Below are 71,072 nucleotides of genomic sequence, written 5' to 3'. Positions count from 1 at the left end.
ACCATCTTAGCTCCTCGGGTCTCAGTCCCAGAGACGGCGACTCCAGATTCTCCACTGCTTTGTGGATCCAACACTGAATACCTAATTTTATTGCCTTGTTGTACTGATTTGGACTAAAATACATACTCAGCGGTTGCATTGGCGGCTGGTTTTCCTCATCATTACGCGTTTGCTCATTACGCGTTTGCTCCTCAACTTCACTACGAAAGTATAATGGCTCCCACAACGTTAATTGAAGCAACTCACTATTTCCTCTGAATGATGTCATTACAGTATTTCTACCAAGTTAAGACACATATAATTATCACCCCACACATCAATCAAAGTGAACTGAACTCAAATTTCGCAGGTAAAACTAGAAAAACTAATTTCACTTCCTCGTTCCTAAACCCAGATATCAGACACTGCAGATTCATTTGTAAGCCTTCTGCCTAAGATAAGCAATAGTGAAGGGGCAAAAACGAAGAAGACCGAAGAATGAACCTGATGCGAATTTGAAGATTGTGACCAGTTGAAAATTGAAGACTCCTTGTTCGTAGTACCCTCGTAGTTGTACCTAATGGAACAAAATTCCCAGAAATGATAGAGATTCGAATTTAGGGTTATTCAAATTTAGACCCGAAATCGGATCCGGTATAGATAATTGGGTGTGGATATTTGACCCATTACTGGTTGGGTCTGTAAATATTATGATGTTCTAAGGGTGACTGAGTATTTTCTCGCTTTTCTGATTTAAAAATAATTTAAAATTAAATTAATTTTTATAACGCTGATATATGAGAATAAATTGCTTAGTCAACTGGCATATGAAAGTTTGATTCATTACAACCTGAATGAACAGTTACGAACAAAATTTTAAAATAAAAAACATTGAAGGGGTAGTAGATTGATAATTGAGTGAATTACAGAAAAAGACACTTTCATGACTTATTCTAACCAAATAAGACATTTTCAACTCTTTGGACACTTTTTCGAGTGAATTACAGAAAAAAACACTTTCATGACTTATTCTAACCAAATAAGACACTTTCAACTCTTTGGACACTTTTTCTACTGTTACAAATATGATAATCCCAAACTACCCTTTTGTTCTGATGGAAGAAGAAATTCTCGTCTACCAGTGATGATTTATTCTACCATGCCCAAGTTATTCTCTCATACCAGCGGTGATCCCCCCTTCATTTTAATGAAATATGTTATCCCCATATTACCCTTAACTTTGAATTAGAAAATGAATAATCGACCAATGAGAATTAAGAATGTTCAGCCAATCATAAGTCTTGGTGGGAATTGTCAACTAAAAGAAAGAAGGGGATTTCAGCCAATAAAAACATTTCAATGAAACTTGTTATCCCCATATTGCCCTTTTTCTCGATAATTCCATTAATGGAAAAGCCCAACAAGAAGCCCAGTCCCCATATTGGTCGGACAATAACTAAAATGAATAACACTACAAAAAAAACATCATTTTACAATGGCCAAAATTGTCGTTATTTCGTCGTAATAGGGCTATTACGACGAACTACCGACGATTTCGAAATCGTCGTAATGTCATCGTCGTAATAGACAAATCGTCATAAAATCGTCGTATAATATACGACGGTTTCGTTTCGTCGTAACATCGAGGGAAACAAAATCGTCGTAAATGCGTCGTACAGTTTACAACGATTTTACATCGAATTGCGTCGATTTGGTCTTCGCCTGGACCGTCGTTAAGTGGTCGTTAATGGTCGACGTAAGATCGTCATAAAATGTACGACGCATAAATCGTCGTAAATCAATCGTAAATTATTTAATCATTGCGCCGTAAAAACGTCATAAAGCACGGACGTATAATCGTTGTATTTGTCGTCGTACATTTTGGTCGTAAATTCGTCGTAATATATACGACAAATGTACGACGGTTTTAAATAAAGATATTACGACGATTATACGACATTTAATATAATTGAAAATTAAAAAAAAAATAATTCGAATTAAAATTTAAATTAAAAAAATAATTTACAAGTTAAATTTATTAAAATTTGAAATTAAAATTTGATTTTAAAATTTCAAATTAAAATTTGAAATTAAAATTTCAAATTAAAATTAATTGTAATTTACATGAAAACCCTACAGCTCTAAATCTAATTCTAAATCTATATCGTTGATCCCGTCACCGGCCTCCTCCCTATCGTCATGGACGTGTTCCTTGCCGGGTCTTCGGTTTGATGCTTCTGCCGGCGCCTGATCTCCGGCTCTAGGAGGCTCAACCCCGAGAGATCGGAACATCTCCTCGTCCGTCTGCACAAGTGGATGACCCGGCGGCAGACGATCTGACAACCCCATCAGCCCGCAGCTTGTCCAACTGCGCCATGAGCAACGGTTTGTCGGCTCCCATGATCTCGAAGAGACCGTAGAGCTGGTCGATCCTCGTCTCGTAACGGGTCCGCATCTGATCGATCTCCTGGCGGATAACCGGATCCGGGACCCGGACGTGACCAGTTGCCGTAGCACTCGGGGTATCACGGATGGACCCCATCCCTAATACCCGCCCCTTTTTCTTTGGGGCAACCTACAAATATTTAAAAACATTATTGTTAGAAATTCAATTTAAAACTAAAGTTACATTAATTAAATATAGTAATTAAATTTACCTCTTCGAAGATCTGGTCCATCTCCGTCACCGCCAGCGCCGGGGTCGATTGGACCGAGCTACCTCCGGGAGACGTTTGACGCGCCTGCTGAGTCAGCTGCGTCTGTCGCTCCTCGATCGCCGCACAAGCGGCGTTGTAGATCTCCTCCGCCCAAGGATCCGTGAATTCGCCGTTACGCTTCTTATGCGTCTCGGCGAAAACCTTTGTCATCGGAGGAAGTTCTCCTCCGTTATCTTCGACCTACAAAATCAAAATGAAACAATTAGTATCGACGAATAAGGGTTAATTATTTGAAAACAAAAAAATTAGTAATTTTAATTTACTTACCATCATAAGCCGTCTTTCGGCAAAAGGAATCTAGCCGGAAGTGTGTGGAACGTTTTTCCGATTTCCCGCATCGTCAGTAGCGTTCCTGAAAAATATTTTCATTAGAATCTATTATAAGAAAACAAATAATGTAAATATTATTGGAATTAACTACTTACCTAGATCCGGAACACTTGGCGGTCGTAGTCTGGTTGTGCGGATCCAACCAGTACTGGACAAGGCCCCGCCAGACGGTATTGGCCATAGGCTCCGGCTTGGCCTTGTCGCCGTCAACCTCCCACTTCCGTTTCCAGTCAGAAACGGTGTTGTTGAGGCGGAATTTGACCTTCTCCTTGAAGGCCGTCTCCACACGTCCGTGTGCGGATGTTTCCCAATGCCAGTTTTGCTAGGAAAAAAAAAGAAGTAGTAATTATTGTAAAAAGTTAAAAATTAAAGTTAAAATTAAACGAAATTGTAAATTACTTACCGCAAAACACTTGAACCAAGTGTCAAGTGTGGCCTGATCCAGCTTCTTCCAGCTGGTATGGAGTTGTACGAAAAACCCCTTGATGATATCCGCAATGTTACGACCGACTGCATTGTCGGTCGTAAACCTAGTCAAATAGAAAGAGAAAAGTAAATTAATATCAAATATATAAGAATAAATATTAATTAATTTAAAAATATTGTAGGAAAAAAATTACGTACCAAAATGTGCCCGAGGCTCGATCCGGGTCGAGTTTGTTCATGGTCTCACGACCCAGCTGTGCCAGAAGATCCTGTACCGTAAACTGGGCATACGGTACAGGCGGAATCGGATCAGCTTCAGGATCGGCCGGTGCGGGAGCCGCTGGTTTGGCTGGTGGTGGTGGAGGTTGTGCCGGCTGCGGTACAACGACCGGTTGGGAAACCGTCCATTGTGTTGCCGAGGACTCCGGGATGGCTGATCCGGTCGCCGAGGTAGACGGGGCCGTACCGTCAGAATGGACCAGCTGTCGGTAGTGAAATCTCTTAGCCCGAGGAGCCATATCGACAGAATCTACAAAATTTAAAAATATTTGTTACTAATTTTTCAAATATTTATTTAAATTTACAAAATCCGGGCCTATCTAAATTCCGAAACCTAAATCTAAATTTCGAACCTAAATCTAAATTCCGAACCTAAATCTAAAAGAATATGTAATGAAATTAATTTAAAAAAAAAAACTTACAAGTATTGGCTGGGAGAGTAGGGAGAGAGGGAGTGGTTTAGGGTTTAGAGAGAGAAAGTATTGTAGAGAGAGAGGAGAGACGAGAGGAATGAGCGATGAAAGGGGGAAAACTTGCGTCCCTTATATAGATTTTGTGATCGTCGTAAAATCGTCGTAACTTTGCGACGATTTTACCACGATTCGGTTGTATAACAGTCGGTCCACTGCATGACATGACACGTATCCTGATGGGAGCATTTGACCGTTACGACGGTTTTACGATGATTAAACCCAAAACCGTCGTAAAATCGTCGTAACATATAAACATTTATAACCTCGTACCTCGGATCAGGAGCCTATCCGGTGCAAACGTTACGACGGTTTTACGACGGTTTTGGGTTTAGTCGTCGTACAACCGTCGTAAATTTACGATTATATTACGACGGTTTTACGATGTTTTTTAAAAAAGTGAGTAAACCCTAAATCTTATAAATGAGATATTGCATAAAGAACAATGCAAAGGTCATTGTATGATGGATTTATGACATGAGATAGTAAAAATTGAAATTCCGTAATCTAATATATAACCTTTCACTTAACATTTACGAAAACATGCACGAACTTGTAAATATGTATGTTTTTTTTCAAATTTTTTATTTTGATCAGATTGATAGCATTTCATATAAAATAAGATAACCAATCAAAAACATTTGTGAAATACCTTACAACCAATAAGATATAAAAGATTCAAATTCTTGGATTTCAACATTACGACGATTTTACGACGAAATAGTGTACTCGTCGTAATGTTGAAACCCTATTCATTCAGGGCTTAAAACCTAGACTTAGGGTTTAGGGTTTAGAAAAACCGTCGTAAAACCGCTTAAAACCTAGACTTAGGGTTTAGGGTTTAGAAAAACCGTCGTAAAACCGTCGTAAAATCGAATTTTAGGGTTTTTAAAAAATTCACACAAACAAAGTAACAAATTACATAATAACAAACATTCACTAAATACAATGCATGAAACTCAATCAGATTCATCTTCCTCTATTACTTCATCACCATCACCGTCTTCTTCCGCCAAATCGTCATCATCGGTTTCAGCAAACTCATCATCACCTTCTTCTTCTGTATCATCGGGAAGATCTTCAACTTGCCTGTTCCGAGGGTCTATTAAGAAAATCTCCTCATCAACATCTGGTTCAGACAGATCTAAGCAAGTGTCCTGTTGAAGTGGAACATCCTCAACCCCTACAATCTTGCCCCTCGGAGCCACTTTAACTACAGCTAACCATGAAATTTCTGTTGATCGAACTCGAGGGTATGACAGAAACGTTACCTGTTCTGCTTGAAAAGCTAATATAAATGGCTCAAACCTGTTGTACCGTCGTGATTTGTTCACGTCAACAACTCCAAACTGTTTTAGACGTACCCCTCGTCCAACAGTTGGATCAAACCAATCACATTTGAAGAGAACAGTTTTCAGCCTTAACAATCCAGGATACTCTACTTCAATTATTTCTTGCACAACTCCATAAAAATCGATTTCACCCCTCACACAAACTCCATAGTTAGTTGTCGCCCGCTTTGCACCGTGACGGTATGTGTGAAAAACATAGCCCCGAGTGAAATACATTGAGGCTGTAGTTATTTTTGCCATCGGACCTAGTAGTAACTCATGAAACCATGTTGGAAATTCATCCGGATCATTCGGGTCCACCTAATAAGAAAAAAATTCCGCTTTAATTTCTTGATTTGGTTATATAGCAAATTAAAGTAGTCTTTTAATTAAAATTTTATACGTACTTGTCCTTTTAACCACTGGGCATAGTGTTGATCTTTACGATCATTGATTTCAGTTTCAGAAACCCCAGATATGCATTCTTTAACCTCATCAACAAATGTGCTGAGAAAAACAACAAATAGTTATTAATACTGACAACTCATATAAAGATATTATTAATTAAAAAGTATCTTTCATACGATGACAACTCTTCACAATTTAACAGGATATACGTATGTGCACTGTGATAATTTTTTTAGTTTTCCACTAAGACGTCCGATCGGCGAGAATATGTCAGGTACACCTTCAACTGCATATGTATGGCCAACTCCTCCATCATCATATCGACGAGTAGCTCTTTTGCGTGTTCGTACTTTCGGTGCGAAATAGGATGAAGTGAAGTGTGAAGTCTCTTGCGTCAAGCTTCCCGCCACAATTGAGCCTTCCATTTTAGCTAGGTTTTTGGATTTACCTTTAAGATGCTTCATGAAAAGCTCGAACGGATACATCCACCTGTATTGAACGGGTCCACCGAGCTCTGCTTCGTGTGGGAGATGAATAGGAAGATGTTCCATAACAAAAAATGATGGTGGGAAGATCTTTTCCAAATTGCACAACAAGATTGGAATATTCAATGCCAGTTGTGATATTACATCAACTGATAATGTTCGTGTACTAAGATCCCGAAAAAAAGCACCAATGCCTCTAATAGCTTCATGGACGTTTTTGGGCAAGAGTTCAGCAAATGCAAATGGAAATAATCGTTGCATAAACACATGACAGTCATGGCTTTTCATCCCAGCAAACTTTACCCCCTTCTCAACAGATTTGGAAAGATTAGAGACATACCCATCAGGAAATTTAACGTCAGAAGAAACCCATCTGAACAATGCTGACTTTTGATCTGCACTCAACCGAAATACAGGAACTGGTGGTTTCCCGTTTCTCAGTAGATACAACTCACTTCTGTTGCATAAATCAGGCAAGTCCAATCTTGACTTACCATTGTCTTTTGTTCTTCCCGCTACGTTCATAACTGTATGCATGATGTTATCAAAAAAAAAATTTTCAATGTGCATGACATCAAGATTGTGTCTGAGCAGATGATCTTTCCAATAAGGTAGTTGCCAAAAGATACTTTTCTTGTGCCAATTATGATGAACTCCATATCCTTCAGGCATATTTGCAGGAGTGTGCCAGTTTCCCCCACGCGTTACTGTTTCCTCTGCCCTCCAATGATCGATTTGCGCCTGTATATCAGCTCCTGTTAAATTAACGGGTGGAGGGACATGTACACTTTTGTTCTTCATAAATAACCTCTTGTTCCTCCGATATGGATGGTTATCCGGTAAAAACCTCCGGTGACAATCAAACCAACAAGTTTTTCTACCATGTTTTAGCTGAAACGCATTAGTTCGATGAAGACAATAAGGACAAGATAGCCTCCCATGTGTAGTCCATCCTGATAGCATACCATAAGCGGGGAAATCGCTTATTGTCCACATAAGCACAGCCCGCATAGTAAAATTTTTCCTCGTAGAACAGTCATATGTACGAACGCCAGTATACCATAACTGATTCAACTCATGTATGAGTGGCTGCAGAAATACATCGAGAGCTCGCTTCGGATGATTTGGACCTGGAACCAAAATACTTAGGAAAAGAAATTCCCTTTGCATGCACAAATCTGGAGGAAGGTTATAAGGAGTTAGGATTACTGGCCTATTGTCTACCAGACATATCAAATGGACTAAAACCATCAGTGCACAGACCAAGATAGACATTCCGTTTGAACTTAGCAAAATCTGGGTATACCATATTGAAGTGTTTCCATGCCTTTGAATCTGATGGATGAACAACTTCTCCATCTACTTGTGTATGTTCTGCATGCCATCTCATTGATGCAGCTGTCCTTTCAGATTGATAAAGCCGTTTTAACCTATCAGTTATAGGGAGATACCACATACGTTGGTACGGTATCCTTTTACGCCCACCAGTTTGCGGCCTGTATCTTGGTTTTGGAAAAATCGACATTCCTCCAGCTGATTATCATCTTTCCAAAAAATCATACAGTTGTCAACACATACATCTATCATCTCAGAAGGTAGATCAAGACTAAAAATCAACTTCTGAATTTCATAGTATGTTCCCGCTGCCAAGTTATCCTCCGGTAGATACTCCTTCAGATGATCAGACCAATCATCCATGCAAACCTCAGCCAGGTTATGATCTGTTTTAATTGACATCATCCTAGCTGCCAACGATAATTTAGACAAGCCTTCTCTACATTATTCTTAGATTGGCTGATTAGCATTGTCTAACAAATCATAAAATTGTTTGGCATCTACATTAGGTTCCTCAACAGCATTACCAGTATGCGTTTCATGAAATGCATCAGTCACCATTTCGTGCATCCTATCATGATCTACACTTTGATCATATTGATACTGATTAGGCTGATGACCATAATTCGATTCATCAATATCAACATGACTTTGATAATTACTACTACTACCAGCATTCCCATGAGTATTACTGCCATATCCTTCTCCATGTAGATACCAAACAAAATATTGCGGCATAAACCCTTCATTTAATAAATGCGTCCACACGGTTTTGGTTAGTGTATACCTCGTATTCTTGCATTTCAAACAAGGACAAAACATCTTCCCACTATCTTTCGTTCTCTCCATATTTGTAGCCTGAAACATAAATATATCTAACCCGTTCTTGAACTCTTCTGTCAACGCCCCATCTGAATCTTTACGCATATACATCCAACTTCTTAGCTCGTATATAGACATCTTGAAAATAAACTCAAAATACTATCTCTTTTTATTGATTAGACAATTGTGTCACGATCTAGCCACGTGAATGGAGTAAATTAACCTTATAATATTATTACTTCTTTTTTTCAAAGTAATATAAGTCTTAATTCGGGCTTCCAGCAATGGACAACCCAATATATAAGGATTTACAACACTATACTAAAATTTAAGAGACCTACAATGGGTCTCAAAGATGAAGATGCTCTTATGTTTGAATGATGATGTGTTGTGATTGAAAGAATGAATGAAGATCTATTTATAGGAAAATTTCGGGCTTTACAACGCTTTTACGACGAAATTTTACGACGAATTTACATTCAAAAATAATATTACGATGAGTTTACGACGATTATGCGATAAAATCTATCCTGCAATTGTTAGGTAAACATGTTTTAAATGTTTTCCACCTAACTTCTTTCCGACGTAAAATCGTCGTAATATGTACATCGAAATGCAGTCGTCGTATATTCGTCGTAATGTTACATCGAATTTACGACGATTTTACATTTACTAGCAAATCTCTCGTTATCGATGTATAATCTTCGTAATTCGTCATAAATTGTACGTCGAGTTTACGACGATTTTTTTATACGACGGTGTTACGACGGTTTTAAAATTAGACGTAAGATCGTCGTAAAATCGTTGTAAACTTGCAACGATTTGAAAACCGTCGGAATGGACCGTTGGAAAACGATTGTTTTCTTGTAGTGTAATTGGGATTCATAATAATTTCAACCAATCAAAAGTGTTAGTTTCAACCAATCAAAAGTGTTGGAAGGAAATGTCGACCAATAGGAAATAGGGAAGTTTCAGCCAATTAAAATATTTCGGACCAAATTTTAAGCCAATCAGAAATCAGGTCGATCTTGGTCTTATTCTACTTTCCTGAGTTTGCTGAAATCAGAAAACTGGGTTTGCATGCAACATCTCCTCTCTTCGGGAAATTCGACAGGGCTTCTACTCTTCCATTCCAACGCCGAAGAACGAGGTAAGTTTTTCTTCATCCTCGGCGTCTGTATTTTCTTGTGAAGTCGCCAAATGATTATTTTTCCCTGGAACAATTGGGTTTTGGATATAATTTCGATTTACAAAATAGGGCAATTCAGAATGGGGAGAGTTAATTTTTTTATTCACATTGGTCGCATATGCTCTTTTAATTGACTGGTGAGGTTTAATCGTAATGAGATTTAGTTTGTACACCAAATTCGCCGATTTAGGATAACTAGGGGACAATTTGGTTATAGTAGGAGTTTTCGTATAACTCGGAACAATTGGTATTAATGAGTTAAGTATATATATATTTTTTTCAGAACACAATGATAACAAACATATTGTTTGATTATGGAGGACATTATTCATGTACCGATGATAAATGGATTTCAAGAGAAGGCTCCATGTACGATATAATGTTTAAGACATCAGGCTTAGAGGAAATAAGCTATTCCGATTTAGTGGGTAGGATATGCAAGAAGGTTGGGATAGGAGAATCATCCACAAAGTTGAAACTGAGTTATATCCCGGTAGTAGTGCAAACAAAGAAACAGTGGTATATTTTGGATGACGATGATCTCGGTATCTATTTGACATTGTTTGATAATGAGGGACGCAGAAGTGTCTTGTATGTAGAGGTCATCAATGTAGATGGAGTGTCTGAGGTGGCCGAGCAAGTTTCACATGTAGAGAGGGTAAGTCATGTTGTTGTGAATGTCAAGGAGGTGAACGCAGCTAATGATATAGCGACTGATGGCGGTTTTGTCGGCAATGCTGAGTTTAATGATGGTGCTATTTTTATTTACACAGGAAACAGTTCAACAGAACAATAAATGTGCCAGTAATGGGGAATGACGAAGGTGTTAATCTATCTCGTGAGAATGAGGAAAACGGTGGAGATCAAGATGACATAAGTCAAACATATCGAATGCTTGATATTGTTGATCCTCCAGACTGTGTAGAAGAACAACGTATTCAATGTGAATGGGTAGACAGTTTGAAACTGAGAGTTGGTGCAGAGTTTAGCTGTAAGCAGGATCTAATAGATTTAGTTTACAGAGGTTCTCATAAACATTTTTTTGGCATCACTGTTACAAGTCTTATAAGAAACGATACTATGTGAAATGCGGTCAAGCTGAAACTGGATGTAACTGGTATATAAATGCCGCTAAGACAGCTCAGTCACATATTTTCACGGTTAGAGTATATAGGAAAATGCATTCTTGCTCTCGGGCTTCTGCGTGTACTAGCAGCAAACGAAGGAAAGGCACACCTGGGTTAGTTGCAGGCGTTGTTAGTAAAACTTACCCAGGTCGATTAAAACCACCACCTCCTAGAGATATCATGGCTTTGGTTCAAACTAGAGGTCGTGTGGAGCTATCATACTCTATGGCATAGAGAGGCAGACCGAAAGCTATAAGTTTTGTTCGTGGTACTCCACAAGAGAGTTTCGAGCATCTGCATTCGTATTTGTACATGATAGAACAGTTTAATCATGGAACGACATCAAGTGTTGAACTGGATGAGTTAGGAAGATTCAAGTACCTATTCGTCGCTCTGGGTCCTACCATTGAAGGGTTTGCGGCAATGAGGAAAGTGATAATTGTTGATGCAACTTTTTTGAAGAATGGATTTGGTGGATGCCTTGTATTTGCAACAGCTCAGGATCCGAATCACCACCATTAACCCCTTTCTTTTGGGGTAATTGATGGGGAAAATAATGATAGTTGGAACTGGTTCTTCACTAAACTTAAAACCCGTATACCTGACAGTTCTGAATTGGTGTTTGTTTCTGACAGGAATGTAAGCCTGATCAATGCAATAAGGGATGTGTACCCGCAAGCTAAGCATGGTTATTGCATTTATCATTTGGCCCAGAATGTGAAAAAGAACGTTCGGAGAGAGAAAGAGTTAGTTGTAGGCAAGTTCATGGAAGTTGCGAGAAAGTATACAGAGGCTGAGTTTCTTGTGGCTTATGGTCAACTGGGAGAAAGGTAACTGGATGCAATTATGTATTTATGTAATAGTTTGCTTGAGGAAAAATGGGCAAGGTGCTATTTTCCGGGAGAAAGGTACAACATCGACACTAGTAACAGTGTAGAGTCTATGAACAGCGTGTTTGATGATGCGAGGAAGTATGCTTTATTACCTATGATGGATGCCATCTTGTCAAAGGTAACTGAGCTGAACTCGTTTCTGCTTGAATACGCTGTGGTCAGTGGAGATGGGAAGACTTATCTGGTGAACTTGAAAACCAAATCTTGTTCATGCAGATGTTTTGATATAGACAAATATCCTTGCGTCCATGCACTTGCTGTAGTGAGAATTTTTATGGACAGGGAAGATAGAAGTGAAGACATCTACTCGTATGATTTGTGCTTGAAGTATTATACTACTAAATTGTGGGCACTTGCATATGCCAGGACGGTATACCCTGTTACTCATCGTTCACAATGGGTAATTCCAGATGATATCAAAAAGAAGACTGCCCCAAAACCACCTGAGGTCCCGAAAAAAGCTGGAAGAAGACAATAGAGAACATTTGCATCGGTTGTAGAGCGTGGGCCAAGGCCAGTTAATAAGCGTAAGAAAAGGCAGGGTAATACTGAGGATGGAGTCGGGAATGCGCATGGTAATACTCAGAGGAATGAAGGCAGGGATCCAAATTTCAATGCCAGTAACCTGAGGGGAATACGCATGGTAATACTCAGGGGAATGAAGGCATGGATCCAAATTTCAATGCCAGTAATCCTGAAGAGAATGCGCAGGGTTATACTCATGGTGGAGGCTGGTGGCCTTATTTTAATTGCAGTAATCCTGAGGGTAATACTCAGGGTGGATCTAGTACTCAGGACATATGACAATTTTAATTTGTATCTTATTAATAAACTGGTACAACTATGTGAGAATAAATTGGTACAACTATGTGAGAATGCTCTGTTTCATTTCATACGAAATAGTTCATAGTAATACGGAGTTGACTAAACAGTTCATACTAAACAACAATAGAAAATTAGTTCATAGTAAAAAGAAGTTGACTACAAGCAGAATACGGAGTTTTTAACTAATCAATAACACAAACATAACTAGTTCCAACGGATATGTAGCCATCCCTAGCTAGTAGTCAGTTACATAAGTAGTAAACTCTTCGCACATTGGTAATGCATGTAGAGGAAGCAGAGCTCACAGCACTTGTTGTAGTGCTGGAATCAACATGCAGGAAAATCGGTCAAGACTGCTGGCAGATATTGGAAACCATCATTCACCATTATCAACATAGTGTTCATTACTTGATCCCCCAGTTTTCCATGTACATCATCCGTGATTTCCATCGTTTGATACGGTCTAGGATCTCCAGGCCCCTTGGATAGAAACCATATGCGGTGGCGCAGATTGCCATCATGACTGTCGCCACATCAATTCCCGCCTTAAAGACCCTGTTAAAAAAAGGCACCGAATTGTCAATCTCAACATTGAGAATCATCCTGCTCATGCCACGAAGGTACATGCGTATGGATTACCATGACTGACCGCCGACTCAAAGAAATCCGGGGAGCGAGCAATTAAACGGGTGCTTAACGAATTCAGACAGGTTCAACACCTTGATGACTTCTAGATCTTTCAACATCTGGCTTAGAACCTTCGACGTACAACCAAATGAAACAGCATCAGCAGCAGACTCCCTCCCTACCCTTTGATAACTAAGAGTTTTTGAGGCTCTTTGTAGAGGTTATCAATCCCCTGTCTTGTAGTACAAGGGGTTATCAATCCAAACTTGTGTGCGAGACACTAATCTATGTTACTTGTGATCTTAAGTCAAGATGAACAGGTAAAGGTTTTAGCTAAACTATGTAACAAGCAAATGAACATGAAAATGAAATAAAAGATGAGATCTAAACTAGATAAAGATGCAACTGATTAACAGTAAATGAGCAAATGATTCGGATGATGAATGTATATGATAAAGGCAGAAGCTTTAGACAGGATATATGACTCGGGTGCTTCCAAGCTAGACTAGTGAGTTAATGAATCAGATTTATCAAGCGGTTTCATTTAACATGAACTCAAAGTATGTTAATCTTCTCATGAAAGTATTAAACATCTAAACTGATCCTTTTTCATACCAAAATCCCTTTTGAGAAGCATAAATCAGTCAGCTTTAAGATTCAATTCAATAAGTCATTTAAGAGAACAAACTATCACTCTCGCGATGAAAGACTCTTAAACCTTTAACCGAGTGATTCAGACATTTCTACAAACACTTTTGATGCGAGATATGTCTCAGATCTGAACCTCAAGTGATGTGCTTGGATCCAGCTTAGAGATTTTGTCGGTTAAAGAATGAAACATGCAAGACTAGACCCCTAAACTCACTAATCTATCATGAAAGCACCCAATCTACCTATCTAAAGCCGCTTAAACGACTACTCACTGATCATTATGAGCTCACCAAGTCCTTTGCAAGACGTGTAGCTAGTCATGATAAGGAGTTTAATGCTGGAGAATAAAAGAAATAAAACAAGAACAAGATTCTGATGCAAAAACGAGATATCGGATTAGATTAATCAAGTTTCACAAAAGAGGCAAGTTCTTAAAGCTAAAAGAGGATAAAAGATAAGATCCTTAGGTTTTTGGTCCTAAAATCTATTTATAGCGAAGGGAAAGTGTTGCGGGTCAGCCCGGAACAAACCGGGTACTGAGCCGCCTTCTCGGGTCATTGGGTGAGCACCACGGTGTGTCGGAGTGTGAAGCCGAGGTCTTAATGTCGAGAGGTGCACGTGAACAAAGATCAAGATGGAGATCTCGTGAAGAACACGTCAAGAACATGCATGAACCCTAATCTTCGATCCGTCTTCACGAGTGTTATCTTAAATTACCTTGTTCTTGATTCCGGAGTTATGACAAGGGAGCTCGCCATGTAATGCCGCGGAGCTTGGTAGTCGAGGGGTTTAGGAAGACGGAGTCCGGCATGCAATGCCGAGGTCTTTGTACAGAGGTGCATGTTCAACACTTAGTCGTTTTTCGCTTCACTTCCCTTGCATGCATGCCTTGATCTCAACATACCGAGGGTTCAGTACGAGGTCTAGCCCAAAATGCTCTCAAGAGATGAACCTTGGCCTGAGCAGTGTCGAGGTAGCGATTCCGAGGTCTGTAGAAACACTTAGCGCGTATCGCAACTCATTAGGGCTCATATCGACCAACTTGTCTTCCGGAAGCAATAACTTTCAGCACACGACTCCAAATGCTTTGAGACCCGTTCCATAGTCAAGATGACTCATTCAGCTCAACCTTTGGTGAAGAAACCATCGGAGTTTGGGAGGTGAAAGGCTTCCTGGATTGCTCATCTTTGTACCGCATCGGAATGACCAGAAAGTACAGCTTTTGGACCGATGAGTACTCTGAAGACAGTATCTTCCAAACCGCCGCTCCGAATTGAGTGCCCCAAGTGTTCCGGAAAGGTCTTTCATAGATCTCATACTTTGATGAAGACTCGGTAGACTGGTTCGTAACGGAAGGGCTCCGTCCTACGTAATTTTTGAAGCTCAGCTGATCGGCGTTTGGGTACATGCGAGACAGGCATGCCTTCCAGAGGCGATATCTCTCTTCTCACTGGTCCGAATTGAAGATTCCAACTGTTCTGGGTTCTTGGCTTGATTATCTCCAACTTCGATGAAGACCCCGTCAACTGATTCGGACTGGAAGGTTCCCCGGATTGGTGATCTTTGAAGTGCGCGGGTGAAAATAGATTTTGGCCGAGAAATGCTTCCCGCGGTAAGGAAAATGTCCGAGAATCATGTACCGCGGTAAGCTTTTTAGCCGATAAATCTTCTCGCCTCGGCGTAAAACTTCACCCGAGGGGATTTTCACCCGATACTCATTTTTAGCCGATAACGACCGTTCGGTAAGGATTTTGGCCGAGGTTTTCGTCCAGCCGGTACGAGTTTTGGCCGAGAAATTCCTCCAAGCGGTTTTCACCAGTTTTGACCCTTTTCTTCACCGTTTTCATTCCTGATCCTCCCCTTGAGCTCCAGATAGCTTCCAAAGCACCTGATAAAGACTTCAAAACATGCAAAACTCTTTGGGACCTAATGCAAGTCCTAAAACCTATTTTGATGCCTAAAGACTCAATATACATGAGAGAATACATGATATGAACTCTAAAATGCAGCCTAAATGATGCAAAATATAGACATATCACCCTTAAGAATATATCAATCAACACATCTCGTAGCTGGAAAAGCACGTTGTTTGTCATTCTGACGAAATCTTAAAAGAGAGGGTTTTGAAATTTGAATAGATAGAGGAGAGAAATATCTTCAATATGGATTTGAATATGGATTTGAAATTTGAAATGTGTTGAAATAACGGAACCTATTACAAATATGTAATGGATAAAAAAATAAAAATATAAAAAATCAGAAGCATTGTCAGAAGGGAAAAAAACGTTACAACTATGTTCTCACAATAGTTAACAATTTTAATTTGTAATAGTATGAATAACTTGGTACAACTATGTTCAACTATTTTCAGCACTTGGTTTTGGGTTTGCTTGTTCTCTCGTGCTAAAAATAAAGAAAACTCTATGTGTCAAATGATTTTCTAACAATTATGGAAAACGAGTGAGAATGTTCTGTTTCATTTCATCGGAAAATGAGCTTCCGTAAGAAATAGACACATATCAGTTACAATCAGTTACTTTTTACTTTATCACATAAAGGGTTGTGGGCCAGACAGAGTAAGTGGAGTAGATGACTATACCTTTATCAGACATGACATTTTTCAGACATGACATTTTTCAGACATTCTCAGTTAATATATTATTAAAATATATGAATACATTCTGTTTTGGTTCTAGGTTTCGGTATTTATCGGTTCGGTAAACCAATTTCAAATTACAATAACCATGAAATCGATTTCATATACACCAAATTATATGAAATCGATTACATTCTCGTAGATTGTATGCATAGTTATGTTATGGTTAACATTTAAACTAGCCAAAATATGCAATATATAAATCTTTGAACTTTGAAACAAGTTCTCATAATACACATCATAGTTTTATGAAGAGTTCACGATGAGTAACCACATAAGGCATCGAATATAACGTAAAAAAGCGAAAACGAAATCTGATTACATGAACATGATGGGGCAACAAATTAAGTAGTACTTGTGAAAAGTTCAACTACATAGTTACATATTTAATATAAGTATAACTAGTTTTTTTGGTTAAAATCGGAAATGTACAACTACTTGAGAGTGTGTATAACTGTCATATTACATACAAAAACGTATCAAACCTCATATGAAGAAGTGACATGTGTCCACGCGTTATTGGATATTAGCTATTGGCGGCGGCACGTGAGCGAATTCTCCACGTGAGGGATGGCCCCATTTTCTGCGTGTAATACTTAAATAATATTATATTTGTTAGTTGTAATATAATTCAAATTTGAATTTCCCCCCAATACCCAAATTCATCAAAATTCGAACTTCCCCCCATTTTGAATTTCATTTTACATATTTCTATTCTGTCTCTCTCTCTCTTGGGATTTCCTCTCTCTTGGGACATTCCTCTCTCTCTCTATCTCTCTTCAAATTTGTGAAATTCCTTTGCTACAGCGACTATGGACCCGACCTACAACGATGAGAAGAGAAACAAGAAGCTTATCGACCGCCTTTACCACGTAGCCGATGCAAAATTTGGGATTCCAACAGTTTGTCCATGTGGTGGAAGAATCATCCAGGAGATTTCTGAAGATCCATGAAAGAGATACTACACCTGAAAAATGTATAAGGTTTGACTTACTTTGATTTTCTGGATTTAGATTAATTTAAAATTCATGGGTTGAGTGTATAAGGTTTAAGTTTATGAATTGTTGTGTAGAACGACGGCTACCACTTTAGGGTAAAATGGGATCACGCTGTCGATGATGAGATTTCTAGGCTAAAAGGTGAGATTAAGGACCTGCGCTCGAGGATTGCGAAAATGTCAAACCATGAATTTCAAATCAAGCAAATGCGCATGGAGCTGAACAACAATGCTGAAGAGATTGCAAAGCTGAAAGGTGTATTGGCCGGTTTAGGGTTTAATGTGTAGAACTGATACAGTTCTTTAAGAATCCCATTGTTTAATGTATCCTTGTTTAATTCCCAGATTGTTTCATTCCCAGATTGTTTCATTCGCAGACTAAGTACTTATCTTATCCTTAATTTCTGATAATTTAATTTTACTGAGTTATGGTTTGACAAGTGTTCTTAGTTGGGCTATATTATACCAATTTGTACTAGTTATTATAATTTCAAGAATTTGCACGTAGTTGGGCCGAATTATACCAATTAGTACCAGATTTTAGGGGTTCCCAAAGTTACACGTAGTTGGGCTGAATTATATCAATTAGTACTAGATTTTAGGGGTTCCCAAAGTTACACGTAGTTGGGCCGAATTATACCAATTAGTACCAGATTTTAGGGGTTCCCAAAGTTACACGTAGTTGGGCCGAATTATACCAAATAGTACCAGATTTTAGGGGTTTCCAAAGTTACACGTAGTTGGGCCGAATTATACCAATTTCCACCAGAGATTTAAATTTCCCTAAATTGAACGTAGTTGGGCCTAATTATACCAATTTGTACCAGAACTTATAATTTCTTAAATTTGCCCTGGACGAATTAACCCCATGTAAACAATTATACGACATTCTATTATTTAGGGTTTCTTTATATTGTACGATTATTTCACATATTAAAGAATTAGATTCGTAATACTTACCTGAATCACAAAGCGATTTGAGTAGATCCTTACTAAGATGGTGCAGGAAGTGGTGGATGAAAAATATGAACAACTTAGGAGGCTGGTATTTGGATGTTTCCTCCAAACTCTTCGCTCAGGCTCCTAAGTTGCTCATCTTCTCATCAACCACTTTCTGTACGATCTTAGGGTTTCATATCGAGAAGGATAAGTAAGTGTTTCTTTCTAAAAGGAAATGAAAGGTTGGGGTGATGAAATGAGATGGAGACTAGGGTATTTAAGGATAAGTGGGCGGTGATGCATGTACGCGTTACAATTATAATCTAAGACTGGTACAACTACCAAGCCTGGTAAACGATATCATTTGTTATCATTAATATATTGAAAATAAATTAAAAATTTTATTCCAAATAATAATCAATGTTGGAAACGAGAATAACAGAGATATCATTGCAATTACAAATTAAGTGAAAATATCAAAATTAAAAAAAAAAACAAAAATATAAAATAAGAAAACAAAAACATATCTTAAGAAAATGCGGCCATGCCATTTTGAGAGAGTTCACTTGATGAACAAACAGTTATTGAAAATTAGGGTTTCCGACAAGTCGAGAATAAATAGATGTTACAATGAATTAAATGAAATGAAAGAAATGAAATTAGTAGTGGGGTATTTAAGGAAAATTGAGGCGTTGGTTATTATCATTAATCTATTGAAAATGGGATTAATAAAATTCATTGAAACACGACTCTTCGAAAAAAAATTTATTCATTGAATATAACTGCTTCCTTTACTCATCCTCTCCTTGACTATATATATATATTCCTGATCTTACCCTGGAGAAACGTTGTCCTTCAAAAACACATAAACCCTAAAATAATCATCAATATCTGACACGCTGATCTCAGACTCTTCATCAAGATGAAATACCCATCATACACCTTAAAAGCAAGAAGGATGGGTATTTCACTTGATGAAGAGTCAGATCAGCGAGTCAGATCTTACCGTGGAGAAATGTCGTCCTTCAAAAACACATAAACCCGAAAATAATCATCAATCTCTTACTCGCTTATCTCAGACTCTTCATCAGATGAAATACCCATCGTACTTACACCATAAAAGCAAGAAGGATGGGTATTTCACTTGATAAAGAGTCAGATCAGCGAGTCAGAGTTTGGTCAGCGAGTTTGATCACCTGATGTTGCAGACTGGGAAATACAAGGTTTAATGTTTGTTCAGGCAAGAAAAACATGATTACAAGTAGAAGGCGTTGATTGGCGTTGATTGCTCATGCTTATACTTGAAATCTTGTTTTTTTTTTCCTGAACAAAATTAGGCTTTGTAAGATGCAAAGACGATGTTGGTTTTTGTATTCTGTTTTTCACTTTTGGTTTTTGGTTTCAGTTTTTGATTTTAGAATTTTGGATATCTTCGTTTGTAATTTTTGGTTTAACCTCTGTAAATTTAAAAAGATATTTTTAAAGAATAATTACTTTAAATAAGATAATAAATTCCCGTGATTTACGCTTACCCATTATGAATGAAAAACGAGGCGTCTGCTTGATGACATCTTCATGCGTAACCAGTATAAATGGGGCTATAAATGAGTGTGGATATAGGGTAAATTAAGAATAAATTTGTCGATTCTCGATGTAAAACTGGTCCAACTACCAAGTCTTATCAGATGTTAGGATTGCATGTAGGTTATTAAAACGTCAACGTTACGAGACCCAAAAGTTTGTGAAATATTTCCATTAATCACAAAAAACATAATAATAACCAAATCAAAACAAAATATAAACATACAGAAAACATAATAATAAGTTCAACGAAAACTAAAAAAAACATAAAAAAACACAATTATTTAGAGTCTTTTCCGCCATGGATGTTATGTTAACCATCCATGGTGTGGATCTTGGTGAAGCTACGTGCGAGTTCCTCGTAGCTTGTCATGTCTTCCCGGTACATCACCGCCACCTCCTCCCTCACGACGTCGCCTTCCGCCACCAGCGGATGCAATAGCATCTGAGCCAGACTCATCAGCATCTGGGCCACAGATCTCGCGATGTACCACGTATCAGGCATGAGCATCGGATGGAAGATGTTGCTACGGTGGCTCACATTGGGGTGGAAGATGGGGGGGGTCCGGAAGTGCATCTTCGGTGGCTTCCAGGGGAATTGCGGCGGGAAGATGATGCGGAGGTTGAAGACACCCCCTTCGTAGGGAGTTTCCGGCAGACCGGTGATGGTCACCGCCCACACATACACGCCCTCCGCCTCCACCCCGGCGGAGTATATCGGCGACGGGTTTTGCTGGAGGTCAAGCAGGTATCGGCGCATCCAGTACTCGGGACATGTTGATAACGCTGGACGAATTTTGTGAGGAAAGTGGGCAATTTGGGAAATTTAGGGTTTTGAGTTAGCAAAGGGAAAGATAAGATTTTTTTTTGAAGTTTAGGGAATGTTTCTTTCTCTGCGATGGTGTTATGAGAAGGCGAGGGTGTGGTATTTATAGAAGAATAAGTTAAGCGGTGGCATGCATTAATGGCGTCGTCTCACTATGGGATTTCTCTCACGATACAAATGCTGCCTTTCTCTATTTCTACACGCGTTGTTTTAGATAACATAATTTAATAACGACAAGACAGTTACCCGACAACCAAAGAACAACAATATTTTAAACCGACTAATACTCATCAGCAGATGGTTCCAAGATACTCTGGATATCTTTGGTATTACCGAGTGTTTCGTTGAGGTCCGACAGAGAAAATCCTTTGAGAGGGAATGGTCTGAACTTTGTCTTACAAATCCGAGGACACCCTATGTCTGCTCCTTTAGCTTATTCTCTGTATGTGTCCTTCAGACAAGGTATTGCTTCAAAAAGTAACAACTTCAAGGGAGTAACAAAGCCAGGAAATATCCAAGAATCCGTTTCGACGACCCCATTGAAGTGCCTCAATGTATGTTCAATTTCCTTTAGATTCGCATCAAATGAATTCCTCCCCCAAGGAAATGTTCAACACCCATCTAGATCTTCTACCATCCTCTAGAATAAAGGGTCTACCGAGGGAGGTCCCTTCCCAGTCTTAGCCTTACCACCTAACAAGCTTGCTAGAAAGTACAAAACACACATTCTTAAGCGATCAGGACCACCACACATCTTTTCAAGCTTCTCTTTAACAACAGCAAGTGCAGAGACAGTTCTTTTTTTTAAATACTTCTCCTTAAAATCACTACTGCCCATCTTCTCATAATTCTTTGGATAATCATGGCAGTCTAATCCAGATATGAGTGCATGTTCCTTAAGCGAATACCAAATTGGAACTTCATTAACAACAAACCAACACTCTCTCCTCTTGTTTGTCTTTGCTGTGCGTAGAAGGAGCATCCACAACCCCTGAGTCTTATGGGTTATATCCAAATACATGGCCTTGTGCATATGCCAGAAGTGCTTGAATTGAAGATGCTCGCTAAACCATCTTAGCTCCTCGGGTCTCAGTCCCAGAGACGGCGACTCCAGATTCTCCACTGCTTTGTGGATCCATCACTGAATACCTAATTTTATTGCCTTGTTGTACTGATTTGGACTAAAATACATACTCAGTGGTTGCATTGGCGGCTGGTTTTCCTCATCATTACGCGTTTGCTCATTACGTGTTTGCTCCTCAACTTCACTACGAAAGTATAATGGCTCCCACAGCGTTAATTGAAGCAACTCACTATTTCCTCTGAATGATGTCATTACAGTATTTCTAACAAGTTAAGACACATATAATTATCAACGGGATCCAGACATCAATCAAAGTGAACTGAACTCAAATTTTGCAGGTAATACTAATTTCAGTTCCTTGTTCCTAAACCCAGGTATCAGACACTACAGATTCATTTGTAAGCCTTCTGCCTAAGATAAGCTACAGTAAAACGGTAAAAACGAAGAAGAACAAAGAACGAACCTGATGCGAATTTGAAGATTGTGACCAGTTTAGAAAATCGAAGACTCTTCATAGTATCCTCGTTGTACCTAATGGAACGAATTTCTCAGAAATGATTTATATTCGAATTTAGGTTTATTCAAATTTAGACTCGAAATCGGATCTGGTATAGTTAGTTGGGTGTGGATATTTGACCCATAACTGGTTGGGTCAGTAAATGTTATGATGTTTTAAGGGTGAGTAAATATTTTCTCGCTTTTTCAATTTAAAAATAATTTTTTTAAAAAATTAATTTTTATAATGCTGGTATATGAGAATAAATTGCTTAATCGGGTATATGAGAATTTGATTCTCCGATGGAGTTGGAGAGACTAGAGAGAGTAAGTAAAAGTAACTAACTACAACCACCTAATCGGAAAAGAGAGAATTATGCAAGGACTTTAACCTCAAATACTCTTAATGAGTTTAAAAAATTCTATATACTCCCCTTTTATTCTACATACTCCTCTCTATTTTTCACTATTTTTACTTTACCCTTTATTTAAAAATGGACCCCACTCTCCATTTAAACTAAACCAATATCCAATTAATTTTGGTATTACTCAACCCAATCACCCAACCACCCAACCAACCAACCCTAATGGGACCCATTATTCTTCTTCTTTCTCTTTCCATCGATGTATTAAAAATCAAACCCAGAAATCTCCAACTCTAGTGGAGACGACCATCGACCATAACAGAACCAAACACATATCCGGCGGCGTTCTGGAGCTGCTCTCAACGACCCTCAACTCAATATTCAAGGTGATTTCTTCCCCTTTACAACAAAAATAACAAGTTTTTATGTGTTTAGGATTTAAAAATTATGTTTGTGAATTTTTTCAGTTACTGAACTTTATGTATACGTATATTCAGGCTTTACATTGGTTATTTAAGTATATTATAGTACTAAAATACGTATGAATCTGGTTGAATCATCGATCTGAATCAATCAATTCTATAAATAACCTCAAGCTTTTTAGTACAACTGGTATTACTGTGACAACTGGTACATATGGTACTATTGATGGATAACTATAAATATATTCTGTTATGTTTGGGAGTTTTTTTACTGAACTTTATGTATACGTCTATTAAGGCTTTACATTGGTTATTTAAGTATATTATAGTACTGAAATACGTATGAATCGTACTGAATCATCGATCTGAATCGGTTTATTCTATAAGTAACCTGATTTTTTTTTAGTACAACGTGTATTACTGAAACAATTGGTACAAATGGTACTAGTGATAGACAACTGTAAATAAATTCTAATGAAGAGGACGATCTATCCAGTCCCCTATAAAGATGACTGGATTGTTCCTGACCATATCTGAGAAAATGTGTATTTTCTCCAGAAATAGTTAAGAAAAAAGGACGCATCAACATAACTAGGCATCATCAGTTGGAGAACATCGAGGGAGAGGAAGAGGAGGAAGAGGAAGAGGAAGAGGAAGAGGAATAGGAGCATGGTTGTATAATGATCCTAACGAAGCAGAACAAGAGGAAGAGGGATAGGAACCGATGGTGATGTTTTGGTACAACTAGTATAACTATCATGGACAACTAGTGTGAACTTGATGTTTTTTCTGTTTTATTTAAAATACCGCATTTCGGAAAACAGTATGTGTTTAAAGACTCTATTTCATATTTATTTTGATGAAGTAAATCCAACTTGATGCATTTTTGAATATTGAGAACACAAAAGTCATATTTTCAAAATATCTACCTTATACTTTTATGGCAACTATTACAACTAATGCTATATTGTTATAAAAAATTAACAAAAAACATAATTTTATACATTTAATTATCTATATGTGTCTTAAATGTCTTATTATTACCTATTTTCAAAAGTACAACTATAAAAATCTAATTTCTAATACAATATAATTAATAAAATCGTTTTATCTATGAAAGTACAACTCTGTGTAATAAAAAAAAATAGAGTACAACTTACCTACTTGGGTACAACTTTGTATATTATTTGATGGCGCAACAAAAGTAATTAATTATTCTTATAATTATTTTGACGGCTCGTGTAATTTGACGGCGCACATGTGGCTTTTATTTTTTATTATAATTTTTTTTTATTTTTTGACACTATACATTTCTTTTTAGTTATTATTCTAGTTTTAACAACACCAGTTGTACGCGATAATACCAGTTGTACTAACCAAAAAAATCTGAAAACATAATTAAGTTAATAAACCTTCTACTAGTTTTCAACTTTTTGAATCCTGTTTCACTAAACATAAAACAATAAACCTTCTACTAGTTTTAATATAAATCATCTACTAGTTTCACCAAAAATCATCAACTAGTTTCAACAAAAACCAAAACAAACTTGTTTCTTCTACTTCTTTTTTGCAGCCTCTCGTTTCTTGGACAATATGCTTGAACTGGGAATGATTCTCAAACCAGTTCCTCTCTGAGACATCAAGCCTCTTGAAGACTTCCATGAAATTAAAGGTTTCACACCTTGATTGAAGCTTCGGGTATAACAAATACTCGCTTTGCTTGAAGAATAAATCTCGAGGTTCCATTGGTATTGAGACCTCCTCTTGCTGCATTCAAAACACATATGATAAGTGAATAATAGTGTATTGGTACAACTAGTATTCTTGGTTCAACCACAAGCAAAAATCAGTTGTACGCGATAATTTCAGTTGTACTAAACTTCTTCAGATACTGTAGCATACTCAGCCTCAGATCTCTCTGGTTGAGAAGGTGAACCCCTAGTCGACATCCTCCAAAAATTCTGAAACAAAAATCAGAAATTAGTTGGGGTTCAAGGTTGAGGGAAGGAAATCATAAATTAGGGTTCTAATTACTCTTAAGCCTAGAAGATACCTGTTCGGCGGCGACGGAAGTGTGAAACGGCGGTGGTGGCGAGCCTAAAACGGCGGCGGTGGCGAGCCTAAAACAGAAGAGCAAAGAGTGGAGAGTGAGGGGCAGTGAGCGGTGGTGGGGATTTAATCGAAGAGGAAGAAGATGATGGAAGAGGAAGAAGATGATGGAAAAAGATGATGAAATCGAAGAGGAAGAAGATGATGGAGGATGGAAGAAGATGATGGAATTGAAGAGGAAGAAGATTTGGGATCGAGAAATAGAGTTTTAGGGTTTGGTCAATGATTTAATTAAATTTGATGGTTTAAAATAATTAAATCGATTTAGTTTAATAATTTTCAGTTAATTTGGTTATTTAAATTGGATTTGGGTTTAAATCTGGTACTCTACATTGGATATGTAATTATGGTTATTTATTAAAGGTTTTTTTGTTTTTTTATGTTTTTTATATTAAAAAGAAAATAAAAAGAAAAGATGGATATAATGAAAGTATATAAGAATTTGATATAAGAGAAAATAGTATGTGAGGTTAATATCCATTATCCAATTGGAGATGGCGAAAAACACGGTGGCTCACGAGGTATCACCGCTTAGGCTACTCCAAGAGAGCAAAGCCTCCGTGGAAGAAATCGTCGCGAGGATGCTCTCCATCAAAAAGCAAGGAAACCCCAAATCCGAGAACCGAGAGCTCCTCACTCAGATGTTTCTCAACTTCATCAATCTGCGTCAGGTCTCAATACTCGAAACCTTTAGGGTTTTGTTTTTCCCCCTTTTGCGCAGAAACACTAAATTCGTTTTTTTTTTTAATATTCGCAGGCGAATCGTGCGATTCTGATGGAAGAAGAGAATGTGAAAGCAGAGACGGAGTTAGCAAAATCTCCGGTGGATTTCACGGCGTTGCAGCTTCACAATCTGATGTATGAGAAGAGCCATTACGTAAAAGCAACAAAAGCTTCCAGAGAATTCAAATCCAAGTATCCAAACATCGATCTCATATCCGAACAAGACTTCCTCAGAGACGCTCCCGAAGCAATCAAGTCTCAAACTTTATCAAACGATAGTTCCCATGATTTGATGCTTAAAAGACTCAATTTTGAGCTCCATCAGGTAACAATTCCTCTGTATTTTGCTTAAAGTTGTCTACTTTCTTTCCCATATAGATCAAATGTTGAAGCTTTATGCGTCTTTTGAATTCTCAGCGGAAAGAACTTTGCAAGCTTCGATCTAAGTTGGAACAGCACAAGAAGTGTTTGATGGAAACTAACGCAGAACGTAACAACTTTCTGTCAAGTCTTCCTTTGCACCTTAAATCTTTAAAGAAAGCGTCTTTGCCAGTACAGAGCCAATTGAGTTTGCAGGATCCGAAGAAGATAAAGTATCATAATCTAGCTGAGCTTCTTCCTCCACCGCTTTACGTGATATACTCGCAGTTTATGGCACAGAAGGAAGCTTTTGGAGAGAATATCGATCTCGAGGTATCTGGGAGCCTTAAGGATGCTCAAAGTTATGCTCGAGAGCAAGCAGAATGGAACTCGGGAGGTTAGCAATTGTGTGAAACTTTTAGCTTAACAATGAGAAAGTGAGTGGAGTGCGTATTTGATAATAATGACATGAATGTTTAATAATACAGAGAGTACAAGATTGGAGGAGGATGATGATGGAAAAAGGCAAAGGAAGCGACCCAAGAAAGAGGGTTCTAAAGATGCTGGACTATATCAAGTCCATCCTCTCAAAATCGTTCTTCATGTTTATGATGATGAGACTCCAGATCGGAAATCTCATAAACTTGTCGTGCTCAAGTTTGAGTACTTGTTGAAGTTGAATGTTGTATGTGTTGGCACTGAAGAGTCTCATGATGGACCTGAGAAAAATGTCCTATGCAACTTATTTCAAGATGATGCAGGACTTGAGCCTCCTCATCAGGTACATATGCTCTGCATCCATTTGATAACGACTATTTTCTTAAAAGCATTCGTATTCACTTTCTTTTGTTGGCTTCTGTGGTTATTTCAGTCAGCTAAGCTCATTCTTGGCGATGGTCATGCATTTGATGAGAGCAGAACATCGAGGCCATATAAGTGGGCACAACGTTTAGCAGGGATTGAGGTTTTACCTGAAATGTCACTGTTTTTAACCGACAAGAATACTCAAAACAGTGATACAGCATCTGCTTATGATCAGTGCAATGTGCAAACAGTTCTGCGAAGAGTACGGTCTCGGAAAAAGCCTAAGCTAACTCTTGTGTGAGCTAGTGAAAAGTGACCGTTTTTTATTTTTGTAAGCCAGTTAATTTTATTGGTATCCGATTTTGAAGACTTCTATTGTATTTGCCAATACTTCACAAAGTCATTTTGTAATGCGACAACGAGAAGAAACAATCTAAATGATATTCAAAGTTTTGTATGATCTAAGTCTAGTAAAGCTTATCAATGTCAAAGTAAAGAGATTCTGATGATCCTGTGTATATCTTTAGGGAGCTCACAATTCAACTAAGTATGGCCACAACGACTTGATCCACAGCTTTTTCTTTGGGCTTCCTTGAAGATTTCGCCCTCATCTCGATATCCTGTTTGTATAAATTCACACCAACAACAATGACAAGAATAATTGAACCTTAACTTTAAAGAGGGTATAATAAAACATTGGTTTCAGCTGTAAAATATGCAGTGTGGTACCAAACAAATTGCAGTTTAGAGATTGGTAACAGCAGTTTTGGGGTCAAACAGAGTTTAATTCGTGGCTCTATAAAATCATTATACATCCATTACGAGCGGATCTTAAGCCGAAAACATTCCGAACAGAGATGCTTTAATTTCTCTGGTTCGCAGGTAAGTTTTGCCAGTAGGAACTAGGCCAGTCGATTTTTTGCCAGTATGAACTATTTAAGTCGCATAAGCCGTATAAACAAGTCTCATATGGTAGGCAAATTAGTGTAAAATGCGTTAAGAGTTACCTGATGTTTTTGTGCTCGGTGATTACCTGTTGCCTTTGTAAGTCTTCCTTGTCTTCTTTTTAACTTTGCAACTTTAGCTGAGAAATCCGGTTCTCATCCCGAAAACTTCAGGGGAAATTAAAACACAACTGCAATAGATGTAACTTTGACAAAGAAATGAAAGGAACATTGGTATTTTATTGAACGCTTTTTTGTACCATGAGATATATATCACAGAAATGACATTAGAGAGATGCTTTTTGGAGAACGAAGGGCAGATAACAAAAAACACTCTACACAAAAGGATAGTTGTTCTTATGCTCTCTCTCTCACTTCATAAAAGGAATAGAAAGCTTGACATACAATAGCGAACATTTGACATAGAGCCTAAAACAAGAGAAAAAGAAGATGCATGATTTTACGGCATGAGACAACTCCTACTGAGTTTAATTCAGAGACTTGTAAACTAGATAGTGCATCAGATTCAGCAGAGAACATCTGGCATAAAGTCTCCAGACTTACATAAGCAATTAACTAGTACAGCAGATTCTAATGTAATGGCTGTAGCATGTACTGCAGGTCTAATGCATGAAATGTTGTACATAAACAACAGGGCATTTGGTCTAGTGGTATGATTCTCGCTTTGGGTGCGAGAGGTCCCGAGTTCGATTCTCGGAATGCCCCCATTCACTTTTTAAACAGTGTACATTTTTGGTATGTCAACTAACTTTTGTTACTGACAATTCTGTCCTCTGTTGCCAGATTTTCACTGACAATGTTCAACTAACAATTGACCAGTTCCTAGGATTCCACCATCAGTGTATAACAAACGGTCACGGGAACATACCTTTGTTTTCAGGTCAATGATCGAGATTTCCAAACAGATATTAGACAACTCATCACTGCAAAGCGCTATGCTGCCAGATTCTCCAAGAACGAGCTGAAGAAATAAAAAATGGTACATCGCCTAAGTTATTATTCAGCAAAAACAAAAAACAAAAAATATAATGGCCAATTGTATTTCAAGACTAGTTGCTTCAACAGTTTTGCAAGAAGTTCCGAGTTCAATTCTCGGAATGCCCCATTGACTTTTTAAAAGGATATGTTATGATCTTAACTGAAGTTTAAAAGGCCGTGGCTAAGTCAACAAGCAAACATGCCCTACAACTTCTTTAACAGTGATAATAAGCTTCTTTTAAAGCAAACATGGCTTTAATTCGTTATGCCTGATAATTCAAATTTACAGCAAAAAAATACAACAGAAAAGAGACAATCAAATTTCAAGACGGTTGCTTTAACAGAGTTACAACAACATTTTGGGTTTGGTCTACTTGTATGACACAAAACCTTGAATCCTTTAGAACAAAATAATAATGATCAGAATGTCTCACATCCAAAGGCGGTAAACTTGCCATTATACAGTCAGATCTCAGAAATAGGACATAGTTACGAATTTGAAGATTGATTATTTGTTAAAAGTCAACTACGAAAACAAGATCCACAAATGCATCCTTGTCATTAAATCCGCTGCCTTGGATCACTATCACAAGTCAACTAAGGGAACTAGATCTGACATTGACTACAAAAGTTTTTCTTTAGCTTTATTAACTAAATTTCTCAACAGATGGGCATTTGGTCTAGTGGTATGATTCTCGCTTAGGGTGCGAGAGGTCCCGAGTTCAATTCTCGGAATGCCCCATTCTTTTTAAATCCCAGGGGCATAGAAGAGTCAAGATCATACATCTCAGGATATCCTTAATGTCATATCAGAACGTGGAGAGCATATCAAGACATCCTATGGTCAATAGTTTAGCTATTTTAACAAGGAGAAAAAAATTTCAGACAAAAGACATGAAAGAAGCCTTTAAAAATTGACTACATGATCAAAGTAACTAATAAAACAAGATGCAAAATGTATCAATATCATGAGATCCACTAGCTTAGGTTCATCGAACAAACAGCTACATCCCCCCAACCAAATCAATCCAAAAATGATTCTAGTTCCGTCAATTGCACCAGTGGCATTTTGGAAAGAATGTGCTTTGTACTAAGTTATATTATATGTCCCTCCGTGCCTGATTGCTCACAGAACACGGTCAAGATTTGATTAGCATGCAGTTTTCTCAAAGGAGTAGATTAGACACGATGTCTTGTCTACACCAAAGGAAATCAGATAGTGAATACCAAAAATGTTATATTCAAGATATTCTTGCAAGTAAAATTTCACCATAAACTAGGCATGAATAGGCTTAAACCATGACACATCAACAACAGGGCATTTGGTCTAGTGGTATGATTTTCGCTTTGGGTGCGAGAGGTCCCGAGTTCAATTCTCGGAATGCCCCACTGACTTTTTTCAAAACTATAAGATCTAAATGCCAGCGCAAGATTCTTGCATACATATCTGTCATCGGTGCCTGATCTGACATAGATCACGTTCAGCATTTCAACTATGTGTAATTTAGGTAAAAGTTCACCAAAAATATTGGTACCTGTCAATATCTAAGAACTTGGTATAGCCGTGTGACCAAGGCTAACGGTAAGATAGATATAATCCCATTGAACAGTGATTGATATAAACCTAACTGAAACATGTTTTCAAATGACAGGACTATCCTCTTCTAATGATTTTCGAAAGCGGTTTAAACATTATATTTTATTATTTCCATCAGCAGTACATTTCAAACCAGAAACCAATGTCTTAATAAAAATACAAGTAATCAGATCACAAAATGTTAGGTTGAAAGATAGAATAACAGAAACGAACTAGGAACTTAGGTGTACTTCTGTAATATCAAGTTGATTAATAATGATAAAAGAACTTCCTATACAGACTCAATAATATTTATAACAAGTCAACTAAGAGAACCAAAACACAATATGATCAAACATGGTGATCTTCAATGTTTCAACTAAATTGCTTAGCAACAGGGCATTTGGTCTAGTGGTATGATTCTCGCTTTGGGTGCGAGAGGTCCCGAGTTCGATTCTCGAAATGCCCCATCAACTTTTTTCAGAACCATAACGTTTTGAATTCCAGCTCAGAATTCTTGCATTTAAATATGTAATTGGTGTCTGATAACATTCAGCATTTCAACTATGTGTATCTACTTAAAGTATTGGCGTAATCTAGGCTATCTATCTGTCAATAACCAAGAACTTGGTATAGCCGTATGGTACGTTAAGCTAAAACAAATCATAATGAATTGAGCTCCTGGACGGTTTTCAAATGATTGATGGAAAGCTAAATTGAAAATTTCAGAGCGAAAGGACTATCCTCTCCTAATGGTTTTTCGTGGAAGAGGTTAGAACAACTGATAAAATCATAGAACCGATGGGAGCTAAGAATGAGGAACAAGTCGAGGTTCAGCCCGGAATATAAGACCAAGTGGCCGAACTAAACGAAGACGAGGTTCAGGACGGGGTACAAGACCGAGGAGCCGACCAGAACGAAGTCTTGGCTATGCCAACTGGACCGATGACCAGGTCGCGTACCAAGAAGCTCACGGGAGTAATCCAACGAGTTCTTACCGAGCTAAGGACTCAAGGCCGAGCTGACGATCTAACACCCATTCACAAAGTCATAACCGTGCTCATGTATTCTGGTCCGAACTGACCTGGTTGGGGTGTTGTGTTAATACTCTTTTTCCTTACATTCGGTTTTGTCCCATTGGGTTTGTTTTAACGAGGTTAATGAACGCCCATCTCACGACCATGGTTAGATTCGCGGCCAAGTATAGCGGTCAAGGAGCTCAAAGGTCTAGCGAGAGGACGCGAAGGGTCATCCGGAAATCCAATCGTTATTCAACGCATCTTTAGATTCATTTATTTTCATTTAATGTCCTTTAATTCTCTATGTATGACCGATGGTCTCCTTTTTTGCCTCTATATAAAGGCACTCATGTAATCGGAACCATATCACTTATCTTTTATAAAAATTTCTCTTTGAGTTTTCTCTTTTGTTCTTCAAGAACTTTGTCGATATTTTTGTGGTTAGCCATTGATCGATTCTCGGTTTATTTTCACCCTGCTTGACGCAGCCTTCGATTCCAAAGTGTGAGAGAGAGTTGTAGTCGTATTTGGGGCTTAGGGAATTTCGGGACTTGTCTCACACCCTAACATCCGGTATCGCAACCCCCTTGATCGTTTTGTTCATCCCCTCGTTTCCAACCTCTTCTTTGGAATTGGGCCTAAGAATTTTCGAGCTCCCGCTCACGCCTTAGCATCTCTTTCACCAAACCGGACTGGATCCAAGGATCTATCAACCTCCACTGAGCCAAGTGTGTGACAATTCTAGGACGGTCTTCTATCAAGTGGTATCAGAGCCACGCACTTGTGATTTCGGTACTATCTTTCTTTTATTCTAGAATTCAATCTTTTTTCATCTTTTCTTTTGTAAATCGTTAAAAAAAAAAGAAAAAGAAGTTCAAAGGTCAAAAAAAACAAAAAAAAAGAAGTCCAAAAGTTTAAAAAAAAAAAAAAACGATCTGAATTCTTTTCTTCCTATCTATCCTTCTTATCTCTTAAACGTCCAACTTGCTTGATTCACAGATTCGATAGAAGCTTAAGTCGATTTGTCGATTTAGTTTGCTTAGAACCGGAGAGAAACTCTAGTGTGTTGTGAGGTCATTAAGAGAGTGAGTGAACAAAGAGAGAAACACTTGTGAGGAATTTGATTACTAACGTGTTTGTTCAATTTTGCGAGGTACTTGTATGTCATCTGATTTCTCTTTGGACGACTGTGAGTTCTACACGTTCCGAGACGGTAATCACGTACGCTGGATCACCCCTAAGGAGATGGAGGCTAAGCTTAATCAAATCACCGAGATGATGGAGCGCATGAGCCAACGTATGGACCGGCTTGAAGGTCAGCCGAGGCCAGCGGAATTAAACGATCAAAACCGTGAGGAACCTATGCACATCCGCCGAGATCGGAACCAGGAACCTGAGGTCGACAACCCTTTCTATGAAGACAACCATTCCTCTGGTAGTAGCCGAGTGAGACCGCGAGGCAACCGAATGTTCCGTGGCCGAGCTGGAGGAATCCGAGACCGAGGACACGCCATGCCCGCGAGAAACCTAAACGACCGATTTGAGGGAGGATGGCCACAGCAGCGATATGAAGCCGAACCGGCTAGAGGCCGAAACGACAACGACCTCGGAGGAATGAAGCTCTGGATTCCAGCGTTCTACGGCAAGAGCGACCCGGACGCGTTCCTGGAATGGGAAAAGAAGGTTGACATCATCTTTGGATGTCAAGATCTTCCAGAGAGGAAGAAGATAAACCTAGCTGCATCAGAGTTCAACGGCTACGCGATCGATTGGTGGGATCAGATTGTGATCAGTAGAAGAAGAAATGGAGAACAGCCCGTTGAAACATGGGAAGAAATGGCCACCTTGATGAGGCAACGGTTTGTGCCCGCGCATTATCAACGCGAGCTACACACCAAACTCAGACGTCTTACTCAAGGAACCAAGTCTGTGGAAGACTATCACCAGGAGATGGAGAGGCTTATGATCAAAGCCGATGTCTTTGAACCTGAGGATGCAACGATGGCGAGATTCTTGAGCGGTCTAAACCGAGACCTTCAAGACCGGATGGAAGTTCAGGAGTACCAGGATATGTACGAGATGCTACATAAAGCGATCCTCTTGGAACAACAACTCCGACGCAAATGAACAAATCGGTTCACTGCCGGATCTAGCTCGCGACCGACCTACCGAGACGACAAGGCGGTCTATCCTACGCGGCCGAAGTCCGAAGTCAAGCCCAGTCCAAGCACCGACCTCAAAGGCAAAACTGAGGTAACTTCAGCCCGGACTCGCGATATAGAATGCTTCAAGTGCAGAGGCAAGGGTCACTATGCAAATAAGTGTCCGAACCAGAGAGCCATGATTCTTCTAGACACCGGTGAGGTCGTCTCCGAGGCAGAAAGTGAAGCCGAGCCAAAATATGACGAAGAGCCAGAGGAGGAGTATGCGGCTGGAGGAGAGCTACTGGTAGCACGGCGAGTGCTAGTGTCCCAAGAGCCGGTCCGAGAAGAGGATCAAAGGGAAAATCTTTTCCACACACGATGTATAGTCATGGGGAGGACCTGCAGCATGGTCATAGATGGAGGAAGTTGCACGAATGTAGCAAGCCAGAGTATGGTGGAGAAGCTCGGGATGCAAACCATCAAACATCCGCATCCGTACAACCTCAGATGGCTTAACAACCAAAGGCAACTCAAGGTCACCAAGCAAGTCACCGTACCATTCAAGATTGGGCGATATGAAGACGAGGTGTTATGCGATGTTCTACCCATGGAGGCCGGACACATCCTGTTAGGACGGCTGTGGCAGTTCGACCGGAAAGCAGTTCACGACGGGTACACCAACAAACATTCGTTTGAACACCAAGGACGGAAGGTCGTGCTGGCGCCTCTATCCCCACATGAGATTTACCTGGATCAAATCCAACTGGAAAGAAGCAACAAAGGCAAAGCTACCATGAGCGACCCCTTAAACACCTCCACTAAAAATGAGAGTGAAACACTGAGTGAGCCACCACAAAAAGCCTTAAACACTCAACCCGTGAGAAGAGAGACCCTTTTTGTAAGGCCAAGAGAGATTAAACAAGCTGTGTTTGAGAAGCAACCTTTCATTTTGCTAATGTTCAAATCCGCTTTGGCTAGCACGTCTGACTCTGAGCCGGAACTTCCGAGCAGGATTTCTTGGGTTTTGCAGGACTATGCGGACGTATTTCCCGAAGACAATCCAGGCGGTCTACCACCGATCCGAGGTATTGAACACCAGATTGACCTCGTCCCTGGAGCGTCCTTACCTAACCGACCTGTGTACCGCACCAATCCGACTGAGACCAAGGAACTCCAACGTCAGGTCGACGAGCTGGTGGCCAAGGGCTACATCCGCAAGAGCCTAAGTCCTTGTGCCGTGCCCGTGCTCTTAGTGCCAAAGAAGGATGGAACCTGGCGAATGTGTGTTGATTGCCGAGCTATCAACAACATCACGGTAAAGTATCGCCACCCAATCCCACGTCTTAATGACATGCTAACTATATGGGTCTAGTGTGTTTACGAAGATAGATTTAAAAAGTGGTTACCATCATATCCGAATGAAGGAAGGAGATGAATGGAAGACCGCGTTCAAAACCAAGCATGGTTTATATGAATGGTTGGTCATGCCATTCGGCCTAACAAACGCACCTAGTACCTTTATGCGGTTAATGAATCATGTGCTTAGGTCGTTTATAGGCGTCTTTGTAGTGGTCTACTTCGATGACATTCTGATATACAGTAAGAGTCTAGAGGAGCATGTGAATCATTTGAAACAAGTGTTAGAAGTCCTTAGGAAAGAACGTTTATTTGGAAACTTTAAGAAATGTTCTTTTTGTACGGATAACGTGGTGTTCTAGGCTTTGTTGTCAGTTCACAGGGAATACAGGTGGATGAGGAGAAGATCAAAGCCATCCGAGACTGGCCGAGCCCCAAGACAGTTGGAGAAGTTCGTAGCTTCCACGGTCTGGCCGGGTTCTATCGACGGTTCGTCCGAGACTTCAGCACGATCGCAGCCCCTCTCACCGAGGTCATCAAGAAGGACGTTGGATTCAAATGGGGACGAGCTCAGGAGGAAGCGTTCAAGACCCTCAAGCATCGGCTTACACACGCACCCTTACTCTCCCTGCCCGATTTTCTCAAGACCTTCGAGATCGAGTGTGATGCATCCGGAGTAGGTATTGGAGCCGTGCTCATGCAGGAGAAGCGACCTATCGCTTACTTTAGCAAAAAACTTGGAGGAGCAATGCTTAACTACCCGACCTACGACAAGGAGCTCTATGCTTTGGTCCGAGCTCTCCAGACTTGGCAACACTACCTGTGGCCCAAGGAGTTCGTCCCATACCGATCACCAGTCCTTAAAGCATTTCAAAGGACAACAGAAGCTGAACAAGCGACATGCGAGATGGGTCGAGTTCATCAAGACCTTCCCTTATCTGATTCAGTACAAACAAGGAAAAGAGAATGTTGTGGCTGACGCGCTATCCCGACGATATGCCATGATCTCGACGCTTGATGCCAAGATACTTGGATTTGAGATGATCAAAGAAGCCTACGCAACCGACCTGGAATTCCAAGAAGCTTATCGCGCCAGTTCTAAGTTTGCCTATGGCAAATATTATCAAAGTGATGGGTACTTGTTTTATGAGCATAAGCTGTGTATACCTAACACTTCTATGCGTGATTTGATTGTCAGGGAGGCACACGGAGGAGGCTTGATGGGGCATTTTGGAGTTCTTAAAACGCTAAGTGTGGTCCAAGACCATTTTTACTGGCCGCACCTCAGGAAGGACGTGGAGAGAATATGCCAAAGGTGCACGGTTTGCAAACTAGCCAAAGGTCGCAGCCAGGGCGCAGGAATGTATACTCCCTTACCCATTCCCACCGAGCCGTGGACAGACATCTCCATGGACTTTGTCCTCGGGTTACCTAGGACCCGCCGAGGTAAGGACTCGATCTTCGTCATAGTAGATAGGTTCTCTAAGATGGCACACTTTGTTCCATGCCACAAAACCGATGATGCTTCCAACATACCGATCTGTTTTTTAAGGAAATTGTTCGTTTACATGGAGTTCCTAGAACCATAGTGTCAGATCGGGATACTATGTTTCTTAGCTACTTTTGGAAAACGTTGTGGGCTAAGTTAGGAACCAAACTGTGTTTTTCCACAACTTGTCACCCTCAGACCGACGGTCAAACCGAAGTGGTCAATAGGACCTTGTCAGCTCTTTTGAGATCGGTCATTAAAAAGAACCTTAGGACTTGGGAGGAATGTTTGCCTCATGTTGAGTTCGCTTATAACCGAGCTGTTCATTCTACCACTTTGTTTTCACCATTTCAGTTAGTTTATGGTTTTAATCCTCTTACACCTTTGGATCTAACCCCTTTACCAATGACTGAGCGTGAGAACATGGACGGGAAAAAGAAAGCCGATCGGGTGAAGAAGATGCATGAAAAGGCAAGCCAAAACATCGAAAGAAATACGGAGCAATTCCAGAAGTACGCCAATAAAGGAAAGACCAAAAAGATGTTCGAGCCCGGAGACCAAGTGTGGATCTACCTAAGGAAAGAGAGGTTTCCGGAAAAAAGGAAGTCTAAGTTAAAGCCAAGAGTGGACGGACCATTCACTATCCTAGAGCGGATCAACGACAACTCCTACAAGATCGATCTCCGAGGTAAGTACTCAGTCAGTTCAAGTTTCAACATTGCTGATATCATTCCTTTTCACGCAGATGAAGCCGACTTGAGGACAAGTCCTTTTCAAGAGGGGGAGGATGATAGAATCATGGAACCGATGGGAGCTAAGGATGAGGAACAAGTCGAGGTTCAGCCTGGAACACAAGACCAAGTGGCCGAGCTAAACAAAGACGAGGTTCAGGACGGGGTACAAGACCGAGGAGCCGACCAGAACGAAGTCCTGGCCATGCCAACTGGACCGATGACCAGGTCGCGTACCAAGAAGCTCACGGGAGCAATCCAACGAGTTCTTACCGAGCTAAGGACTCAAGGCCGAGCTGACGATCTAACACCCGTTCACAAAGTCATAACCGTGCTCATGTATTCTGGTCCGAACTGACCTGGTTGGGGTGTTGTGTTAATACTCTTTTTCCTTACATTCGGTTTTGTCCCAGTAGGTTTTCCGAATGGGGTTTTAACGAGGTTAATGCACGCCCATCTCACAACCATGGTTCGATTCGCGGCCAAGTATAACGGTCAAGGAGCTCAAAGGTCTAGCGAGAGGACGCGAAGGGTCATCCAGAAATCCAATCGTTATTCAACGCATCTTTAGATTCATTTATTTTCATTTAATGTCCTTTAATTCTCTATGTATGACCGATGGTCTCCTTTTTCGCCTCTATATAAAGGCACTCATGTAATCGGAACCATATCACTTATCTTTTATAAAAATTTCTCTTTGAGTTTTCTCTTTTGTTCTTCAAAAACTTTGTCGATATTTTAGTGGTTAGCCATTGATCGATTCTCGGTTTATCAAGTAGTTTCACCCTGCTTGACGCAGCCTTCGATTCTAAAGTGTGAGAGAGAGTTGTAGTCGTATTTGGGGCTTAGGGAATTTCGGGACTTGTCTCACACCCTAACATCCGGTATCGCAACCCCCTTGATCGTTTTGTCCATCCCCTCGTTTCCAACCACTTCTTTGGAATTAGGCCTAAGAATTTTCGAGCTCCCGCTCACGCCTTAGCATCTCTTTCACCGAACCGGACTGAATCCAATGATCTATCAACCTCCACCGAACAAAGTGTGTGACAATTCTAGGACGGTCTTCTATCAACAACTAAAGCAATATATTTCTGGTGTATTTCCATCCAGAGTACCCTGCAAACAGAATTCTACTTCTTAAGGAAATGCAAGTGATCAGATCATTGGAATTTTAGTCGAAAGAATAGAATAGATCATTGGAACTCAAGTGTATTTTTGTAAGATTTATAACGGAGATGTTAAAAATAGAAAAAGCAAACAAAATGAAAAGATCTAGGAACATCCTATTCAGCCTAAAATATTAAGTAAAAGTCAACTATGAGCACGAGACCACAATATGACCAAATATGGTGATCTTCAACGTATTAACTAAATTGCTAAGCAACAGGGCATTTGGTCTAGTGGTATGATTCTCGCTTTGGGTGCGAGAGGTCCCGAGTTCGATTCTCGGAATGCCCCCATTCTCTTTTTAAAGATAGTATGTTTGTTAATGTCAACTAAATTTTGTTACTGACAATTCTGCCATGTTCAACTAACAGTTGACCAGTTCCTAATATTTCACCAACAGTATATAACAAACGGTCACGGTAACATACCTTTGCTTTAAGGTCAATGATGTAGATTTCCAAACAGTATAATATCAGACAACTCACCACTACAAAGTGCTATGCTGCCAGATTATCCAAGAACGAGCTGAAGGAAATGAAAAAAAAAATTATTTACAATTCAGCGAAAAACAAAATAAAGATAATGGGCAATTGCCTCAAAACTAGTTGCTTCAAACAGTTCTGCATTTGGTATAGTAGTGCAAGAAGTTCCGAGGTCAACTCTCGGAATGCCCCATTGACTCTTTAAAAGTAAATTTTATGACCATAACTGAAATTAATTATGTGAAAAAACTGTTCTATGGCACTTAAGTATGAAAGACCATGCTAAACTCAACAAGCAAACATACCCCAAAACTTCTTTAAAAGTGATAATAAACTTCTTTTAAAACGAACATGGCTCTAATCCTATTTCTTTATGCCTGATTATTCAAATTTACAACAACTAGTGTTTGACATAACTTTTAGATTTAACCAGATCCTTAGTAAGAGCTACTACAATTCAATAGACGCAGAACCTTGAACCCTTTAGAACAAAATTTCAATGACCAGAATGTTTAACTTCCCAAACATCCAAAGGCGGTAACCTTGGCATGTTACATTAAGATCTCAGACATAAAACATTAGTTACGACCTTCAAGATTGATTATTTTTTAAAAGTCAACTATGAAAACAAGATACAAATTGCATACTTGTCATTAGATCCGCTGCCTTGGATTACTACCACTAAGTCAACTAATGGAACTAGATCTGACATTGACTTCGCAAGTTTTTCTTTAGTTTTTCTATACTTAATTTCTCAACAGAAGGGCATTTGGTCTAGTGGTATGATTCTCGCTTAGGGTGCAAGAGGTCCCGAGTTGAATTCTCGGAATGCCGCATTCTTTTTTTAATCTCAGGGGCATTCAAGAGACCTATAACGTCACACATCTCAGTAATACAGAATGTGAGAGCATGTCAGGACTTCTTGATAAGCAAGACCAAGACGACATCCTTATTGTCAGTAGTTTAGGCATTTTAGAAAGGGCAAAACAGGTTTTCAGACATAAGACATAAAATAAGACATTCAAGACTGACTACAAGATCAAAGTAACTGATGGAACAACTAGCTTAGGTTCATAGAGCCAAACAGCCACATCTCCCAACCAAATCAATCCTAAAATGATTATAGTTTCGTCAGTTGCAACGGTGGCATTTTCAAAAGAATATGCTCTGTCTTGAGTAAGGTAATATATATGTCCTTCAGTGCCTGATTTCTCATAGATCATGGTCAAGAAATGATTAACATGCAGTTCTCTTAAAGGAATAGATTAGACAAAATGCCCTGTTTGAACCAAAGGAAATCAGATGGTGTGGGCAAAATAATTGCAAGTATATTTCATTATAAACCAAACGCTCTCACACATCATTTTACGGCTTGAATAGGCTTCAACAATTACATCAACAACAGGGCATTTGGTCTAGTGGTATGATTCTCGCTTTGGGTGCGAGAGGTCCCGAGTTCGATTCTCGGAATGCCCCCTTTCACTTTTTAGACAGTATATGTTTGGTATGTCAACTAAATTTTGTTAATGACCATGTTCAACTAACAGTTGACCAGTTCTTAGAATTTTACAATCAGTATATTACAAACGGTCACGGAAACATACCTTTCTTTTCAGGTCATTGATCGAGATTTCCAAATAGGTAATATCAGACAACTCACCACTGCAAAGCGCCATGCTGCTAGATTCTCCAAGAACTAGGTGCAGGAAAAAAGGTACATTGCCTAAGTTATTTACAGCTCAGCAAAAACAAAAACAAAAAAGATAATTGGCAGTTGTATTTGAAGACTAGTTTCTTCAACAGTCCTGCATTTGGTCTAGTGGTGCAAGAAGTTATGATCCTAACTGAAATTACTTCTGTGAAAAAGCTGTTCTTTGACCACGTTGAAAGACCATGCCTATGTGGCTAAGTCAACAAGCAAACATGCCCTAAATTTTTTTTTAAAAGTGATAATAAACTTCTTGAAAAGTTAACATGTCTTTAATTCGTTATGCCTGTTAATTCAAATTTACATCAAGATGATTCAGACTTACAGAAAAAAATTACAAAAGAAAAAAGCAAACAATTTTCAAGACGGTTGCTTTGACAGTGTTACATCAACAAACTGGCTTTGGTCTAGTTGTATGATCTCGCTTTGAGTGCAAGAGAACCTGACTTATGCCATAAACAAGTGTTTGATTATAGGACAAAGAATACATAACTTTTAGCTTTAATCAAATCCTGAGTAAGAGCTACTACAATTCAATAGATGCAGAACCTTGAACCCTTTAGAGCAAAATTTTAATGATCAGAATGTTTAACTTCCCAAACATCCAAAGGCTGTAACATTGGCATGTTATATTCGGATCTCAGACATTAGACATTAGTTTCGACTTTCAAGATTGATTATTTGTTAAAAGTCAACTACGAAAACAAGATATAGATTGCATCCTTGTCATTAGATCCGCTACCTTGGATTACTATCACTAAGTCAACTAAGGGAACCAGATCAGACATTGACTTCACAAGTTTTGCTTTACATTTTTTAACTATATTTCTCAACAGAAGGGCATTTGGTCTAGTGGTATGATTCTCGCTTAGGGTGCGAGAGGTCCCGAGTTCAATTCTCGGAATGCCCCAATCGTTTTTTGAATCTCAGGGGCATTCAAGAGACCGACAACATCACACATCTCAGCAATACAGAATGTGGACAGCATCTCAGGACTTTTTTGATAAGCAACATCAAGATGACATCCATATGGTCAACAAAATTAGACATTTAACGAGGGCAAAACAAGTTTTCAGACATAAGACATAAAATAAGACTTGTAAGATTGACTACATGATCAAAAAATCTGATGGAACAACTATTTTACGTTCATAGAGCCAAACAGCTACATCTCCCCAAGCAAATCAATCCTAAAATGATTCTAGTTCCGTCAATTGCACTGGTGGCATTTTCAAATGAATGTGCAATGCCTTGAGCACGGTGAGATATATGTCCTTCAGTGCCTGATTTCTCACAGATCATGGACAGGAAATGATTAACATTCAGTTCTCTTAAAGGAATAGATTAGACACAATGCCCTGTTTGAACCAAAGGAAATAAGATGGTGTGGGAAAACAATTTACATAAAGCAAAGGCTAAAATATATATGAAGTCAACTAAGAGAACTAAATAATAATATGACCAAATATGAACAATCTTCAACGTTTTAACTAAATTGCTTAGCAACAGGGCATTTGGTCTAGTGGTATGATTCTCGCTTTGGGTGCGAGAGGTCCCGAGTTCGATTCTCGGAATGCCCCCATTGACTTGTTGTTATGTAAGATGGTATTAATTCCAGCAACTATTTCTTAGAATATCAGATCTTCAATATTCCTAGATTTATCATAGATCTTGACATCTTGTTCGAACTGAGGAGCATATACCAATTCATTTCAGCAACGGAAATATAAAAAAACAGAGACCACCGTAAAGTTTCATTATTAAGTGCTTAATGCAGTGGAATAGAAGAGCATACTGCCGTTTCATGTCCAGTAGATAAATCCTTCTAATTAGTAAATTTCATATAGGGAATGAGTTGCAGAAATAGAAAAGGAATTGTGAATGAGTATCCAACCTAACAGCAAAAGGAAGCAAAAGATCTCTAAACTAAAAGAGAGAATGATAATAGAAGACATTAACTGAAAAGCAAAGAAAAAAAGCTTGTTGTAAAATCTTGCTGAAAGTACTTATAATTATGAATCTACCCTTCGGTGTTTTTCATTTTAGTGTTTATATTAACCAAAGCAAGTATTTTACGTTAATTTCAGCATGAAAATAAAACCTTGTTTCGTCAAAGACTTTCAGTATGAAGTATTGGAGGGCAAGCAAAAGAATAAGTTCCAAGTTCCAATTAACTGTAGATTAGAGACGCCACTAGTTTTTGTTAAACATTTAACAAATGAGGACCAGATCCGTACCATTTTAACTCAAAGGTATCCTGACCAGCACTTGGGATTCTTGTCCTGAACCCGACCCAACCAAAGTAACTGGTATAAGACCAAAGTTTGGCTTTCACATCCATTGACATTGATCTCTTCAACCAGGAAAAACACCTCCCTTCTGCACATTCAATCAGAAAACATGAGACCGTACTTAAACTAGCTTTATGCCACACAATTCTCCAAAATTGAAACATATAAATTGGGAAAGAACCACAGGCAAACTTTAATGAAAAACAAAGAAAAAACATTTGCAGGAATTCGAGAATCAAGGACAAACAGAGTAGCAGACTTAATCCTGTTTATGATGTACAAAAACACATGCATTTATTGTGGTGGTACAATTTTTCCTCTGATTACAATAGCTACTGCCTACCAGGGCATTTCCATTGTATTTGTTCAGAAAGAAGAACTACAAACCAAGAACTATTCTTTACAAAAACGGTAAGGAAACAACGAGAATGCTTTAACTGAAAACCAACAATAGCCGGGCATTTGATCTAGTGGTATATTCTCGCTTTGGGTGCGAGTTCTGTTCTAGAAATGCCCCAGTGACTTTTTTTCGAAACCATATATTGTAAATTGCAACTCAGAATTCTTGCATAAATTTGTTTGGTGCCTGATTTATCACAGATCACATTCAGCTTTCAACTATGCGGATCTACCTACAACGTTACCAATTTTACCTGATGTATTGTCAAGGGTACTAGTTAAGGACCAAGAATTTGGTATAGTATTATGATCAGTTCAAATGTTAAGACTATCATGGTATCAATGAATCGAACTACGGGAGGCAAAATGATTGATGTACAAAATTCCAATTGAAAAATGTAGGACTATCCTCATTTAATGATTTTCACAGAAGACGTTTGACCTACTGGATCAAATTATTTCTGTCGTACTTCCATCCCTAGAGTAACTTGCAAAACCAGAAATCCACTTTCTAAAGATTATATCACTGAACTGAGTTGAAAGAGATCTCATAGGATATAGATCCAGGAACATCCTATTCAGACTAAAATATTTGATAAAAGTCAACAAAGAGCATAAGACCAAGTTTGTTTAAACTAAATTGATTAGCAACATGGCATTTGGCCTAGTGGTATGATTCTCGCTTGGGCTGCGAGAGGTCCCGAGTTCAATTCTCGGAATGCCCCATTCTTTTTAAATATCAGGGGCATATAAGAGACCTTCAACATCAAACATCTCAGAATATCATTATGGTCATATCAGATTGTGGCGAGCATCTCAAGACATCCTTATGGTCAATCGTTAGGCAAGGATAAAACAAATTTTCAGACATAAGACATGAAATAAGACTTTCAAGATTGATTACATGATCCATGAAAATGATAGAACAAGATGCAAAGTGTATACTTAACATCATATCCACTAGCTTAAGTTCGTCACACTAACAGCAATATCTCCCCAACCATTTTCTAAAAGAATGTGCTCTGTTTTAAGCTATATTATATATGTCCCTCAGTGCCTGATTTCTTACAGATCACAGTCAATGATTGATTAGCATGCAGTTTTCTCAGTGGAGTAGATTAGACACAATGTTCAGTCTGAACCAAAGGAAATCAGATAGTGAATACCAAATAGGATATACTCTAGTCTTGCAAGTAAATTTCCATCATAAACTGGAATAGATAGGCTTGAACCATGACACATCAACAACAGGGCATTTGGTCTAGTGGTATGATTCTCGCTTTGGGTGCGAGAGGTCCCGAGTTCGATTCTCGGAATGCCCCTATTCATTTTTGTTCGAAACTATAAGTTCTAAATGCCAGCTCAGGCTTCTTGTATACAAATCTGTAATTGGTGCCTGATCTGTCGTATATCATCCTCACATTCAGTATTTCAACTGTGTGTAACTATCTAGCTAAAACTTCGCCAAAGTAATTGGTATCTGTCAATATCAAAGAACGTGTGATCAAGTCTAACGCTAAGATAGATATATAATCTTATTCAACAGATCTACTGGAGGGTTTTCCGGTGATTGATAAAAAACTAATTGAACCATGTAGGATGACAAGACTTAACTGTATTTTTTATAAGATCAAAAGTTGATTAATGATAAAGAAACATCCTATAAAGACTATAAACAATTTATTAGAAGTCAACTAAGAGAACCAAAACACAATATGACCAAACATGGTGATCTTCAATGCTAGTACTAAATTGCTTAGCAACAGGGCATTTGGTCTAGTGGTATGATTCTCGCTTTGGGTGCGAGAGGTCCCGAGTTCGATTCTCGGAATGCCCCATTGACTTTTTGTTATGTAGATAGTATTAATTCTACCAATTATTTCTTATAAAATCAGATCTTCAATATCCCTAGATCTATTATCGATCTTGACATCTTGTTCCAACTGAGGAGCATGTTTACCCTTAAATTTCAGTAAGAGAAAATAAAAACCAGAAACCACCGTAAAGTTATTATTAAGTGCTTAATGCAATGGAAAAGAAGAGCATACAGCTGTTTCATGTCCTTTTTAATTAGTCAATTTCATATAGGGAAGATCATCATGTTTTCTAAGCTGCCAGATTCACAGAGAATGAGTTGCAGAAACAGAAAATGAATTGTGAATAAGTATCTAACCGAGCAGCAAAAGGAAGCAAAAGATCTCTAAACAGAAGGAGAGAATGCTAACAGAAAGCATTTACTGAGCAACACAGAGAAAAAAAAACAGGGCATTTGGTCTAGTGGTATGATTCTAAAATCTTACTGAAAGTAGTTGTAATTATAAAATGCCCTTTGGGGTTTGTCATTTTAGTGTTCATATTATCAAACCAAGTAGTTTACGTTAATTTGAGCATGAAACAAAACCATGTTCCGTCGAAGACTGTCAGTATGAAATGTTGAAAGGCAAGCAAAAGAATAAGTTCCAACTGTAACATACCTTTGCTCATGTCAGACGATGTCTCTGTAAGTAATCAATAAGCTTCAGCAACTGACCAATTAATGCCTTCCCTTCCATCTCAGCAGGAGTAGATTAGAGACATTCACTAGTTTCTTTTAAACATTTTAACAAACAAATGACCAGATCCTTACCATTTTAACTGACAGGTATCCTGACTTTAGCTCTTGGAATTCTTGTGCTGAACCCAAACCAACCAAACGAACTGGTATACCACTAATGTGTGGCTTTCACATCCACTGGCTTTGATCTCTTCAACCAGAAAACACCTCCCGTCTGCACATCCAATCAGAAAACATGAGACATAACTCAAACTTGCTTTGTGTCACACGATTCTCCAAAATCGAACCACAGGAATTGGGAAAGTATCAAATGCAAAACAAAAAGAAAAAAAAAACATTGCAGGAATTTGAGAATCAAGAACAGACTGAGTAGCAAACTGAAATCTGTTAGCGTTCTACAAAAGCACATGCATTTATTGTGGTGGTACAATTTTGCATCCTCTGATTGCAACAGCTACCTACCCAGCTTCTCAAAGTCTGGTAAAATTTCTTTTCGATCTACACTCTAAAAGGAAACTGAAACTGTAGGATACAAAATTGGAATTATATCTGCCTGAATTCTGGTGCAAAAACAAAAAAAAAAAAAAAAAAAATCTGCCTGAATTCAATGACAGTACAAGACCAAATATGTTTAAATTAAATTGCTTAGCAACAGGGCATTTGGTCTAGTGGTATGATTCTCGCTTTGGGTGCGAGAGGTCCGATTCTCGGAATGCCCCTTTGACTTTTTAAACTAGTGTATGTTTAGTATGTCAACTAGATTTTGTTATTGACATTCTGTCATCTGGTGCCAGCTTTTCAATGACCATGTTCTATTCAATAGGCGACCAGTTCCTAGAATTTTACCTTTTGTATATTACAATCGATCAAAGCAGCATACCTTTGCTTACACGTCATATTATAGAGATTTCCAACCAGATAAATATCAGTTAACTCAACACTGAAAAGTGCTATGCTGCCAGATTCTCCAAGAACGAGCTGCAGGAAATGATTAAAGGATAATGCCCAAGTTTACAAAGTTCAGAAAGAAAAAAAAAAACAAAAGATGATGGTAACAGAATTTCAAAACGGATACTTCCAGTAAATTACAGCAATACTCAAGCATCACAAAACCTTGGTACATTCAGATCTCAAGCGACCTTGAAGATTGATTATTTGTTAGAGGTCAAGTATGAAAACAAGATCCAAATTGCATCTGTGTCATCAGATTTTCTGGCTTGGATTACTATCACAAAGACAACTAAGGGTATTAAATCTGACATTGACTTCACAAGTTTCTCGTTTAGCATTCTTAACTAAGTTTCTCAACAGAAGGGCATTTGGTCTAGTGGTATGATTCTCGCTTAGGGTGCGAGAGGTCCCGAGTTCAATTCTCGGAATGCCCCATTTCTTTTTAAATCTCAGGGGCATATAAGAAGAGACCTTCAACACCATACATCTCAGGATATCCTTTAGGTTATATCAAAATGTGGGGGGCATATAAGGACATCTTATGGTCAATAGTTTAGCTATTTTAACAAGGAGAAAAAAAAAATTCAGATATAAGATATGAAATGAGAGGTACTTTAAAGATTGACTACATGATCAAAGTAACTAATAAAATACGATGCAAAGTGTATCCTTATCATGAGATCCACTAGCTTAGGTTCTACGAACAAAGAGTTACATCCCCCAACCAAATCAATCTTAATGATACTAGTTCCGTCAATTGCACCAGTGGCATTTTCAAAAGAATGTGCTCTGTATTAAGTTATTATATATGTCCCTTAGTGCCTGATTCCTCACAGATCACGGTCAAGGATTGATTAGCATACAGTTTTCTCAAAGGAGTAGATTAGACACAATATCCTGTCTAAACCAAAAGAGATCAAATAGTGAATACCAAATAGGATATATTCCAGATAGTCTAGCAGGTAATGGATAGGCTTGAACCATGACACAATAACAACAGGGCATTTGGTCTAGTGGTATGATTCTCGCTTTGGGTGCGAGAGGTCCCGAGTTCGATTCTCGGAATGCCCCCACTGATTTTTTTCAAACTTATAAGTTCTAAATGCTAGCTCAGGATTCTTGCATACAAATATATAATTTGGTTCCTGATCTGTCGTAGATCATGTTCAGCATTTCAACTATGTGTAACTATTAAGCTAAAAATTCACCTAAATCATTTGTATCTGTCAATATCCAAAAACTTTTTTTTGCTGTGTGATCAAGTCTAACGCTAATATAGATACATACCTATTGCACAGAGCTACTGGAGGGTTTTCAAGTGATTGATAATTAGCTAATTGAAACATGTAGACTGATAGGACTTAAATATACTTTTTATAAGATCAAGTTGATTAATAATAAAGGAACATCCTATACAGACTATAAGACATTTATTAGAAGTCAACTAAGACAACCAAAACACAAAATGACCAAACATGGTGATCTTTCACTGGTTTATATAAATTGCTTAGCAACAGGGCATTTGGTCTAGTGGTATGATTCTCGCTTTGGGTGCGAGAGGTCCCGAGTTCGATTCTCGGAATGCCCCCACTGACTTTTTTCTCCTTTTGTGGGAAATATATGGTCCAAATGGCAGCTCAGAACAAACTGCATATAATAATGTACCAGGTTCCTTGGTGTCTAATTTGTCACAAGCAGCCTTTCAACAATGTGTGGAAAGGTAGACTACTCAAATCAACTTTCTTAGATTTGCTTTACAAAAAGGAAAGAAAAACACTCAAAAACAGTTTCAATCATCACAAGCAAAACAGAGATTGAACTGTAAGTTACTAGATTCATTAAGAAATAACCAAAACTACAGGCAGAGAATGAATCAGAAAGAGCGAATACTTACCCTAGTGGAAGAGATGCATTCATTGGCCTCTAAGAAGGAAGCTCTTCAATCATCTAAGCATTTCTGGTGAATCCAATTACTTTGTGAGGCAACAAAGCTGGTTCAGGAATATCGTCGAACGTGTGGCAGGCATACGTTCGCGTCAACCGAATCAATGGGTGGAAATTGGAGAAGACGAAGCGCGAATAACGATAGTTTGCTTTTTGATCCGGCGAATCCTTGCAGTGACAGATGACTGAGCCAGAGAAAAAAGAAGACAGTCTCGCGTGTGCTGTGCGATTCAATCACAAAAGTTGAGCACTCTTTTTTGGTGAAAGTTTATTGCACCTTCATGTCGTTTAACTCAACGGTTTTTTTATTCTCAAGGTAAATAAGTAAATAGCAAGAAGGGTTCACAAATCTAAACCGATAATATGGTCGATAGGGGCGGTTAAGACCATTTCCATCCTAAACGTGCATAAAGTTTTTAGCATTTAATTGAAATTTAAATAAATGAAAACGGTTTAAAATCTTAAGAACTGCTCTTTAGACTGTCTCCAATAGTAGAATTTTTTAAGGAGTTCTCAACAATTTTTTATGCTAAATTGAATAAAAAAATAAATTAAAAACCTCAATTTAGTTTTGCCAGATTTTTAAAGATAATTCAATTAGAGTGTCTAATCAAGAACCAACTTTTAAAGAGATCTTAAAGCACCTGGCCTCTTCTAATTGATTCGTACATGAAAGAAAAATTTAGGCCAAAAATGGACACCCATGTATTAAACCAAATAATTCATGTCTAGTGTTGAGAAGAGAAAAGGTCGAACCAAGGATTAACTCTTTAGAAGAAGGAAGGCCAGCCTGAGAAACTGCTGATGGGACCTGAGTAACAGTTCTTTTCATAGGGGCATCCGACTTTGAATCAGGCATTACATCCGACCTGGTTTTACCCATGACTGAGCCTTTTGGAACATAAGTTTTAGCTTGCTTTTTTACAGGATCCGCTGGAGGAGTAACCGGCAACTGCAGGCAGTTTCTTTGGACATGCCCTAACTCCTTACAATGGGCACAAGTCGGGAGAAGCCAAGGAAATTCGACCATAACCTCAACCACCTCACCATTCTGTCTTTCAAATTCCACCACATCTGGGAGAGGTTTGGTGAGATCAACGGTAACCTTTGCACGAGCCAGAGTCAAACTCACCAAATTCTTGGTGAAATCGTCAGTTTCTATAGGCTCTCCAACAAGACCGGAGATCAAACTAAGACCCCATTGGGTACGAAGATCTAAAGGGATCCCCTTTAGGTGTACCCATAACGGAAGAGACACCAACTCCGGGGATTTCGATGAGTGATTAGAGGCCCACTGAGCAGTGTGAAACAGAGAATCTCCAACATACCATATGCCTTTTTCCAGGACCTTGGCTCGAATGAAGTCATTTGGGATTCTCACGAGCATATTCCTAGCCAGAGCGTTAAGATGGATTTCAATCTTTCTACCTTTCCCCCACATATGGTTGAGAACGCTCTGGATTTGGTTGAAAGGAGGAGGGCGACCATTAAAGTAACAAATGACGAAGTCTTTGTGAAGGTTTGCACCGTGCTCGAAGACTTCATCAGGGATAATGATTCGAGGTCTTCCAGATTCAGCGAAAGTAACTGGAGACAGCCTCTTAAGCGATCGATCTTCATTTTGCCTTATTTTCTCTGCTAGGGTAGGGAAGGAAGAAGGCTGATTACCCGGAGTGTCGACAGCAGGACAAGGCGGGTCAGTAGTTGTATCAGTCAAGACAGGGACAGAGTTTTCCGGAAGAGGAATGGAAGGTTCAGTACAGAGAGAATGTTTGAAAGTTTTTGCAGGGTCCGATGAAGGTTCAATTAGGGATGGAGGGACGGGATTAGAGGAGGGATTTGGCAGGGAGTTGGTTTTGGGAACGGTGAGAGCAGGGTTAGTAACCAGAGGAGAAGAGGATTTGGGTTTCAAGATAGTGATTTTGTGCGGCTTAGTGAGGTCAGATTTAGGGTTTGCAACAGTACCAATCGAAATTTTTGGGGAAATCTCAACAGTTTTGGGCAATCCTTTCTCTGCAGTAGTAAGGACTCCCGAAAGAGCAGTGGGGGAAGCAGGGGCAACAACTACAGTCTCCAAACAGGGAGAAGTTTGCAGTGGTTTTTTAAGGATGAAGATGGGGTTAGAGGAAGGGGATAAAGGGGGAAATTGAGAGAGGGTTAAGGGGGACGAAGGGTCAGGAGGGTCAGGAGGTTTAAGGGGAGGAATGGAGATTCCACCAGCAGTGGACATCGATGGATTCAGGGCGGAAGCGGAGCTCGAAGGGAACCAACGGTTGTTCATGGGGAACCGTGCCAGAGAGAAAAAGATTTTCTCTGCTATGGAAATTTCTCCTCCTAAAGTCTCTTCATCTTTGATCCCTTTTTCCTCTGCCATCTCTCCCTGCTCTCCTCTTCCTCAACCCTCTCTAAAAAGATCTCGCTCGAGTCCCTCTCAAATTAATCGCCTCCCTCTAAATAATGGTTCAGCTCCTCTCTTTCAGACTGAATCCCACCCTCCAAATTTCATCCCATCTCTTACTCCTCCCCCTGTGCAAAACACATCCTCCGTTGTTCCTATAACCCCTCTTTTGTTGACTAATGGTACTCCCTCTCTTTCGGGAGATGCTACCACCCTTTTTTAAATGTGTATAAATCAATTTTTTTGGAATATCCGAGGTCTAAATGACCCGGATAAGCATCGGCCGCCCAATGGCTTCGTGCTACTATGCCCCTTTTTGGTGCTATTTTGGAAACCCATATCTCAAATCTCAACCTGAACCATGTCATGAATAAAGCTTGCCTTGGCTGGAATTTTACCTCTAATCACTTGTCGGATGATGGAGGCCGCATTATTATCATCTGGAGAGCCCCTGCAATCATCAGAGTTCTGCATCAATCCAGGCAATCCCTCACGTGCAAAGTTCAACTCCCCAACTCGATTCAGTTCATCTTCACAGCTGTCTATGCTTCTAATGTTAGTGAAGAGAGAACTGATCTTTGGGTTGAACTCCTAAACTTGCAGCAGTCCTTCTCTCTGCAATCTTGTCCGTGGGTAGTGGGTGGGGACTTTAACCAAATTCTCCATCACTCTGAGCACTCCTCGCCTTCTATCAATCACAACGATATGAGCATGTACCAATTCAGTGATTGTCTTCAGCAACTTGAGCTCTTTGATCTCAGATCACAAGGCCCTCTCTTTACCTGGAGTAACTGCCAACCTACATCGCCGATTGCCAAAAAATTGGATAGGCTCCTTGTTAATAGCCACTGGATCTCCTTGTTCCCTGACAGTATTGCCTCCTTCTCCCCTCCCTTGATCTCCGATCACTGTCCCTGCCTCCTTGACCTGGCCCATCAGTTACCTAAAGCCGGAACCAGACCATTCAAATTTTTCAACTACCTAACCAAACACCCCCGTTTTCACCAGACAGTTGCTGACTCTTGGATTCAGGCCGGAAGCACTGCTAATAACCTTACTTCATTGTGTTACAAGCAGAGGCTCATTAAGGGAAGCCTAAAGTTACTAAATAGAGAGAACTTTTCGCAAATTCAAGAGAGAGTGAGTGAGACTTACCGTTTTCTTCAAGTGTTGCAGGTTCAAGCTCTTCAGCACCCGAGTTCTTCTCTATTCCAGCAAGAAAGAGATCTGCACACAAAATGGAATTTCCTCAGAGATATAGAAGAGAGTTATTTCCGCCAAAAGTCGAGAGTTAACTGGCTCCGTGAAGGGGACCAGAACACTTCATATTTCCATAAGATATTTCAGGTCCGAGCGAGTGGAAACTCAATCCGGTCATTTTTACTACCTAACGATGACCTCTTAGTTGACCCTCTAGAGATGAGCCTTCATGCTGTTTCTCACTTCAAAAGCATCCTCGCCCCTGGTTTCCACTCAGACCCTCTGCTGTCCTCTTCCATCTCCTGGTTCCAGGAGCTAATCCCCTTCAGATGTTCTCCTGCTCAGTCTCGGTTGATGATCTCCACTCCCTCACCTGAGTTAATCACCAAGGTCCTGTTCAAGCTCAACCCTAACAAAGCGCCTGGCCCCAATGGTCTTACCTCAGGTTTTTATAAATCGGCGAGGGATATTGTTGGTGTTGAAGCTACTACCTCACTGATCCACTTCTTCCAGTCTGCGTTCCTTCCTGCTTCAACAAATGCCACCATTCTTTCCTTGATCCCGAAATTCCCTGGAGCTTCGCGGATTTCTGAGTATCGCCCGATCTCTTGCTGTAATACCCTGTATAATGTTATCTCCCGTCTGCTTGTTTCACAGCTGAAACCGATCCTCCCCGATCTGGTCCTTCCAAATCAGACAGCGTTTGTTCAAGGTAGGCTGTTAATTGAAAATACGGTGTTAGCTGGTGAAATAGTAAATGGCTATCATAAGGATAAGGGTCCAAAGAGAATCACCATCAAGGTGGACATTGCGAAAGCATTTGATACTGTATCTTGGGATTTTCTCTTCAACTGTCTGCGTGGACTAATGCTTCCTGAGCACTACATTAAATGTCTACAGGCTTGTGTGTGCACCATTTCATTCACTGTCGGGTACAACGGTTCAGTTCATGGTCACTTCAAAGGGAAGCGAGGTCTAAGGCAGGGAGATCCCCTTTCTCCCTACCTGTTTGTCATTACTATGAACTGCCTTTCATACATGCTGAACAAAGGGGCATTGGACAGTTCCTTTGGGTATCATCATATGTGCGAAGAAACAAAATTGACTCACCTATGCTTCGCAGATGATTTGCTGATTTTTGTTGATGGGGCTACTGAATCAGTATCCAATGTGCTCCGGGTGTTTAATGAATTTGAGCAACGATCGGGTTTAGCTGTGAGCATAAATAAGTCTTGCTTCTTCGGTGCAGGTCTATCTGAGACTGAGATTGAGGACATTTGCACTGCCACGGGTCTTTCACTCGGAACCCTTCCAATGAGGTATCTTGGCATCCCTCTCTGCACCAAAAAACTATCCATCACCGACTGTGAGCCTTTGCTTCATCAAATAAAGGGAAAGATTACCTCTTGGTCTGTCAAGTCTCTGTCTTTTGCAGGAAGGATGCAACTGATAAACACGGTCATTGCTGGTATCACTAACTTCTGGTGTTCAACGTTCGTGCTCCCGAAATTTTGCATAAAGAAAATTAATTCTCTATGTAGCGCCTTCCTCTGGAAGGGAACACTTGAAGGGCACCATTCAGCTAGAGTCTCCTGGGAATCGGTTACAACACCTAAAGATCAGGGAGGTCTGGGTATAAGAGACTTACTCAGGTGGAATAAAGCTTGCAGTTTCAAGCTCATTTGGCTTCTATTCTTTCAGTCTGGTTTAGTATGGGTTGCCTGGTTCAGGAAGAGAGTGCTGCATGACAGGTTAAGTAATTTCTGGTTAGTGAAGCCCAAGCGGGATCAATCTTGGTTAGTCAACAGATTACTGAAAATTAGGGAAGGTGTATTTGATTGGATCAAGCTTAAGGTTCAGAATGGTTCGGCCTGCCTCTTCTGGAGTGATAATTGGTCGCCATTTGGGAGTTTAAACTTCTTCCTTACTCCTGCACGACGAGGTCGTCTGGGGATCCAAAACACTGCAACATTGGCTGACCTCTACTCCGATGGTGTCTGGAATATCCCTGCTCCTAGAACGGACAACGAGCTTAGTCTCAGGATACACCTTACTACTCTTGCTCTCAACAATGAGGATGATTTCTATGAATGAGTTCTAGAAGGAAGAAAAGAAAGAAAATTCTCTACAGGTCGTGTCTACAGTCTGCTTCAAAATCCTTTACCTTTTGTCCCTTGGAAGAAAGTGGTTTGGATCCAGGGGGGTACCCCAAAGCACAAATTCTTGTGTTGGTTGTTTATGCTTAACAGGTGCCCTACGAGAGATCGGCTTGCAGGTTGGGGACTCACCACTCCTACTTCTTGCCTCCTCTGCAACAATTCGGTGGAATCCAGGAACCACCTCTTCTTCAACTGCTCGTTTAGCTGGACCATCTGGACAGCTATTGCAGGGCGCTGTCTTTTTAATCCTTCACGCTCGTGGGACCAAACTGTAGAGGACCTTCTATCAATCTCTGGGGACAGGAACAAGAGGTGGCTTACTCTACTAGCTTGGCAAAACGCAATCTATCTCCTGTGGACTGAGAGGAATCATCGACTGCACAGACAAACCTTCAAATCGGCCGACTCTTTAATCAGGTCCAACGACTCTTACATCAGAAATAGAGCTTCCAGTTACCGTGATTGCAATGACAACAGAGCTTCTGGAATCCTCCAACTATGGCTCTCAACAGCTCCCTGATATATCTCCTTCGCCTCTTCACATTTCCGCCAATTGTTTCCTCTCATTACACCGGTGGCAAGACAGGTGGTAATTGGGTTTCTCCTTAAGCTTTAATACGCTTACTATGGTTCTACTGAGATTTCGGTATATTGGGTTGTTTCTTTCATTTATTTTGGGCTTTAACTGAGCACCTGCTCTCTACAACACTATCCGTTTTTTGGGATTGTAATGTTTTACATTTCTCCTGCATTTAAATATGAAAAACTTTTTCGCAAAAAAAAAAAAAAAGAGAAAAGGTCGAAGGAAAAAAAAAAAATCGAAAGCAAAAAGATCGAAAAAAATGGAAAAGGTCGAAGAGATGTCGAGAGGTTGAGAAACATGCAAATCAAATGGAGGAAAATCGAAGGTTATTGACTAGCGATGGAGCACCAAATGGATCTCATGGCCGATAGAACACCAAATCGATCGTCGATGGAGCAGCAAATCGATGGATCTGCAAATCAAAGTAATGATAATGGGTTTTTTTTATAAAAAAAATTATGTAATTTTATTAAACTTTTTATTAATCAAAATTATATTATTTAAAAAATGTTAAAAACTTCATGAGAGATTTGAAAATACTCTAAGAGGTATGGTTTAAGGTTGAAGTTACTTTTTTTTTTGTCGGCCATTCATTTCATTATGAAACTCATAATGGATACACGTAATATATATAGGCCCAGAAACACCACATAGAAAAATTATATTACAGCTTCAGTATCAAACACGAGTAAATATCACAGCCACATGTCTGTTTCTAGGAATAAGAGAGATGAGTCATCTCTTATGTTGTCACCAGCTTCAGTTGAACATTGCTGACTTCACCGCCGTGACTGTTCACCACCACCAGCTTTTACTTCAATTACTCCAACAACCTCCATGCTTGTGTAACATCTAAGCCTGCCGATCTTCAGTCCTGAAACATAGTTGCCGGAATGAAACAAGCTGTTACCAAACAGCTTCAAAGCTTTATTCCAATCTGAAACTTCACGGATGCTCTGTCGCCGATTAGACCCAGTCTATTGATCTCATCTGTGTCCATCGTTGCTCTGGTATGAACAAGAGGAATAAACAACGAAGATATTACTCCAAGCAATATGAAATCTGAAACAAAACTTATAAGAACATCAAGCATTTCCGACATGAAATTAAAACAGCGGGTAAAGAGATTGATGAATCCGGACTTAGCCAGAAGCACCGATCGAAGTCGGAAGTTATTATCCGATTAAAACATAAGAGAAATCTGATAACCGGAAATTATTAACCTGATAAACAGAAAATAATGATCCGATTAGAATTATAAAACAACAAAAAAGAACTAATTGGAATTTGGAAGAAAAAGCTCTCCATCTCTGGAAGATGGAGATGAGAAAACAAAGAGAGAGAGAAAAACTTCCTAAGGTTGAAGTTACAAACCTCTCAAAACTTGCATTTAATCACTAAAATCGACATCCGTGAGAAAATACGTTTTGAAGTTTGTTTTCGTGGGAAAATAGAATTTTAACTTTCAAATTATTTACCTCGTCTAGAGTCCTCCAACCAATCTCAACTCAGACAGACGAACCCACCCCCTCTGCATCACCGCTCTGGTAGCAATACTGCAAGGGATCGAGAACCTGATCACCACAATTAAGCACACTCAAGAAGACTCTCTCGCTCACCCCCAAAAAGATCAGATGACAGGAGACCAGAGTCTGTCTACCCCAGAAGTAACCCCAAGGAAGACCAGCGCAGACACCTCTCCCATCAGAAGGATCCTCTACCTCGTCATGAGTTTCCTCGTAGCTGAAAATCCTCTTATTTCCATCGCTATAATCGGACTGATGCTAGCTATACCCCCCCCCCCAATAAAAGACTGGAATGATCGATATAACTCTTGGGATGATACCCGTTACCACGGAAGAGATGACTCAAGAAGAGAGCCAACCCCCCCCCCAGGAGAATCTCAAATCAGTACAGCCCCAAGGATCAGTGTCGAAATCACCCTCTTGCGACACTCATATTTCACGACGAAAGCTGCTGTCAAGACAAAATGAAGACAGTAATCTTTCATTCACTCTTCGTAGCTCTCCAGCTTCCAAACGCCATAAAATTTTTCACTCCCCAACAAGCGGACAATGGCGCTCAGCTCTGTAAAGAATTGACGATCCCCGAACTCACCAAGAGAGACCTCTCCCTTCTGCTTCTGATATTGTTCCAAATGCTGCATATTAAGACTAGGTCGAGAAAGATGACCTCCTGGGTTCTCCGGAACAGGTGGATGAATCAAATCTTCAGATCGATATTACCTCTCAATCTAGGAGTAAGTTCCAAAGACGCAACTCTTCCTCCGAGGATCCCTCTGAGGCAACAATTCTGGATCTTCCTCCTCTGAATGGAGAAAAGATTCCGGTGGCCTTCAGACTGGGTCCTCGCACTGTCCCTGTGAAGCAACGTCTCGAAATCCCCAAAAAGACAACTCCCAAGCGAAGGATAATAAAAGCCACAGCGAAGACTTCTGCAAAACTCTCATCGCGTTCTGCTTCCCAAAAACTAGCATCATGCAGCCGTAGCCAAAGTGGGAGGGTAAAATGCAGAACAACTTCGAAGAAAATCTCTCCAAGGAAGAGGCTCTGTGTTGATGCAAACAAACAATCTTCTTCGAAGAATTCACAGATTGTGTCGGTTTCTGCTACAATTTCTAATGTTGATGCTTCTAGTGGTGAACTTGTAGCTTCGATCTCTAAGGTCTTTGTGCCTTCTTCTTGTAAGGGCTTGATGGTTGCCCAAAAACCAACATCATCTCAATGATTACAACCTATTGGAACTATTAGGGGATTGGAAACTACTTGATAGTTCGACGTCTAAGGGCATTAAGATTACGTCTTTTACCAGACATTATGATTCTCGCTGAGACAAAAAGCCAAAATGATGTTGTCCTCAGTGTATTTCAGTGGATGGGTTACGATGACAGGTTTATGGTTCCTTCGATTGGACTTAGTGGGGATATAGCTCTCTTTTGGAAGAAAGATACAGATCTGGAGATTCTATCTTCTTCCCCGAACTTCATTGACACCAAAATTACGTTCAAGGCAAAAACATTCTTTTTTACCTTTGTTTATGGTCATCCGATAAGCCAAAGACGACAAGAGGTATGGAATCAAATATCGGAACTGGGAGCTAATAGAGATTCGGCTTGGCTTCTCTCAGGAGATTTCAGTGAAATTTTAGATAACTCAGAGAAGCGTGGAGGCCCTAGAAGACATGAAGGATCGTTCATTAATTTTCGAAGCTTCATATCCCAAAACGGATTAATTGTGAGACGTTAATTTCTCCGGTAATTGGTTGTCTTGGCGGGATAAGCGATACAACCACTTTGTTTGAGCAAGGTTAGATCGATCCGTCTCAAATGATGCGTGGACAGAAGCTTCCCCCTCCGGGAGATCAGAATATCTTTGCTTTGAAGGATCAGACCACCGTCATCTGGTCACTTTGACGACTCAGAGTAAAATGTTTAAGGGAATTTTTCTCTTTGATAATAGGCTACGTGAGAAAAAAGATATTATAGAGCTAATAGGACAGGTGTGGATTGACTCCGATCGAGATACGGTTTTCACGAAGATCTCCAATTGTAGACAAGAGATATAATGATGGGTGAAAGACCAAAACATGAACAGTGCAAAACTCATTTCTGATACCCATGTAGAACTGGAAATAGCTTTCAGCTAATTCACCTGACCCCAAAGTGATGTGTCATTGCACCGCCACTCTCGAACAGGCCTACAAATCCAAAAAACAATTCTGGAAACAGCAGAGCTGCATCTTATGGCTTCAAAGTGGAGATCGCAACACTGGATACTTCCATGCTATTACTAAAAACCGCAGAACCTGCAACAGATTCAAGGTATAAGAGGATGACGAGGGATCTGTTTCATGAAGAAAATGATTCCGCTCGTATCATTTCTGAATATTTTCAGAATATATTCTCCTCCCAAGATGACTCAGGATTTCATTTGTTTCAGGATGTCTTGGACCCCCAAATCGACAAGACTACAAACTCCCGTCTCACCCAGATTCCTGACTCTAAGGAGATTCATGCTGCTTTTAAATCCATTCATTCGAGCAACTCAAACATCTAATACGATTGATTCCTCTCAGCACCTCTAAGCCCGTGGATAGATTGGTCTGGTTACCAATGAAGAATGGAAAATACTCGGTACGGTCAGGATATGGTATCTCTTCTACTAAGTTCATTCTGGAGAGACAACGAGCATTTAACTGGCAAACGAACATCTGGAATCTCCCCACCACGCCCAAAATAAATTATTTCCTCTGGAAAGCAGTCATTGAAGCTATACCTGTAGGTGTATAACTCGTGCACGAGGGATTTAAATGGACTTTGGCTGTAAAATCTGTAGCGCACCAGAAACTGTCACCCATGTTCTCCAAGATTGCCAGTTTGCAAGAAATGTTTGGAACTTAGCTCCACTGCAGGAACAGAGTCAGCTTAATACAGTCATATCCTCGACTTTCTTGCTCGTTCTGCAGCCCTTGTGAGTCTCCCACCGCCGGTTTTATATGTCGCTTCTCTCCTGGCGAGGATTTGCTGGAATCTATGGACGGCTCCCAATCACAATCACTTCTCTGAACAAGAAGTTATACCAAAGGATCTTATGGACGCCAGAGCTTTTCATCGCCTCAGGCCCCTCTGTCTCGTTCCTTGAGATAACTTGTTTTTATTTCTTTCTAAGTTATTTAATTTAGAAAAAATTACACTATGATCACATTTTGACTTAGCATTCACACAATAACAATTAGCCAAGATTTTGATGGGTTACGAAATCGACTTCTTCTTTCTCTTCTCAAGAATCTATCTCTTCATTCAAATCTATCTCATTCCATCATAAAGCAAGAGGAGTTCTGCTTTTGGAAAACTCAAAGTGGTCTTCTAGCATTAGAAATTTTTTTGTCCGTCCTCTAGGCATCTGCAACGACAGTAATAAAAGAAGAGAGCGAAATTGCTGGATACAATTACTAAGACCATCTCCATCGGTGGTACCTATAGGGGTTCTTAGAGGAAAAGTGGTTTTAAAAATAAATGAAAAATGCATTAAAACTTAAGGACCAGTTGTTGGAATCCTTAAATAAGGATCCATTCTTTAGGAGTCTCTTAGACAGGTGTCGGTTTATAATTGGTTTAGGGAAGAAGCTTAAAATTTGGGCGAAAAACAGACATTTGTTTTGGGTTTGAGAAGAGAATGGGCTTGTAAAAATCAGACCCAAATTATTATTTCAAAATTATTAAGAACCCTTAAGGGGTATGAGGGATGAACAAGCAAAAAAAGAAGAGATTTTTAACTTTTAATTATTCACAAATTTTTTTTTTTTTTTCAACAGCCTAGATGTCTAGAACGGTTGGATTATCCAAACCGGATGTGTCGAAATTACATAAATGACATCTTGTGGGTGGGCTCGAGCGCTCTTTGCTAGAATATCCGCTTTCAAATTCTTCGCACATGGGATGTGTATTATAGTGAAGGGATTGAATTTGTCTTTCATCTTCACGATCTCCTCCAAATGTAAAGCAAATGCTGGCCATTCTTCGGGTGCAGACACCATCTTCACCAACTCCAAACAGTCCGTTGCAAAATTTACAGCCACCTTCTGCATTCCTATCATGCAGTGCATAGCCTATATAAGGGCTTCTACCTCCGTATGCAGAGGTGAAAGGCTCCATCTTACATTCTGTGCTCCCATTATCTTGTCCCTAACTCCGTCTTTGAAATAGTACCATCCTAATCCCGATTTAGAATCTATATCTTTCCATGAACCATCAATATAACACCACCAGCCATCATAATTCAACAATGATGAGTAGCTCATTGAGTTTCCATTATTTATGGATTTCTTCTGCTGTTTAGATATTTGGGCCTCTTCCCATAATGCTGCTTCTGTTTCTGCTATTCTCAAGGTAACTTGAGGGTCTGTATCAATATTTGAGTATACCTTTTCATTCCTTGCCTTCCAGATATACCATAAAATCCATGGGAATTGTGTATTTGTTGTCTCTTTTGGTAGCCTCCAGGTGATCAAAATTAGCATAAACCGATGTCATTGGAAATACGCCTAGGGGTGTTGGGATCTTTGATAAGGCCCATATTTGTAAAGCAGGGGGACATTCAAATAAAACATGGTTGATTGTTTCGTCCTCTGTTCCACAACGTGCACATTGTGTGTCGCAGTTTATTCCTCGGGTTATAAGTCGAGTTGGCACCGAAAGGCATCCCGATAAAGCTTGCCAAATAAAGTGTTTTATCTTTGGTGAAGTTTCCAATTTCCAAGTATATGATAGCAGTACCTTTATGTTTGGCCCATGTTGGTCTTCAATACGATCGTCTGATAGCCGAACCACCGTTTGGTATCCTGATTTTACCGTATATCTTCCAGATTTTGTGAAATGCCACCCCACTGTGTCTTGTCGATATGAATTACTTATGGGTATCCCACGAATGAGTTCCACATCTTTTGGATCTATAACTGCCTTTATAAGACCCAGATTCCATGAGTTCGTCACTGGGTCATGATTGACCATAAGATTTGGGTAGTAATTAAAGCCCTTACAAGTTGCTGATCTCGGGCGAGGAGCTGGTATCCATGGGTCATTCCATACTGAAATAGAACATCCGGAACCAACTCTTTTGATTAGCCCTTTATTAACCAGAGATCTAGCTGAGATTATACTTCGCCATCCATATGATGGTGAGTAAGAACGAACAGGGTCTAGCGGACTTGATTTCCTAAAATACCGTCCTTTAAAAACTCGTGCAAACAGTAAATTCGGTCTATCTATCAATCTCCATAACTGTTTTGCCAATAATGCCGTATTCACAAAATTATTATTAAAAAAATTTTAGTATCCCTTAAAGAGTATGAGGGATGGAGATGCTCTAACTATAAAACTACCTTCCTCTCAAATTTTTCATACAATTATAGTGAAATTTATAGGAGTGTGTATAACGATATCTTTACCTTTCACATTTAATGAAAAAGTACAAAAATTGTATGTGTTTTTGGTTGTTTAGATCCAAAGATTACCAAAAAAAAAAAAAAACATGTTTAGTTGTAAAGTCAGTTAATTTTCATTTTCTTTAACACGACAGAATACCCAGCCGATCCAGTCTCCCACATAGAGCTACGCAACAAAATACAAAAATTAAACTTTAAAAGTCTTTAAAAATTATGTTGCAATAACACCCCCTTAAGCTGGAGAGATAAATCATCAATAACACAACTGAAAAAAAAAAAGGCTCAGAGATAAAGAAGAACCCAACAACAAATATAAAAGAATGACTGTACAAGACAAGCATAGGTCTCAGTTTGTGTTGAAAAATATTTTAAATCAAAGTTGTAAATACGTTTATTTTTCTTGTAAACATAATTTAACATTAGATTAAATAAAATAAAAATGACTCAGAGATAAAGAATAACCCAACAACAAATATAAAAGAATGACTCAGAGATAGAGAAGAACACCACAACAACAACAAAAACGGAACTTATACAAATCTTAATCCTCTCTTCTCTCTTTCTCTTGATCTCCGTCAGATTCTTGCTCACAAGATCCAAACGGAAGCTGAACCTTCCTCCGTCTCGGGCGATATCTTTGCCGTTTATCGGCCACCTTCACCTACTCAAGCCACCAATCCACCGAACATTCCTTTCACTCTCAAAATCCATCGGAAATGCTCCGATCTTTCACCTCCACCTAGGAAACTGCCTCGTTTATGTCATCTCCTCACGTCACATCGCCGAAGAATGTTTCACTGAGAACGACGTCGTTCTTGCGGACCGTCCCAAGTTCATCGTGGGCATGCACGTCGGCTACGATGCCACCCATTTACTCTCAACATCTTACGGCGACCACTGGAGGAATCTCCGCCACATCGCCGCCATAGAGATATTCTCGACTCAGAGACGTAATTCGTTTTTGTTTATCCGTAAGGACGAGATCCGACGGCTCATCTCACGGCTTTCCCGAGACTCTTTACACGTACGACCTCTTTTTATCTTTTAAATATTGATTACTTATTTTATCCTTTATTTGAAGCTGGTAAAGTCTTTTTCCATAGAGATAAATAATCATACGTTATTACAGTTGTAATGTGACTTTGAATCTGGATGCTACAAACCTATATACTCATGTGGATTTCTTATTGATTATTGTATTAATAAAATTGATTTTAAAAACCCACAAAGAAACCTATGTTTTTTGTATGTACATTGGAGAAACCCACAAACAAAAACTGTTTTTTGATTCTTTTATTTTCTTCAAACAAATGTATGTCAAAATTAAAATTACATGAGGAATCGAATTCAAGAACGAGTATTTCTTTGTCAGAACCATGGTTACATTGCTGGAAACTTGCAGATTACAAACAAACCAAGTATAAGAAAAAAAAGGGAACTTGGTTGGTTTTACTAGACATTGCTCTCTTTGACAGCAAGAGGTTCATGCCAGCAGTTTTTCTTGCTTCGGCGTTGAAAGGCGATTTCAACGGTCCTCTGAAATGTTCCCTTACTACAGAATGAAACTTGTTGATAATCACTTCATTGCTATCATCCGATTCTTTGCTGTTGTTGGTGAATTTCGGATGCTTGGAACGTGCACATAGATACTTGAACCATTTCACTCCAGCTGCACAGTGAGTGATTTCTTCAGGGTACACAACTCTCTCCTAAACCGGGATATCATTGTGGGCAGTACATCAAGCCCCCTACCCACAAGCAGTATAAAGTAACACCTTTGATAATCAATGAGAGGAGGACCCGAAAAGATACTTTCTTTAGATAGAACAGAGAAAATCAAAGATGGTGAAATGCTTATGAGCTTTGCAAAGATTGATCTTTTGCTAGGCTTTTGATGTTGTCATAGAAATATAGAGAGGCACTACATCATTCCGTGTTACAAATCTGAATGGCTCTTGGCTTAAGTAAAATGTCTCTCACCTCGTGAACGCAATGCTCTATAGCCCAACGAGCCAAAAGATCCTGCGAGGTAGCGGTTGCAGAGTCCCAAAGACCGTCATGGGCAGGCAATGCACCGTAATGAGAACCGATTTCCTCAAGGCGAGCTGCAAGCAATGTGAAATGACGGCCTTCGTCCTGAGCTACGAGAACAAAATCCGTGAAGAACTCTCTCAGCATCTTCTCTAGCTTGCCAAAACGAGCAATTATATCCTGCATTAACATAATCATCAAAATCTGCAATGTTTCACTTCAAACATCTAAGACAAATGACAATTCCGTTTGTCATATTCCACTACACAAAGCAGCTTCAAAGTCTCAGAGTCTATTTCAGTTGAAGAAGGAACCGACGAGTTACTCAAGCTCATAGCTGATTTAGAGCATGTAAAGGTCACAATACCAGACGAAGACCAAGCCATCATCTTGCTCATGTTCTTACCGAGCGCATTTGATCATCTCAAAGATACCTTAAAGTACAGCAAAGACACGCTTTCGCTTGATGATGTCATAGGCACCATACACTCGAAACAACAGAATTTTGGACAGAGTGTTAAGAAGAACAAGAATGTTGCAGAAGCCTTGTACGTGAAGGAGACACGAGGAAGAACTGAGAAAAGGTCCAAACCTGAAGAAGGAAACAAGCAGAAAAGCAGGTCCAAGTCAAGGGAAAAAGGGAAGAAAGAGTGTTGGATCTGCGGTAAAGATGGACACTTCAAGAAACAGTGTTCGATCTGGAAAGAGAGAAACAGAAAAGATTCCTCATTTCATGGTGGAGAATCATCAAATGTCATGGACCAGCCAAACGATGTGGCGGCTCTCATGGTTTCAGAGGCTTTTTTCTCTTTCTCCGGGAATTTCTCAGAAGTTTGGGTTATGGACACCGGTTGCTCCTTTCACATGACGCCAATAAGAGATTGGTTCACTAAACTTGATGAGTCAAACTGTGGGAAAGTAAGAATGGAAAATGACACCTACTTAGAGGTTAAAGGTGTTGGCAACATAAGGATCAAGAATGAAGACGGCTCAACGGTTCTTCTCACGAATGTAAGATACGTTCCATCTATGTCAAAGAACTTGATCTCTCTGGGAACTTTAGAGGATCAAGGATGTTGGTTCCAGTCAAAAGATGGTACCCTGAGAGTAACAAAGGGATGTCTAACTCTTCTCAAAGGCAAAAAGACCAATACTTTGTATGTCTTATGCGGAACAGTTATAGCAGGGGAAGTAAACATCTCTGAAGAGCAGAAAGATGAAACCAAGCTATGGCACAGACGTCTCGGACACATGAGTCAGAAGGGTCTGCAGGCATTACTCAGAAAGGGCTACCTCGACAAAAATAAGGTCTCTGACATGGAGTTCTGTGAAGACTGTGTCTACGGGAAGGCACATAGAGTGAGCTTTGGAGCTTCAAAGCTCAACACCAAAAGCAAGTTAGACTACATACATTCAGACCTTTGGGGATCACCAAACGTTCCCTTATCACTCGGTAAATGTCAGTACTTTATCTCTTTCATAGACGACTTCTCAAGAAAAACATGGATATATTTTCTAAAGAAAAAGGATGAGGCCTTTGGAAAATTTGTTGAGTGGAAAAGAATGGTTGAGAATCAGGAAGGGAAGAAGATAAAGACTCTTAGAACCGACAATGGTCTTGAATGCTGCAACAAGGAGTTCGAAGACTTTTGCAAGGAAGAAGGGGTTGTGAGACACAAGACTTGCGCTTACACTCCTCAGCAGAATGGAGTTGCAGAGAGGATGAATCGGACCATAATGGAGAAAGTCAGAAGTATCTTAAGCGAGTCCGGTCTTCCTAAGAGCTTTTGGCTTAAGCTGCAAGCACTGCAGTTTATCAGACAAACCATTCACCATCTTCGGCGTTAGGATTTGAGATTCCAGAAGAGATGTGGATGGGATCAAGACCCAAGTATGAAGACATGAGAATGTTTGGATCAGTCTCATACATTCACTGAGACCAAGGCAAGTTAAACCCGAGAGCAAAGAAGGCTATCTTTATTGGATATCCTCCAGGGGTGAAGGGTTACAAGTTTTGGGTCCTTGAAGACAAAAAATGCATGATAAGCCGAGATGTTGTATTTCATGAAGAACAGATGTATAAACATCTAAAAGAAAGTCCAGAAGAGAGTTCAGGAGAAGAAGACATGGCAATATTCGACTTATCAAGCAACGATGATAGGCTAGATCATTATGATCTAGGTGGAAGCAAAACAGGCGAGCAACACCAACCACAAAGGAGTCCAGGGATTCAAAGCAAAGATCATGAAGCCAAAAATGACAGCTCTGAATCAGAAGAAGAAGAAACTTATTTTAATCCTTTGGAGAACTATCTACTTGCAAGAGATAGACCTCGGAGAACCATCAGACCTCCTCCAAAGTATGATGACTCGAACATTATGATGACTCGAACATTGTTGGTTTTGCTCTAACGGTTACAGAAGATGGTGGACACCCGGAACCAAGCTGCTATCAAGAGGCTAAAAAGGATCGAGATTGGGCAAAGTGGGATTCTGCAATGAACGAGGAAATGCTGTCCCAGGTCAAGAACAAAACCGTTGAGCTGGTAAAGAGACCAAAAGACAAGAGAGTGATCGGCTGTAAATGGGTCTACAAAAGAAAACCAGGGATTGAAGGCATTGAATAGCCAAGGTTTAAAGCTAGATTGGTCGCAAAAGGGTATTCATAGAGGGAAGGCATTGACTATCAGGAAATATTTTCTCCTGTGGTCAAACATGTGTCAATCAGGTTGATTCTATCATATGTGGTTGAACACGACATGGAACTGGAGCAGATGGACATCAAGACAGCCTTCCTTCACGGAGACTTAGAAGAACACATCCTCATGGAACAACCGGAGGGATTCAAGACAGAGAAGGGGTCTGATGTGGTGTGTCTCTTAAAGAAGTCTTTATATGGTTTAAAGCAATCTCCCAGGCAGTGGAATCAAAAGTTTGATTCATCTATGCTCAACGCAGGGTACTTGAGAAGCAAATACGACTACTGCATCTACTATCAGAAGCTTGAAGACGGATCATACATCTATTTATTGCTGTATGTAGATGATATCCTTATTGCTTGCAAGAAGAAGGAGAAGATAAACTCTTTAAAGGAGATTCTGAAGTCTGAATTTGAGATGAAGGACATGGGAGAAGCAAAAAGAATTTTGGGTATGGAAATCAGAAGAGATAGACAGAAAGGGGTTCTCGAGTTGTCTCAGGAACAATATCTTGACAAGGTTCTGAAATCGTTCAACATGGATCAAGCAAAAGGGGTTACCACACCATTAGGAGTACATTTCAAGCTCAAGGCTGCAACGAATGAGGAACTAGAGGATCAAGCTGAACAGATGAGAAATGTTCCGTATGCAAGTGCTGTGGGCTCTATTATGTACTCAATGATTGGTACGCGAGCAGACTTGGCATATCCTGTTGGTGTGATTAGCAGATACATGGGAAAGCCGACTAGAGATCATTGGTTGGCCGTCAAGTGGGTTCTCAGGTATATCAAGAAGTCAAAAGGCAAGAGGCTGTGTTTCAGAAAACAAAACAAATTTGAAATCAAGGGATTTTGTGACTCAGATTACGCTGCAGACAGGAATAAACGAAGATCAATCACCGGGTATGCATTTACTGCAGGTGGAACTGTCATTTGCTGGAAATCCGGTTTGCAGAAAGTTGTTGCATTGTCCACCACCGAATCTGAATACATGGCGCTTACAGAGGCTGTAAAAGAGGGTATATGGCTGAGCGGTTTGAGTGCAGAGTTGGGAATGAGACAGAAAACAATGGAGGTTCATTGTGACTCTCAAAGCGCCATCTCTCTGGCCAAGAACTCAGTACATCATGAGAGGACCAAGCATATAGGCGTAAGACTGCATTTCATAAGAGATATGATTGCAGAAGGGAAGATCAAAGTGGTGAAGATTGGTACAGCCCACAATCCAGCTGACATTCTTACCAAGACGGTTCCAGTGAGCAAATTTGAAGAAGCATCAAGTTTGCCCGGCTTTGTCTCAAGATGAGAGGCATCAAGATCCGGAAAGGGGAAGTCCAAGAACTAGAATCAGGAGGTTGAAGATTACTAAGGCAAGGTGGAGTTTGTTGGTTTGCCTTCGAATCTCCAAAGGGTTTAAGCCGGTTTAGTGAAATCAGTTATACCGCGGTAAAAGAGGATTGGTTAGTTTTTCGCAAGAGGTGAAACCAAAGGCAAAGACTCTAGATGACGCAGAAGGTTTCTTTAAAAGCAGAGACATGCTTTTGAACAACCAAGATCAAGTCGTTAGAGACAGAGTATAGCAAAAGAAGAAAGGCGGGAAGACTTGGCGACAAAGGGGAGCTTAATCAGCTGACTTGCAGGTTTGCAGGCGGCTAAGGCGTTTCCCCATTCACGTGATTGTCTCAGACTCTTTGGACCGACTCGGAAAAGCATCGAGCAAGAGTCTTATCCTCAAGAGTGTATAAAACATCCCTTTATCAGTCTGAGACAAATTGTAGAGAGAACTAAGAACGTGAGAGAGAGCCAAAGTCTAGGTCTTTGTAAGCTAAACACATTGATTCTAGTGGATTTCCGGAAACCTTTTCCGGCGAGACGTAGTGTCCCTAGTTTAAGGGCGTGAACTCGTAAATCGGTTGTGTGCTCCTCTTATTCTGTTTTCTTTTGTCTGCTCCCTTTTCTCTCAAGAAAAAACCATCTCAAACAAGCTTCTAAGTATCATCAACTTACCCAAATCCTAACACTCGCTAATTACGAGAAGCAAATCAAGAATCTGGGGACTCGTTTTGATGCGCTTTTACAAAGAATTGTCGATGAGAAACGTGCAGAGAAAGAAAAATGTCAAACTATGATCGATCACTTTCTTACTCTCCAAGAAACCCAACCCGCAAACTATACGGATGTCATACTCAAAAGACTCGTACTCGTAAGTATTCCATTCATCAATAAGCAAAATATATACATAAAAGATTATTAACAACCAATATGTGCAAACTCTGGTAATTGGAGGGACATATACCTCAGCAGTTTTTGGAATAGATATTGGTTTTTGTTTTTCAAATAACCATTTCATTAGCCATTCAAGTTTTTAAAAAAATGGATTTCCTAAATTTTAAAAAACCTAGTTTTTCGGAAATTTTTATATTTTCTAAACAAAAATAAAACCAGCATCTATGGGTTTTTCTAAAAAGTTTATTTTTAAATACTGCTAAATTTCTTATCAAAAATTAAGAAAAAAAAAAGCAAAACAAAACCTCATTTCTACAATAACCTCATTTTACCTATGTGCATTTTTACCTATCATTATTTACTGTAGAAAAAACCTATAATTTTTATTATTAATTAAAAAAATTCTCAATTAATTTCTAAGAAAATATATATGATTTAAAACTTCAATTTTATTTATTTAATTTTTATAATTTTTAAACACATAAAAGTAAACTAAAACATAAAAAGCATAGAAACGTTTTTTTAAAAACAATTATTGATAGGAACAAGAGAAACTAAACAAACTATACCATTCAAAGTTTTAGAAAAAAAAATTTACAGTAAAATTAAAAACCAAAATTTTAAAAATCAAAATCCAAAAATCAAAAACAAAAACTAATAACCAGAAACCAAAAACTAAAAGGGAGAGTTTCAGATTTAACCTGAATTTTAAAGTCAAACACCAAACTAACATCTTTTTTTTCTCTCTCCAACTTTTGCCATTTTGTCACAATTCTATCCTTCTCACTTAAGATATTAACGAAAATGCCATTATAAACCCATTATTTCGACTTTTTTAAATATTGGCTAAAGTCTCCTTTAACCTCCTAAAGCCTTTTTTATTACAATAATGCCATCTTCTTCAATACCTTCAACCACCATGAACAACCCCAAAAATAGAATAAATGCTTCTCAACCAATTTTAAAGCTGTAATAAGTTAATATGAGAGCTCATACATTCATAACCTTCTATATTCTTTCATAATTTCTTCTCTAAAATTTCTGGGCTGAGTTACAATGTCACAGGTTATGCATTTTTGGGGATTTCAACTTAATCAAGATCTGGGTTATTTTTTTTTTTGGGTCAAATTCAGAGTTGTGGGTGCATGAGAGACCTAAAAACAAACTCAAAACCGATATAGGTAATGAAACACTTCAATTCTGGTAATATCTATATCTGTATCGCAAAAGTAGACTTCATTTTGAAGTCAACTAGTCAACATAAGGTTATTTTTGCAATTGACTTCTTAAAAGTAGACTTCATTAAACTGCACGAGAAGTCTACTCGATATCCTTTGAAAACAAAAAAAAGCCTAGTAAACTTCGTTTGAAGGCATAAGAAGTCTACGAAAGAAAAGAGGTTATTTTTGTAGTTGACCATAATTTGACTTTTTAATATAGACTTTCTTATGAAGTCTATTGTTTACGTCTGCATAAGAAGTCTACGTTTAAGTTACTTTTGTAGTTTGACCAAAAACGTATAGGTCGTTTTAGTGTTTGACTACAGTTTTTTAAAAAATAAAAAATTCAAAAATTTTCGAAAAACTTCAGTAGACTTCCCAAAGAAGTCTAAAACCTGTAGACTTCTTTGGGAAGTCTACTTATATTTTTTGGTCAAACTTAGAAGGAATCTATTTTTGAGTAGACTTCGCAGTGAAGTCTACTCAAAAAATTCAATTGCAAAAATAACCTATTTTTTCCCATAGACTTCTGTTGAAAAATGATGAGGACATGGCCCCTAAAGACACTTTTCCCACCATGAAGAAC

General features: G+C 39.4%; 5 protein-coding genes, 1 long non-coding RNA gene, 4 other non-coding genes and 1 pseudogene across 13 annotated transcripts; 6 read left to right on the top strand and 5 right to left on the bottom strand.

Moving 5' to 3' along the window:
- The first annotated feature begins 10,578 nt into the window (after window positions 1-10,578).
- Window positions 10,579-12,269, top strand: LOC112083073. The gene is made up of 6 exons (XM_024150798.1): window positions 10,579-10,762; window positions 10,870-11,126; window positions 11,223-11,311; window positions 11,361-11,435; window positions 11,534-11,728; window positions 11,786-12,269. The coding sequence occupies exons 1-6, from the start codon at window positions 10,579-10,581 to the stop codon at window positions 12,267-12,269; spliced, it is 1,284 nt and encodes a 427-aa protein (XP_024006566.1).
- An 8,111-nt stretch (window positions 12,270-20,380) lies between these two features.
- LOC18010789 (ubiquitin-conjugating enzyme E2 11) lies at window positions 20,381-20,827 on the bottom strand. The gene has a single exon (XM_006393585.1). The coding sequence runs from the start codon at window positions 20,825-20,827 to the stop codon at window positions 20,381-20,383; it is 447 nt and encodes a 148-aa protein (XP_006393647.1).
- Window positions 20,828-21,533: 706 nt separating this feature from the next.
- On the bottom strand, window positions 21,534-22,229 carry LOC112083072. Its single transcript, XM_024150797.1, has 2 exons — window positions 22,088-22,229; window positions 21,534-22,015 (listed from the first exon to the last, which is right to left on the bottom strand). The coding sequence occupies exons 1-2, from the start codon at window positions 22,227-22,229 to the stop codon at window positions 21,534-21,536; spliced, it is 624 nt and encodes a 207-aa protein (XP_024006565.1).
- Window positions 22,230-25,817: 3,588 nt separating this feature from the next.
- On the top strand, window positions 25,818-27,712 carry LOC18010793 (THO complex subunit 5A). The gene is made up of 5 exons (XM_006393584.2): window positions 25,818-26,039; window positions 26,126-26,416; window positions 26,509-26,848; window positions 26,940-27,232; window positions 27,323-27,712. Exons 1-5 carry the CDS (start codon window positions 25,863-25,865, stop codon window positions 27,554-27,556), a joined length of 1,335 nt encoding a protein of 444 aa, XP_006393646.1. The 5' UTR covers window positions 25,818-25,862; the 3' UTR covers window positions 27,557-27,712.
- Window positions 27,700-29,192, bottom strand: LOC112082897. The gene is made up of 3 exons (XR_002897426.1): window positions 29,089-29,192; window positions 28,263-28,405; window positions 27,700-27,875 (listed from the first exon to the last, which is right to left on the bottom strand). It is a non-coding gene; the product is annotated as an uncharacterized LOC112082897 (long non-coding RNA).
- Window positions 29,193-29,867: 675 nt separating this feature from the next.
- TRNAP-AGG lies at window positions 29,868-29,939 on the top strand. The gene has a single exon. It is a non-coding gene; the product is annotated as a tRNA-Pro (tRNA).
- Window positions 29,940-38,858: 8,919 nt separating this feature from the next.
- On the bottom strand, window positions 38,859-51,508 carry LOC18010805. 4 transcript variants are annotated; one of them, XM_024150223.1, is made up of 7 exons: window positions 49,766-51,508; window positions 48,960-49,194; window positions 46,187-46,328; window positions 46,035-46,100; window positions 43,108-43,249; window positions 40,767-40,858; window positions 38,859-39,205 (listed from the first exon to the last, which is right to left on the bottom strand). In XM_024150223.1, exons 1-2 carry the CDS (start codon window positions 51,381-51,383, stop codon window positions 49,013-49,015), a joined length of 1,800 nt encoding a protein of 599 aa, XP_024005991.1. In that variant the 5' UTR covers window positions 51,384-51,508; the 3' UTR covers window positions 38,859-39,205; window positions 40,767-40,858; window positions 43,108-43,249; window positions 46,035-46,100; window positions 46,187-46,328; window positions 48,960-49,012. The 4 variants fall into 4 exon arrangements, with proteins under 4 accessions (XP_024005991.1, XP_024005989.1, XP_024005990.1 ...); XM_024150221.1 differs by lacking the exons at window positions 38,859-39,205; window positions 40,767-40,858 and adding exons at window positions 41,909-42,153; window positions 46,995-47,092; XM_024150222.1 differs by lacking the exons at window positions 38,859-39,205; window positions 40,767-40,858 and adding an exon at window positions 41,909-42,153 and having other exon boundaries at window positions 46,035-46,105.
- TRNAP-AGG lies at window positions 41,709-41,780 on the top strand. Its single transcript has one exon. It is a non-coding gene; the product is annotated as a tRNA-Pro (tRNA).
- TRNAP-AGG lies at window positions 47,428-47,499 on the top strand. The gene has a single exon. It is a non-coding gene; the product is annotated as a tRNA-Pro (tRNA).
- Window positions 48,582-48,653, top strand: TRNAP-UGG. Its single transcript has one exon. It is a non-coding gene; the product is annotated as a tRNA-Pro (tRNA).
- A 12,256-nt stretch (window positions 51,509-63,764) lies between the features above and the next one.
- LOC18010806 lies at window positions 63,765-64,741 on the bottom strand (annotated as a pseudogene).
- Between the last annotated feature and the right edge of the window lie 6,331 nt (window positions 64,742-71,072).

Source organism: Eutrema salsugineum, unplaced genomic scaffold (assembly GCF_000478725.1).
Source record: "Eutrema salsugineum unplaced genomic scaffold, Eutsalg1_0 scaffold_7, whole genome shotgun sequence".
NCBI lineage: Eukaryota > Viridiplantae > Streptophyta > Magnoliopsida > Brassicales > Brassicaceae > Eutrema > Eutrema salsugineum.
This window is presented reverse-complemented; position numbering and strand designations above follow the sequence as displayed.

What these genes read in the sequence shown, in the direction of transcription:
- LOC112083073 (XM_024150798.1), top strand. Translation starts at nt 10,579, where the DNA reads ATGGGGAATGACGAAGGTGTTAATCTATCTCGTGAGAATGAGGAAAAC. An exon ending in TGGAGCTATCATACTCTATG is followed by an intron (nt 11,127 to 11,222) that starts GCATAGAGAGGC and finishes ATGATAGAACAG; the next exon opens with TTTAATCATGGAACGACATC. An exon ending in TATGGTCAACTGGGAGAAAG is followed by an intron (nt 11,729 to 11,785) that starts GTAACTGGATGC and finishes AAAATGGGCAAG; the next exon opens with GTGCTATTTTCCGGGAGAAA.
- LOC18010789 (XM_006393585.1), bottom strand. Translation starts at nt 20,827, where the DNA reads ATGCGCCGATACCTGCTTGACCTCCAGCAAAACCCGTCGCCGATATAC.
- LOC112083072 (XM_024150797.1), bottom strand. Translation starts at nt 22,229, where the DNA reads ATGACATCATTCAGAGGAAATAGTGAGTTGCTTCAATTAACGCTGTGG. An exon ending in GCCGCCAATGCAACCACTGA is followed by an intron (nt 22,016 to 22,087) that starts GTATGTATTTTA and finishes TCCACAAAGCAG; the next exon opens with TGGAGAATCTGGAGTCGCCG.
- LOC18010793 (XM_006393584.2), top strand. Translation starts at nt 25,863, where the DNA reads ATGGCGAAAAACACGGTGGCTCACGAGGTATCACCGCTTAGGCTACTC. An exon ending in TCAATTTTGAGCTCCATCAG is followed by an intron (nt 26,417 to 26,508) that starts GTAACAATTCCT and finishes TTGAATTCTCAG; the next exon opens with CGGAAAGAACTTTGCAAGCT. An exon ending in GACTTGAGCCTCCTCATCAG is followed by an intron (nt 27,233 to 27,322) that starts GTACATATGCTC and finishes TGGTTATTTCAG; the next exon opens with TCAGCTAAGCTCATTCTTGG.
- LOC18010805 (XM_024150223.1), bottom strand. Translation starts at nt 51,383, where the DNA reads ATGGCAGAGGAAAAAGGGATCAAAGATGAAGAGACTTTAGGAGGAGAA. An exon ending in TTCTAAAGAGTTAATCCTTG is followed by an intron (nt 49,195 to 49,765) that starts GTTCGACCTTTT and finishes TCTCTGGCTCAG; the next exon opens with TCATCTGTCACTGCAAGGAT.